The sequence below is a fragment of the Prosopis cineraria genome, unplaced genomic scaffold, assembly GCF_029017545.1.
Source record: "Prosopis cineraria cultivar Desert tree isolate PC_DT_omini unplaced genomic scaffold, ASM2901754v1 PC3, whole genome shotgun sequence".
NCBI classification, from domain to species: Eukaryota; Viridiplantae; Streptophyta; class Magnoliopsida; order Fabales; family Fabaceae; genus Prosopis; species Prosopis cineraria.
This window is the reverse complement of record NW_026555334.1, coordinates 5,145,922-5,218,010: the sequence shown is the minus strand read 5'-3', so window position 1 is coordinate 5,218,010 and position 72,089 is coordinate 5,145,922. Positions and strand designations below refer to the sequence as shown.

Here is a 72,089-nt window from a genome sequence, read left to right as displayed (position 1 = left end):
CAAATCAGACGAGCAACCCAAAAAAACATAAAAATCCATTTTTTTGTTCTCAACTTTGTCATCTGTTTTAAGTCAGTCGATGTATTATCGATCATATATACCTTGGACATATTCTGAATTTCTGATGAACAGCTGCTAGCGACACAGAGGGATGAAGTCTAGAAAACTTATTTGATTTGGAGGTAAAATTCATGACATACATTAATATACTATTTCGTTTTTAAATATAAGAAAAAAATAACCAACTCATTTAGTTTAAAAAAATTAGTTAAACATAATAATTGTGTCTAGAATTAAAAAATTTGGATTAAATTAATGAAACAAATTTGTCTCGTGAAAATGAACATTGATTTTATGTGGGGAAATTTGAAAAAAAAATGTTATAAATGTTAGAAGAAGATTATCTCCATATATAATTAAGTTCCTGACTGATTGCCTCCACAATAAATCAAGAACATTAAGTTTTGTCCAAAACAAAACCATATGTGCAGTAGTATATAACAAAAAAGAACGAATATACTAGATCAATTACTAGATTAAATTAGCTTATTTAGAGAAGGACAAATAAATAAATATATAGCTAGGTGGAGCCGGACAGAGTTCATAACTCAAATAAATAAATTAAAGTTTAATAGTAAATAAAATGTACCAAATGCTAAAAATCCATAAATTCATATCTAGCCTGCACAATTTAAAGTTTAATAATAAATAAAAAGTAACAAAAGCTAAAAAGCCATAAATTCATATCAAGCCTTCACACTTCAGCAATCTTGAGAGTTACAAAATTGGATAGAACTACTTGTCCTGCGAAAGGCAACACTCATATCATTTATTCCCATGTGTTCCACGAATTAAATACAGATAGATATATTTTATTTTCTTTGTGGCCGAAGACTACAGAGAGAAACAAACTTACTTGAATCCACACAAGTATTTTATCGGTTTAATTTAAGAGAAAATTGGTGAAAATAATCTAGTTGGAAGCAAAATTAATCAAAGGGACCAAATGTACTTGAAGAACCAAGGCAAATATTTTATTTATTAAATAATTTGAACAAATAACTAAATGCCCCTTTGTGTTAATAATCTTTTTTTTTAAAAAGCACAAAATTTGATTGTTGGAGCTCCAGTCCCTCCTCCAACAGTGACAATACACTTGCCAGAGCTCTAGATAGCAAGTGAAGGGTCATTGGAACCAACACCACTTGATTGCATGTAATCATTAAGCATTACATGTAAATTCAACAACTAGAGGGTGCAAGGATTTTAATTTAGGGGACAAAGGCTTTGGCTTGAGTGCAAGGCTTTTGGCTTAAGATGCAAGGGGTATGGCTTGGGTGTAAAGCTTTTGAGCGAAGGTGCAAGACTTGTGGCTAGGGTGTAAGGCTTCTGACTTGAGGTGTAAAGGGTATAGCTTAAGTGCAAGGCTTTTAACTTGAGGTACAAAGGTTATAACTTAGGTGTAAGGCTTCTGATTTGAGGTGTAAGGGTTATGGCTTAGGGTGCAAAGGGTATGGCTTAGGTGAAAGGGGTTTGGCTGAGGTGCAAAGCTGCTGATTTGAGGTGCAAGGGTTATGACTGAGGTGCAAGATTTCTAGCTTAAGGTACAAGGCTTCTGGCTTGAGTGCAAGAGAGATGTTTAGAGTGAAAGGCTTCTAGCTTAGGGTACATATGTTATGGCTTAAGATGCAAGGCTTTTACCTTGTGTTATAGCAATGTCATTTTCATGTAATATGTAGTCATTTTCATAATCTGCTAGAAATTACATGTCAATTATTTCTCAAGCATGCTTGCAAATTTTTTCCCATGTCTATTTACATGTGTAATCAATGGTGATTTACATCTAAATCCGAGGCACTAACAGGGGTGTCTTCTCTGTGTGATTGATTTACATATAATTCGTTGGAGATTACATATAAATTATTCCTCAAGCGTGCTTGCGAATTTTTTCCCATATTCATCTCATATCAATAATTATGAGATGAAGAAAAGACTACTCCATAAAATGGTTTACCAAAATTTATTTATGCCTCCAATAAGATGATTAGACTAAAATTTGTGACAACAAGATTTTCTATTTAAATATGCACATTTTCAATTGCAGCACTTAAATGCATCAAACCAATAAAGTATTGTGAAACTTCTAGTCTATTTCATACATAGACTAAAAATATTCCCTTTGAGATTGTGCAACTGCTACCTTTTACCTTCGTCAATCTCAGTCTCGCAATCTCACAGCCTTCAACTTTTAGTCTCTATCCCATTCATTTCTAACCCCAATGAATCGCACATGAAGCTCGAGAGAATCAATTAAGAGCTAAGTTGGTAGAAAATAAGAAATTTTTAAAGAGATGATGGCTCAATTTAAGTCCTTGACCAACGAATGCATTTTAAATACGTATACACCTATAATTGAAGATCAAGGAAGTGATGAGTCTGATGGTGATGATTAACAGTCTATGAATTTATTATGACTTTAATTTGGATTACTTATAAACTTGTTTATTTTAGATATATTTTCATGATCAGTTATATTTGTTGTTGCATTGGTGCTGTTACTAGTATTTGAAATTGTCCCTGTAATAGGAAAGGGGTTGACAAGAAACAAAATTTGACATTAATTTGATTTGCCAATTTCTCATGGAATTCTTTTGAAAGTTTACATGAGAACTATTTTCACTCGAAAGAAAAATACCTGAATCTACATTTCCATTTTTTCATTTCTCTCAAAATTTTTTGAGATAAAATAGTTCTCGCAGAACTTTTCGAGAGAAACTTACCAAACACTGACACAATCCGTTCGTTCATTTCTCTCAAATATGTTTGTGGGAAATTTTTTCACACAATTTTTTCTAGAGTCATTCTCTCAAATAGTTGCAAGAGAAAGTGTTTCTCTCATTATTATTTGGGAGAATAGCTCTCTTCGAGAGAACTGTCTCTTTATATTTTCAGAGAAGTTCTCTTACCTATTTTGGAAAATTAGATGTTTTTAAGAGAAGTTCTCTTGAAATAGTCCGAAAGGAATGTGTTCTCTCAAAATTGTTCAAGAGAATAAACTTGACTTGAAAATTTTTGAGATAACATAATTTTACCTACGAGATTTTACTCTCTTTTTTCTCAGGAAAGAATGAGAAAAATTCATCTCTTTTGAAAGAAGATGAAAATCAAATAATATATAACATATTGTTCATGATATGATATGATACAATTTTATAATTGCATTATATATTTAATTGTTGTTATTTAATATAATAATCAAATTTGAAAATTGGACTAAAATATTTGTAGGAATATAATTGAAGGCTTAAATTTAAAATTTGATACATTTTAAATTAATTTTATTAAAAAATAATATTTTTAAGTTTCTATGAATATAAAAAAATTATAATATATATAATATTTTTTTAATTATATTAATAATTGAAAATAACATCAAATGTATGTATATGTTTTGAGTTTTAACAATTTAATATTGCTTCATATATAAACACATACTTGTGTAATTAAATAATGTATAATTAATTTCTCATATAAAGATTTCAATGCTTTAAACTCCACTGACTGCTAATAATATCTGAAGCCATAAAATGTTGACATATGATATATATCCATATTCTAAGAAGGTAGCGATTTGCAATATCAAAGGGTGGGACTCTCCAAAATCTAAGCTTCAAGTTATTGATTAGATTATAACAGAAGATTTTAATACACAATAGTAAAATTTGAAACGATACAAATATGAAAAAAGTAATAATAAAACAGTGCAGCAATGGAATCATAATTTGAAATGACTTAAAGTAGCTAGAGTTGGTAACAAAACAGAGTTCTTGTCAAATAGTTGTGAGAATCATGGAAAGGTGATAAGAATTTCAAATACGCAGCTTTCCACCAGATTCTCTATTACCGGATTGGGGAATTTTGATGGAAACAGCTTTGAAAAGATCGGTGCAAAGGGGTAACAGGATGACGCCGGTGAAATAAATAGACGAGATGGTGAAAACATAGAGTGAAAAAACATCCTGCTTGAGGATGTCCTTGAGCAAAAAGAAGAATGCAGCAGAGAAAGAGACGGATATGGAAACGATGGACATGAAGAGGAAACTCAACCCCAAAAGAAGTTTGAAAGGCAAATCTTTGTGAAAATCTCGAGGTTGCTGGCGGGAAGTGAGGATGGAGAGGAACAAGATGAGAGAGGTGATGGAGCAGCAGAAAGCCAACAGTGAGGTGCTTGCAAACAGTTTGAAAGCTGGGTGGCGTTCTAGGTAAGGTTTGCCGGTCACCTGCTCAGTACCACCAGGGATGGTGATAGCCGTAGTGAAGGCCACACCGGCAATAAGTGCGGCCACGACGGAGCACGACTCCGACGTGCTCTTGAGCCATTCAACGCCTTCTTTGATTAAATCCTTGTGATCTGTTGCAAAAGTATCTGCTGGTGTTTGCTGATTCCTATTGCAGAGGAATTGCATTTTGTGCGGCACTTTTTTCTTCATATACTACAAAATGGAAGAAAACTTTCATCAATTTATACATGCATGACATAAATGATTGATTCAATTTGGTTGAGGAGGAGGAGGAAATAACACTAGAAAACAAGAAATTTAGGACAGATTTGTAATCGGCAAATTTTTTTGTCACAAATCATTTGTGATGAAACAGGTGAATTTTTGTCACAAAAAATTGTAAGAAACACTAGTAGGAAAAGTGCTTTTTAAACCAGTGAAGCCTTTCTAAACTGGTTAATTATCAAGACAACTGATTTAGAAAGTAATTAAAAATTTAATTTCTTAAGAAAAAATAAAAGCCTTTCTAAACTGTTTGTCAACAAAATCGGTTTAGAAAGTCAAAAAAATCAAAAAAATGTTTCCAAACCAGTTATACAATTATCTAGTCTAGAAAGCATTAAAAAAAGTTAAATGTTTTATTAAAGAAGATCATATTTTAGAACAGTTGTGTAAACAACCAGTCTAGAAATCTTTTTCTAAACCTGTTCTTCATGGAACCGGTTTAGAAAGTCTAATAACTCGCAATGTAGTTATGAAAATGCCACCCCCTTTATTTCCTAAACCATTGGCATAGGAACCAGTTTAGAAAGCTATTTTTTCGCTAGTGAAAAAAATTCTGTCATAAGAGCACTAATCCGTGTGTTTTTTAAGTAGAATGAGATATGTTACCCGAAACCATTCGACTTCCCACTGCTTGTGCATGGCAGCACCACTAATATGCATGGGCATGTAATGGGAGAGCCTGGCAGCCAAGTGGAGGATGGTGTTGCCTGCACTGTCTACGCCTCTGAGGAGTTTTTCTTGCAAGTTCTCCTTTATGTGCCTCATCAGGTACTCCAAAACATGGATTTGCCTGTTTACAACTGCCACATGCAATATATTTTGGCCTTTCGAGTTGGTTTTGTACATGACAATGGCCTCTGGTTTATCTTTCAGAATTTTCTTCACTATTTCCAGCACACCATTTTCCGCTGCAATAAACAATGCTGACTCCTGTCTCTCCCTTTCATTTTTTACCATCTCTTCTACCCCTGAAAATTAATCCAATGAATATCCATGGCTCTACCTACTTACATATACAGGGGGAACAGAACACTTCAGGCTCTCTTTCTTCATCTGCTAACTCTTATAATAAATATTTTACTAGAGAGTTCTTAAGTTTACCAATATGCAGAGTTTCTTCCCCAAAAAATCTATAGAGAAGGTGAGAATTTCCTTTATGTTGTGAATTGTGATTTTTAGCCATAATTAATGGTAGACTTGTAGTTTGTGTTGATCTGCAGTAAAAATTTGGTTGCCAACATCTGCACTTTGTTTGGCATCACCGGCAATTGAAAAGTGCATATCATCTAGTGGATCCAATTCAAAGGTGGGGGCGGATTCTATGTTCAGAAAATTCGCCCGAATTAGAGGGGAGAATGATGAATAAAGACCTTATAAAGGTAATAATGTCAAGCTAGAAATCTCTTTATAGCTAAAGTTCCCAAATTCAGTTTTTTTTTTCTCCTATGTTTCAATACTAAAATTTTTAAAAAATTTTAACTTGGCATTAATTTTTTTTATGAGGCCCTTGCTTGTCATTCTCCCAAATTTAACTGTTGCCAACTTGCCATCCATGATATTTAGTGATATTACACACACTGCTTTATTGTCTTGAGGCTATTTTCTTGAATGTAATAAATTCTGGTTAGAAAGAATAAGTTAGAGAGTTCTTAAAGTTGATCACTATAGAAAGTTTCTTGACGGCCCACAATATCTATGAAGATTAGAGAAGGTGATCAGAAATACCTTGATGTTGGTGAGATTTTTTTTTCCTGCCAATATTGTGATTTAGTTATAATTAAAGGCTTCCAAGTTTAAAAATTCAACCCCGATATAATTAATGGTAGAGTTACCTTTTCATTTGCGTTGATTCATAGTTTGCTTTCTTTTCAGCTGAATTTATCCAATATTAGAGAAAAATTAAAGTTATTACTCATATATCTTTCTCATTTCTGAACGTATTGAATATTAATAAGATTAAAAACAAATGACGACACAAATTACAGGTCTTACAAAATTATGCAATTTGTTAGAATTAGTAACATGGATTTGTCCCCAATTAGCCAAAATGTGGCAAGTTTGGTTGGCAAAATGGGAGGTTATTTAGAGACGGGTTTACCCACATCACTTAATTCCGTGTTTTCAGGGCCATGGTGCTTAGCACCAAAACACTCTTTTTTCTTTTGTTTTGTATCCAAACCACAAAATTATAATTATAATAATAAATAAATATTATTATTTTCATATTTAATAAATAAACATTAATCTATTAAAATTTGACCTAAACAGTTCAAATAAAATTTTTGCTCTGAACAGTTCAAAATAGTATTTAAAAAATTAAAAAAATGATATGAAAAGTTTAAAATAGAGGTTGAATCTAGCAAAATAAGCTAGTATCTTACAATAATATGCAAATCAATGTTTAAATTCTTGTTAAGAAAAGTATTTATATTTAATATCCAATCATGCCTTGAATGATATTACCTCTTAAGGATAAAATTGTGCAAAATCAATCAAATAAAAAAAAAAAATTTTTAGTTACAGTTATAATAAGAATATATTATGATTTGAGATATTTAACTTATATTTGAGCAATGTGTTTTTCTTGTTTTCTGTCATAATTTAAACTTGAATTCAAGAAATATACAAGTTCAAGTATTTAGACTATAATTTCATATATGATTGCTTTGAATTCTTTATTTTAAATTCAATGTTATTCATTTATTTTTTGTCTTTTTTTTTCAAAATATAAGGTGGCTAACCTATCAACCTACAAGGTAGCCCGCTGTAGATTTAAGTTATATAATGTGAGTCAAAACCATCTTGTGTCTAAATGAACCCATTCTCTTCAACCCAATTTGTCACTTTTTTTTGTGAGTTGAACCTATATTAACAGTTCTACCTACAATTTGACCACATTAAAGTGTTGCCATATGTACAATCAATGGTGATATCACACACACACACATGTAGACACACAAAAATTGATTATTTTGAGGCTACTTTCTTTTCTTGAATGAAATCATTGTTGGTTAGAAAGAATAAGTTTAGTTTTTGAGAATATACATCCTTCCCAAACTATATGTATTATGATGAGAGAACCAAACTCATTTAAAAAAGCAGATTAAGCATCCCACACCATATAATGTGTGACACGGTGACCCTGTATCTAATGCTATTTTAAGTCTCCATCACTTTGTCAGTCCCTGCATTTTAATGAAGAAAAGAAAGAATAACAAAAGATCAATACCTTCTTGGCCATCGGTTTGATGATGAGGTTCGGGTAATCTGATGTCTACTGGTTGGATCAACGAAGAAGGGGAGTCGGGTACGGTTCCAGCTCCAACGAACGCAACATCTTTATACCTCCAAATTTCATCAAGTATTTGATGGCACCAAACGTGCTTTTGTTTCTTCTTCCTCAATGTCCTTATTACCTCTAATCCTTAATTAATATATATATATATAAACAAGATAATTAAGCACAATTGCGTATGACAGAATTAAAAGCACCATCAATTATTTATTGGCACAGGCTAGATTTTTGTTAGAGGTAGAGAACAAGAGTGTACATACGTACATACCATGGGGTCCAAACAACACAAGTCCATAGAGCCAAACAAAAGGGGTGATTGCAGGCATGAAAATGTCACCAACAAAACAGGTGAATGCAGTCATGAAAATGCACATGTCACAACATGTCCAATAACTTTTTGGAACAACATTTTCATATTCATTGATGTGATCACTTGGGTTTTCTGCATCCACTATGCTTTCAGGAAGAGCTACGACAAAACATGAACTTTGTTTACTTTTCAGATCATAATTATAAAGCAAAATTAAGATAAACAAATAAAATAAAATTAAGATAAACAAATAAAATATTTTCTTTTCATAAACATGAACTTGCCAGTCTGCTGGGATTTTGACGGATGGTAGATGCTCCTCAACGGTTTCACGTATATGCCTTCCACATGAAAAAGGAAATTATATAAATATAAGCAATAATTACTCCCTCCATTCTTTTTTATAGGCCAAAAGAGACAAGAGTTGGATTTTACTATTTATAAAAGAATACAATTTACAAAAGTTAGGTAGTAATTAATATGATTTTTCAAAAATACCCTTATAAAAATAATGGCCTTAGTTGATAATTAAGAGTGTGTGAGAAAAATTCAACTAAGGGCATTTTCGGGAGCGAGGGAGTATAATTAAGTGATGCATACATGCATACTAATGATGAAGAGGTCAATCATATTTGTTATATTCTTTTGGTCTTATTTATAGGATAGAGATAGAAAATTAGTTTTAATCCTATTTACAGGGCACTTAATTATTTTCTATACTCATTGTGTATTTATGCCCTTATTAAATGATAGGAAAAATATTGAAAATAATTTTTTTGTGTTTATTAAAAAAAAAGATAAAAACTTATTAAATTTTAAGACACAATTAATAAAATTTTAAGATTTTTTTAATTTTAATAAAATAGTGACTTATAAATTAAAATCAAATGGAGTACTTACACTTGTATGCGAACTTGGCATACCATCTAAAATTGCTGATGCTGCTTTCGAAAGCAGAAGGTTTTGCGGCTAGGATATGGAGAGGGGTAATTCCCTTTTCATCGATAGAACCCACAGTTTCCCATTGGTACAGTTTAATGATTTCAAATGCCAACTCTGTGAATATGTATACGTGAGCATGAATCCATTAAAGGCATAAATAAATAAATCATTAATTAGTTGTAAATTTATAACGAGTCTGCTTCCTCCTACAATAATTACGAGTCAAATTTAGAAATTTACAATTTATTGCATCAACTTTTCAGAATAGTATTTAAATTAAAAAGTATTAATCCACAAGTAAATGAAACTTTCGTATATAAAACACACATAATCCAAAATAGAGTTATTAAAGTACAACGAAGACAAACTGCTTTATTTTTCTTTGTTTTTTCACTCAAATTAGTGTCATTTCAAGCTTAGCAAAGGGAACAAACATATATATATATATATATATATATATAAAAGGATAATAAAGCATTTAGTCCTTCAAATTTTTCTCAATTATCGATTTGATTCTTTATATTTTCTTAAATTATCATGTGAGTTATTTAAGTTTTTAAAATAATCTAATGTGTAAATTATAATCCCTCCGTTTAAAAATATAAGGCATTTTTAATTAAATTTCATCCCTAATAAAGTAGTCATATACTTTCAAACTAATCCTATCTTTCCATGTTTACTCCTATTAAACACCTTACATAAATATAAAGTCATTTATTAATAGGGGCACTTTAAAAAAAAAAAACAATGATTACATGTGAAAGACTAAAAACACCTTACATTTTTAAACATCTAATCCTCAAAAAACGTCTTATATTTTTAACAGAGGGAGTATTAATTACATGGCATGTATATGTAGCTAAATGATAACAAATGAACCCTCAAATTAGTTTATTTTTTATCAATATAATCTCTTGCACAATGTTTTCTTCTGTTGTTTTCTAAAATTTCAGAGTTTTTTTATTTAAATAATTATACTTTTTTTATTAATTTACATGATTGTCATCAATATTTTATTATCCACATTAGCAAATTTTAATAATGTAACCTCCTTTTCAAACAATAGGAACCAAATCAATAATCAAAATAAATTTAAAAGATTGAATTGATAAAAATTAAACGTTAAAAATCAAATCAATATCTAAGTCAAATTTGAGAATTAAAAATTGCATTGTTAAAAAAAAACAAAAAAAGAATTCAATCCAATCGACCAATATCCATATAAGTGAGTCACCGATTCACTAGTATAACCAGAGGCAATTCTAGGTTAGATGCTAAGGAACCTATAAGTAATTAATTTACTTACCGTAGTAGTCTTCCCTAATAGAGCAATGAAGGGCTGTCTGTCCATCGCTTGCTCTTCTGCATAGCCAAAGAGACTCGCCGGCGCAACGATTTTCGAGGTAAAAGAAAACATCCATATGTCCATTGAGAGCAGCCAAGAAGAGAGGAGTCTCTCCTTTTTTGTTGCGTTCTTCAATCAACACATGTCCTTGACGAGGATCAGCTTCAATGATGCACTCACACATCTCGAGCGACCCTATTGATGCTGCTCGATGCAACGCTGTGTCCCCTTTACCATTTTTTGCTTTCAAACTCTCCAACGCCATCGGGTTCTGCTTAATTTCACCCACCAGCTGCTCAACGGCGTCTGCCCTGTTGTCGTTCGCCGCCACGTGCAACGCCGTGTCTTCATCGCTGTTGACGGGCATCGTGTGAATCTCTGCATCGTTTCTGTATGCCGCGGCCACTTCATACCATTTACCCTGTAGTGTGAAATGGTATATATCATGCGCCGTCGAAAGATTCTGAATATACATAAATGATGAATCCATGTATTCCATTTTGCAGCAATGCGACAATTACTAACAAAACTCTCGTGGTCGTGTGGTAGTCACCTTGGTGCGTGGTAGCCTTTTATACATGATTAGCAACCACACTCATGTCCCATGTGTCTGAAAAAGCAGAGCAGGAATCTCTGCAAAACATTTACAATAAGGAAAATGACATTAAGTCTCAATAAGATCATTTTATTCAAGTAAAGTCCTGATAAATTTAGGAAAGAAAGTTGTAAAATATGAAAATATCAAAATTTGGAGACAAATTTGTAATGGTGTTGTCTTGAATTTGCACCTCACTTCTTGATTTTAACAAGGAACATGGATCTTAATGATTAAATTTGAAAAGTAACATATCATTATTGTTTAATAACTTCCATGAACTTGCAACGTAATTTGTCTCATTAAATTTACAGCTAATTTTCTCAATTTTAAAACTAGAAACATATTGCATTATATAAAAATACTAGTTAAGAATCTAGGGGATTTATTTTACGTTGTTGAAGTTGGAACTTTAAAATGATTTTTTTTCGAACTTAAATGCCATTCTCCCAACCTTTCCTTGTATGGAAGGCAAGGTATTATTACCTTTTGCTTTTTAATTAATTCCAATTTTTTTTTTTCGAACACGTTGTTTACCACTTCAAATGTGACAAGCATCCCAAAAAATTCGATGATTTTGTTCTCAACTTTGTCGTCTGTTTTAAGTCAGTCGATATATAATTGCTTATATATAATCAATCATATGTACCTTGGACATATTCTGAATTTCTAAGGAATAGCTGCTAGCAACACTCAGAGGGACGCAGCCTAGAAAATTTATTTGATTTCGAGGTAAAATTCATGACATACATTAATATACTACTTCATTTTTAAATATAAAAAAATAACTAACCAGTTTAAAAAATTAGGTAAATATAACAATTATGTTTGGAATTAAAAAATTTGGATTAAATTATCCTAAAATTAATGAAACAAATTTGTCTCATAAAAATAAACATTAATTTGAAAAAAATATGTTACAATATTTTTGGATAAAGATGCATTTTTGTCTTTAAAATATTTTTTGAGGAACAACCAGCATTTTACATTTTGTCGCTAAAGTATTTTTGAGGAACAACTTTGTTAGAAATAATTTTTCCCTTAACGTTATCAAAACGGAATATTTGTTTTCCTTTATGTCAGATTTTTTAACGGTCAATGTTTGAGCAAAAAAGCTCCATTTTGATTGCGTTAAGGGCAAAATTTGCTTCAACAAAAATATTAGGATACTAGATGCTCCTTAAAAAATACTTTAGAGATAAAAATACACCTTTACCCAATATTTTTTAAAATTTATAGTTTTACTTATGAAGAAATAAAGAAACATATGACAATTTCTTTTTTAATAAAAAAATAAAAAATGTTTTATATTTTTTGAACTATATTTTATAATGCATAGAAAGTGACTTGAATGGACGTACGTGCCACTGACACTCTTTTAAAGATGTGTTGTGGGATTCTTCTTAGGATTCAACAAGTTTTTCTTTAAATTGTAGATCTATGAGTCTAAAATTCTAAACTTATTTTGATATAACGTTTCTTTTCAACTTTTGAAAATAATGCAATGTTGACCTTATAATTAAAAATTATTAACTTTAATAATTAGTTAACTAAAAAATTACAAAATCCAAAAATGACATTAAAAAACAAGGCTTGGTTCTTTTATATAATTATGTAATCTTTTTGGGTCATTGTCTAAAATTTTGGATTATTTCCTGTAATTTTTATATCTTTTTTTATAATTTATTATTAATAGGAAAAGTTAAATTTTATTAATAATAAGGGTAACATTGTATATCTTTTAAAATTTGAGAAGAATAATACAATAAATGTAGAGTCCCAGGAATAGACTTATAGTTTAACGTTAAAATTGTACATTAACTCTTTTTCTTGATAAATGCTTTTCCTCATTTTAATTTTTAAAAGTGTTTGTAGTTAATTAATTGACAATCTTGAAAATCACAAAATATAAATTGTGACTCGAGTGAGAGCTTTGAGCTTTTTGTTTTATGCCAGGCGAAATCAACCCCTTTATTTACCCATGTTCACGTATGCTTTTTTACTTAGTGGATCTTGATTATTAACCTGATGAGTCTCATCTTCTCAAAAGTAAATACACCCCCCTCTCTCTCTCTCTCTCTCTCTCTCTCTAACATGATATATATGTATATACATAATACTTCCTCAGTCCCAATTTATTATGAAACATTTTTGAAAAGATTGATGTTTTAAATTATAAGATATTTTTATAAAAATAAGATTTCACTAATAATCATACTTTTTTGATAGTATATTTTCCATTATATTCTCTCTTTAATATTCTTTCACAAATAAAATATTAAATTTAAGGTGTTTTTAGAAATTTATATTTTATTATTTTGGAAAAATAATATTATAAAATATATTTAATAAGCTTTATTAATTGGTATGCATAATTTTGAATAAAAATATCTTATAAAATAGGATGGTGGTATATATACGTATGAAGAAAAATAGATAGATAGTTAAGATTCTTATTTTTTAACATTGTCATTTTTAAATGCAGGGAAAATGATATATATATATATATATGTATATATATATATATATATATATATATATAATAATGAAGCATAATAATAGGAGGCATGTGTATGACTTTCATATCAACGATTTAAAAATCAAACCAGCAAAGGTAGCGGTTTATGATTTCAGATGAGGGACATTTTTTCCTATAAGGCACATTCATCAAGAAAAACATTTAGATCTCGAATTCTTTTTCAACTTTCCCTTTATTTAACACTATTGATCATCAAGTATTTGCTAGGACTTAAAAAAAAATACAAAGGTATTGATTGCTTTTTAAATTCTAAGATGTTTCTTCTATTTTGAAATAGAGGACTTTAAAAAAATCCTTATATTTGAAACAAATGTAGTATTAATTATCCTTACAATTACGTAAAATATCTTATCTATTAAAATATATTACTTTCCAAAAAAATAAATCTTACATTTAAAACGAATATTATGCTCAATCTTAGTATTCCATATCATATTATGTCCTTTGCCTCATGCTTTTTCAGACATTTAATCGCGCAAATCAGCTTATGTTTCCTATATTAAATTTTTTTATATTAAGTATGCTTACGGATAATATATTCCATCAAAATAGTTTAAATCATTTGATTAAATATCTTCTATAAGCTTATATATATATATGATCTATCTTCTAATCTTTAGATGTGAGAATTCTTTTATATTTCAATATCTTACATGTTGGAACAAGAATAATTATTCAAAGTAATTATCATTATCAAATAAATATAATGGGCGTTTCAATGACTCTATTTTACCTCTCACTTGGCTTGGGATTCTTTATAATCTCCGTATCTCTCTCTCCATTTCAAAGAAGAAAAAAATTATCTATCCATTTTACCTCGCAATAAATCAAGAACATTAAGTTTTGTCCAAAACAAAACAATATGTGCATTCGTATATAACAAAAAAAGAACGAATATGCTAGACCAATTACTAGATTAAATTAGCTTATTTAGAGAAGAAAAAAATAAATAGCTGGGTGGGACCGGACAGAGTTAACTCGAATAAATATATTAAATTTTAATAGTAAATAAAATGTAACAAATGCTAAAAAGATTCATATGCAGCCTATACAATTTAAAGTTTAACAATAAATAAAAAAGTAACAAAAGCTAAAAAGCCATAAATTCATATCAAGCCTTCACACTTTAGGAATCTTGAAAGTTACAAAATTGGATAGAATTATTTGTCCTGCAAAAAGCAACGCTCATATCATTTATTCCCATGGGTTGCACGAATTAATACAGACAGATATATTTTATTTTCTTTTTAGCCGAAGACTACAGAGAGAAACAAACCTACTTGAATCCACACAAGTATTATATCAGTTTAATTTTCTGGCAAATTAAACAAATTTTTTTATAATCGATTTTTGATTTAATTTATTAATTATATTTTTATTAATACAATTATTAGAATTAATTTTTACATTTCCCAAGAAATACAAGAAATTAATTAAGAAACTATTTTGAAAGTAAATAGAAGTTTAATGATAATATTTATCTAATTCAAATTATGCTAACATGTATAAAATCTCTTTGAACTTTAAGACAGTTACATATGATCTCTATCACCTTTTAGCATTTAAAATTAACTCCCCTAATTTTTAATTTAATTTTTCAAAACTCATTACCATTAATTATTTGTTATTTTATTAATATAGTGATTACCATGTCATATTAATACAATAAACTTGCCACATGATATGAAAAAAATATTTTTTATTATTTTTTAACACAAATTAAGGAGGGGTAAAATTGTAACTTTTTACTTTTAACACACATGATGATGCTCTTATTTTTTTTTTAGTTGAGTGACATTATCCTCATTATTCACAAGTAATACAATTTAAGAAATTTTTTTAATTTTATTGTTCTTTATCAATTAAAACAGCCTTTAATATTAAACAAATGAATTGCATTTGAAGATGAGTCCTTAGCATGCATATATTTGTAGGTGAGTGTTCTCTACTTTTCAGTATATGTTTTCTTTCTGGTAATTAAACAGCAGTGAGACTGAGTGCATATTGGTGCAAAAAGGGATGTTTTATCAAGAACAGAATTCTTAATAAAGCAGCATGAATCCTAAGTTTATATATAACACTCAGAGGCAGAGATTGATAAAGAATAATAAAATTATAATTTTTCTCTTAAATCTCTCTCTCTCTCTCTCTCTCTCTCTCTCTCTCTCTCTCTCTCTCTCTCTCAAATACACCACAATTTTACATATATAATACTTCCTCCATCCTAATTTATAAGACACTTTTGAGAGAAATTTGATGTCTCAAAATATAAGATACTTTGGTGATATTTTTTCAATATTACTCTTCCCATTATATTATCTCTTTTTGATATTCTTCCAAAAATACAATATTAAATAAAGATTACCTAATTTGTTTGGTGAGAATATGTAATATTCTTTTAACAATATTGATCATTAAGCACTTGTTAGGTAAGATTACGTAATTTGATATACTCACCTTTTAAATACAAAGGTATTAACTGCTCTTTAAATTCTATGAAATTTCTTCTATTTTGAAATATACGATTTTAAAAAAGCCTTATATGTGAAACAAACGTGATATTAATTAATTATCCTTAAAAATTACGTAAAATGTCTAATATATTAAAAATATATTACTTTCCCAGGAAATAAATCTCACGTTTAAAACGCATGGAATATATATTATGTTCCTTGGGAGAGATAAAGTAAAAAGGACTTCATCAAAATAAGAGATAAAGCAAAAGATATATAACTCATGAACAATATCATTCTCTAATTCATATCATATGATGTCCTTTACCTCATACTCGTTTTCAGATATTTAATGGCGCAAACCAACTCATGCTTCCTATCAATATTTTTTGACCAGTCTCAATTTAGCAATCTTGAAAGTTACATGATTGGATAGAATTATTTGTCCTGGAAGAAGCAACGACACTCATATCATATATTCCCATGTGTTCCACGAATTAATACAGACAATTATGTTTTATTTTCTTTGAGGCCAAAGACTACAGATAGAAACAAACTTACTTGAATCCATCGGTTTAATTTACAGGCAAACAAATTTGTTGATAATCGATTTTTATTTATTTAATTAGTTACATTGTTATTAATACAATGATTACAATTAATTTTTACGTTTCCCAAGAATAATTTTCAAAATATTGCAAGAAATTAATTAATAGACTATTTTGAAAGTAAATAGACACGGTTCAACTATAATATTTATACATTTTGAATTAAAATAATCAAATAGTAGAGGATGTTTGTTAAGAGTCATCAACATGTGATAGGGAAAGGATATACATGAATAAAAAAAATTTTGAATGTTTACAAAATTGGATTGAGAAATTAAACAATATATCTTACATAAACACACGTCATAGAATTGGCATATTACATAAAGCTATATGTATGTATGTAGTATTATTTTTCTCTTGTTCGCAAATGTCAGTTCACCAATGCTCGATGTAAGATTTCAATTCAACCGTACAAGAAAGAAGTAAACAGTCATACATATTAGAGTGCTGAATTGGAAATGAACTCTAATTATGATCAATTTTTACATAGGAAGTGACTTTTTTTGGACACTAAACTTCAATTTTTTTTTTGTAGTAATTGGTGGATAGTCACTAATATATGTAATTATTTTAGTAATGCTATTTGAGCGGTGAAACCTTTCTTATCTCCATTCACTAAAAAAAAAAAAAGGATATGAAGATAGTTGAGGAATTAATGTGAGGGATCCTTTGCATGTTTAGTTTTACACACCAACACACACACACACCCACGTGTATACTAATATAATTTACTGTTTGAATTTAGGTTGAAAAAATATATTGTCCTTAATATAAGGCGCATGGAGAGTTATTCATTATTATTTTTCATTTTGCTGCTTTTGTAAATTGAATTCCATAACTTACCATATATGTGTATCTCTTAAGACATTTAATGAGTTAGGCCAAAGGAATAACAAGTTAAAGATGCATGGATGATGCATACATGCAGTTGAATGAGCACAAGTACAAGTTTTAGAGAGAAAAAAGGAAAGGGAAGAGCAGAAAAGATTGAAAGCCCGTTTGCTTATTGAAAATGAATGAAATGAAATGGATTAGAAAAATAAACATAAAAAACATTGCTTTAATTTTTTTTTTCATATTTATCATGAAGAATTGAAATAATTTAATTTATTTTTTTTCTTATTTTTTAAATCTATTTCATACCAGCAAGTGACAACGGACCCTGAAGCTCATAAAAAAGCCATTTTGAACTTACACATGCATGTCTTCCGCGTTGCATTGCATCCCACATGTGAGAACCATATAAAACAAGAGTGAAGAGAAATAGTCAAAAAGGCCAATAAAGAAGATATATAGGCAAGAATCAAGCCAAATCAAGCCACGCCCAGGCAGGGACAAACTTTCCTTTTTCATTCAAAATCTCCAAAGGGAAATCTATTCATTTTCATGACCATTCAATTTACTATCGGTTTCTTATTTTATCAATATATGGCCGAAAAATATCCGGCTTCTTTTGTTTGGATCAACGTGTTTCTTCATCCTTACACCAATTAAAGGCTTTATGTTTGATCTCATCAGCAGAGAGGGAGGGAGGGACGTTTCATGAATGCGATATTAACTTTGTACCCTCTTATCTTATTTATATGACAGAGGAAAAGGAATTTTTTGATCCTATATTTATAGACATGTTATTAACTTTTTATCACAAGGTCCTGTTTTACTTTTATCTAGTGTTGGTAAGAGAAAATATATTATTAAAATATATATACATATTTAATAGGGATAGTTGAAAATTTATCAAATTTTTAAAGAGAATTAATAAATTTTAAGATTTTTCTTAATTTTGATAAACTATATTTGGAGTAACTTGTAAATAGGACAAACAAGAGGGTGTAATTATTATTTTGTTGGAAATTTTATTCAATTTGGATGATATATTTAAGATATATATTATTAACTTATATTAAGTTTTAATATATTTTTTATTTTAAAATTAATTCTTTAATGTTAGACTAAAGAATTATTTAAATGAAAAATGTCTTAAAAAGTTATTAGGCATATAAGTTATGGTTCCCAAACCTAATCGCAACTGTTCAAATAAGATTTGGCCAAGAAATAAAAAACTATTCAAATAAGATGTTAGATGTATATAAGAGTGATCAAAATCATCTGCATTAATCCGCTCTCTGAATTTTTGTCAATTTCTAATAATTTCAGCTGTCCAAAATATCAATCTTCTCAAGCTAGCCACGAAATCAATGAATCTCAGTGTTTGATCAAATGAGAGTAGCTTTAAACTTTTAATATCGTCAGTTTGGCATCAAATAATTCCAAATCCATCTTCGATTTTTTTTGGTTGCATGCCAGCTCCATTTGGTTGGTTGTATCTTCACACAGTTTATTAATGTGGCTAAATTGGGAGCGTAGATTTAATGAATGGTTGAAATGATTTGAAATTTACAAAAATTTAGAGATTAGATGTAATGAACCCAAATGAAGATCCAAGTGGGAGCCCAACTATCACAACAGATAACCCAATTCTACAGCCCACATTGGAAGCTAGAAGAAGGAGCCAACACACAAGGAAGAAACGTGGAAATTGCGCGAGTTGGATGAAGTGGAGGCTATATAATGACAAATACGGTTATGTGGGGGGTGTAAAATGATTAGAATATCTCTATCTCTGTGCCAAACCTTCTCTACGTTTCTGCTTCTGCTATACTTTTCTACATGCCTTTGCTGTCATTTTCTCATTATTCCTACTGTAGTGCCTTTATCAATTTTGGAATTGTAATACGCTTGTGAACGTTGGTTTTGTCAGTTTTACTCCATTAATATTATAATATATCCTGAGCATTACAGATTTGGTCCTTTCATTGAGAGATAATGGCGGAAAATACCAGACTAAAAGAGCTTCAAGCTGAAGTGAGAAAGAACAACGAATTTGCTGAGCATGCTGTAGGTATATTCAACCGACTCGAAGAACTCATGGATGAGCTAATGAAGTCGACAGATAATCTGAATTGGAGGTTTGAACAACCTAGCCCTGAAGGATCTAGAGGTTCACCTTCGAAGACTACGAGTTACTCGCCGATGGGGTACTATGGGGACAAAACAGACAGGTGAAGATAGACTTTTTATTTTAGGATAATTCATAAAGGAGAGAGTCATTTCAATTGTTTGTTTAGTTCAATTGAGTTGTAATTATTAGATTACTTTTTATTTCGTGTTGGAATTCTTAGAATAGTTATGCTATTAGAGTTGCAATATAATTATGAGAATAACATTGGATATGATTTCAACTTTTTTACTTGTTTAAAGGATTTTGTTATTGTTGAATTATATTTTGAATTGAATAATAGGCTGGCTGTTTGTATGTTGTTGTTCATTTCGGATGATGCTATGAAGAAGTAACCAGTAACATAGGGAGTTAAGGAGAAATAAACACCATTTAAAAAAAAAACCTTTTTTTTTTAAATTAGTTGTGACAATAACCAGTTTAGAAAGTAAAGACTTTCTGAATCAATTGTAACTAATACCAATTTTAAAAATCTTTTTCATTGCTTATTTTTGGGGTACTTACAACCGATTTGAAAAGTTATTTTTTAAACCTCTTTGTACAGTCAATTTAGAAAGTTTTTGACTTTCATCATTCATGAACTAGTTTAAAAAGCTTTTCTAACTAGTTTAAAATATATATTTTTTATACTAGTGAAAGATAAATGAAAGCATTTTGACCCAAAGAAAAAGGTTACGATTAGATGATTAAGCTAATATGTCTCTGTTTTTTTAAATTCAGTTCAATCAAGAATGATCCTCCTATACTTCGTCAATCTATTTCTTTGATTTATTTTTATGCCGTATCATTATTATAGCTTTTGGTTAATTAAAGTTTTTCTTTTATCATAACCAATAAACTTAAATTTTAAAAAGAAACTGTTTGTTCAACCACGAACAGAAACTATATGTGATATATATATATATATATATATATAGTTATGCCGCATCACATGTATATTCCTCGACTTGGTCATCATTTCCCCTTTTGATAAAGAAACAATTACTTTTTTTATTGTTAAAAGGTATTCTCATATTGAGGATAATCTTGTTTGATATATGATCAGATATTAAATTTAGACACTATATAGCACAACTTTCAGATAGTATACATTATTAAAACACTTAATTAAAGTTTGGAGGAACTAGATGAAGAATGAAAACACACAGATCCGAAAGTACACCCCCGATCCAAAAGAAACTTGAAACGACATATGATGTTGTTGAACTCTTAAAGGCATTGGAAGTCGCTGTCTTTGTCGATTCCACAGTTGTTGAGAATCAAACTGAAAGCAATTGGAATGTTGAGATTGATGCCAAGAACATTAGCTTTGAGGGCAGTGCAAAGGCAAGAAGAAACTTCAAGATCAACCAAACCATTAATGAGGCTGCAACATGGAAGTGTTAGTGATGATGGTGATCCAATGTTAATATTCACCAGATTCAACACATCGACACATATACCTAACTTGAGGACATCTGTAGGACAGCTATTAGCCTCAATGGATGGCACTACAGGCACAAAGGAGGAGCTCACCATTGTGAAGAAAAGAAGATTGAGAGAGAGGATAATAAAGGCAAGAAATTTTGGAGCCATTTTTCTCAAAAAAAAAAAAAAAAGAAGTTTTGATTTCCTTCAATGCTTTCGTGAATTGGGTGTGTTTTGGTTTGTGTGTGTGTATGAAGTTGGAGAGCGATAAGGTATTTATAGGTAAGGATTATGGCATTTTTGGACTTGAGTATTTGAAATTACTTGTAATTTCTTTAACCACTCTCTCATGCAAAAAACACTCGGTGGCTTACATAATAAAAGGAATGGTTCAAATTTAATTATTTTACTGACAAATTTAATTGCTTTATAATTAATTACCATCTAAAAATACATAAATTTAATTGTATACCATTATTAATGTTTTATATTAAATTGTTTATTTATTTATTTTGTTGCGGCTATAAATTATGCAAGTTAAAGTTTTATTAATAGCTTAAAATTATTTGTTTATTTTATCCATGGACGCTTAATTCAACTAATCAAGAAAGTTGAGTACTTTATGTTTTGGTCTTGAATTTGAATACTGAAATATGCAATCGTATTAAATAAATACTTTAAAGGCATTCCTGAAATACTTGTAAGGCTATAGGGAGGGGCTGCATAGAGTATCCACTTCCTTGAAAAATACTTATTATTTCAAAGAAGAAATTTATAATAATTGTGATAAAAGGTTGGTCAAAAATAGAAAAATAGACTTGACAATGACCACGTGAAAGAAGTATTATAATTAAAAAAATGTAATTAATATGGTGCGTAAAGATTTAAAATAACTATAACATATAAAATTAATATTAAAATTTATTGCTCTTAAATTATGAATGGTATGGTGAGGACCCCATCTTACTATAAAGGAGAAAGTAAACGGAAAAAAAAAAGCTAAAACTTATTAATTTGAATACAATGAATGCATATGCCAGTGATTGTGTAGAGCATATTGTGTGTGTGCATGTGTGTCTATCTATATATATAAAAGGTAATGAAGACATAAAATAGCTCAAATGATAATTATGAAAACTGATATACGTTTATCAGATTTCTGGCACTTATCAGGTAGCACGCCACACCATTCCCAAATTTTGAACAATGCATTTTTACTATACATTAATACACACACACATCAAGATCTTTGTTACATAACTTAAATAGATATTTCTCGCATTGATCCCTTTGAATAATTAATTAGGAGAATCATGTGAATTACTCTTCAAATCAAATGACTCAATTAGGCACAAAACATGAGGTTTCTTTATGAAGAATATTTTAGAGACAATGAGGGACCTATTCATATGACTGTAGGGGAAATTTCCCCACTAATAACATGCATTTCATTGCGTTTGTGTGTGTGTTAATATATGTAAGATCAATGTTTTAAGAATTGAACTAACCCAAACAGTCGAACCATTAAATTGCCACCCCCCTACAAGAGTTTTATTGGTACAACTCATTAACTTATTTTGGGAGTTGGATCATTTTGAACTGCTTGGAATCGAACGGTTTTGATAGAATTAGAGTTAACTTGGAAACCCGAATGAGTGGACCACTTCAAACTATTTTTTCTTTTCTACTTTTAATTTAATAATAATTTTTTATTCAATTTAAAAACATTTATGTCAACTTTCTTCCGAGTTATTATTGTAAAATTTTGACTGCATGATTTGTCTATTAACATTGTACGAATTAAAATGTAAACAAAATTAAAAAATTATGTATTTTAAAAGACAAACAAGGTAAATAAAAAACTATGCAGATGAAAAAAAAAGTATAACTTCTTATGTTATGGGGAACAACTTTTAATTATCACATATTTTTAATATTTCATTTATATATACGTGTGTGTGCACGCGCACGTGCACGAGAGCACGAGCACATATAAATATTATTTTTTATTTAATTATTATATTATTGGTTGGACTGTCGATCCAATCAATTAATCTATGAGAATTGTAACTTATTAACTTTTTTTATTTGTCATCTAGTGATTGTATAACATATATATTAATTGATGCTCAATCATGTATTGAGAACAGAATTGCCTCCAAATTACAAGTAATAAAAAAATTACTAACTGCCTTTTTTATGATATTTCTACCCCAACCTAATTTTATTATCAAATACATATACATGGTTAATATAAACTGCAACATAGCCCGACACAGCCTAATACATAATGCCAACAGGACCACCCCAAAAACTGAAAATTTCGTTTGGCGTAATGAAAGGGGTGTCCGTTTCCAAAAATGCTCTTTGATCGATTTCGATCGCACCCTCTCACACCTAAAAGGATTTAGTTGAAGGGATATTTGGGTGATCAAACATACGTCAGAAATGACTAGAAAATGCTTCTTGCAATGTACAGGATTAAGAAAAAATTCACCTGTTTTTCCCTTGTTTGTTTGTCTTCGGGCAATATGTGAATATGTATCTTTATGAGAAGTTTTTGCTTTATAGAATGTGACTCTCATTCTTATCAACTAATAAAAAAAGAATGTGACTCCCATTAGGGGTAGAACTAACTTTGGAATCTAGAAGGTCAAATGTTTAACGAAAAAATAACATAACATTTAAGTATTTAACTAATAATATTTTAATTACATGATATATCAAAGTTTAACATTTCTTTTGAATAAAAAAAAGCTTAATTCTTCCTTCTTTGATGTCATTAAAATAATTTATACAAGTGATTCTATATCAAACTCTTTAACAACATATTCTGTTTTCAATATACACATAAATAGAATAGGCTATTTCTCAAACATAACGAACTAAGATTCAAACCTTTTTTGGGATATGTCTATATTTAGTATCCAATCATACCTTGAATATAATTGTTTTCAATAAGAGAATGAACACGTATGCACAAAAAATAAAAAAAAGATATCTACCATTCATCTTGTTACGATGCATCCATATTTGGAAAAAGCCTTGGAAACAAATCAACAAAACAAAAAAACTTTTTGCCACATTTAAGTTAGGTTGGGTTAAATTTTATCTGACATGAACATGGCTATTTCGCCTGTGAAAGCTAGGCAAAGCAAAGTCACAGTAACAAGAGTAAGTCTTGTCTCATTAGAAAGAGTTGGTTAAATAAATTATATGACGTCATTGTGTTATATCATCAACTAAGCTTTTAGGAATATTATTAAATAAGAAGTCTATAAATATTTTATAAATGTTCTCTTTGTTATTCCAAACAATAATTAAACATAATGTTTGAGTAGATTGCCATGAATTTATATCATAATAATAAGTTCCTAAATCTATTGAGGTCAGAGTCAACTTCTTTAATGATACACAAATGATAGAAAAGACAATGGGATTTATATGAAAGGAGACTGGTTATCTAATTTGCACAATTAATAATTGCATGAAGTACAACTCTTGATATAAAACTAATTTGAAATAAACCAATAGAGCTTAGAAAATGTAAAGTTGAAAGTAAGATCAAACATTCATTAATTGTGTTTATATATTTTTGCGCAACACAGTCTCGAGACCCAAAAAAAAAAACATAAATGTAGTTTCTCCCGTTGCTAAAATATGGACAAACTTTTACTTTCACGAAAGCCTTATGATTTATGAATTTTTAAGCCAAAGACTTTGGTCACATGTAAATAGAAAACGCTTTCTTAAAAAATATTACATTTTTTTAAAAGAACATTATTTTAATAATAACTCATTTTTAATATATTTTTACTTTTGTACATATTTAAAAATTAAACACCTTATTTTGTTTCTGAACTTATCACCTGTGAAAAAGTTAAACGATAAATTAAAAATTATATAAATACAAAATATATTAATAAGATATTATAAAAATTCAATTAAATTTCGGTTGATCTGAGCCATTCATTTCATGTTGAAATAACAATCTCTGACATTCATTTTAATTTTTTTTTTATGTATTTTACATATTGTATTTATGAAAATAAAAATTATAAACAGTTTAAATATTAAATCTAGACTGTCTCCGATGCTCATCAAGGGATGAGCACTATGATACTCAGACTCCTTGATGAGATATAAAATGTCCAAATTTTGAGCTATGAATCTTTAATTCACTTGATTCTAAAGCCCAAGTGATTAGATTCAATTCAATGACCTTTTCTTTTGTTATTTTCACATGTCTTCCTATTAGAGTCAATCATATTTAAGACACTATTAGGTAGAGCCAAGAATAAGAAGGGTTGGGCCTCATGAGCCTCCAGTTTAAGCCAATTTTATAAGGGTTGGGAGTTTGGAAAATTTTGTCAAGAAATCATCATGTTTAATTTCGATTGAGGATCCAGTTTTGAATATTGTTATGATTATAATAATCAGAGTCAAAATATAATGACAAGTCCATGTAACTTTTTAATGTTCTTATGATTATAATAATCAAATGACGTCTACAATATGCAATCTTATATTTCATTCCCCAACAATTTCCAAAAAAAAGATGGAAAAATAGTAATCAAGGATCTTTATATGAAATTTATATTAGTCAAAGATAAATTATTGTCAAAACCTGAATGAAAAACAAGCATTAATAGATTGTTCTTAATTTAAAATTAGTTGTTGTGAAAATTTAAATGAATACTTGTTGATAAAAGACTAACTCAGATCAATAAGTGTCTATTCAGGTTTTGATAATAACTAATCTTTGACTAATATAAATTTTATATAGGAGTTCTTAATTGTTATTTTCCCAAAAAAGATTTAGTACTGTAACAATTTATGAGGAAAAACAATGAATCAATTCTTAAAAGAAGCCTTCGAATATTACAAATTTCATTCAACACCCGGAGATAGACAAATATTAATAAAGAAGCCTAGAAGTAAAGATCAGTGGTCTTCCCTCTCTCCTTTCACAACAAACAATTAAGAAACTTTATTAACCAATATATTCATTGGCAAGCACCAATGACAAACGTAATCCAAAAACACGATGAACGTACAGAAAATGAAAACCTTTGAATGAATATTAATAGACAGACAGACAAAACAAACTAGAAACAGATCATATTGCAGATTTGTTTCTAGGCACATTGAAAGCCAGAGTTGTTCTTGCCACAATTGTTGAGGATGACGCTTAAGGCGACCGGAATGTTGAGTCTGGTACCCAAGACGTTCCCTTTGATGGCGGTGCAAAGGCAAGTAGCGACTTCAAGATCAGCCAAACCCTTAATGAGGTTGCAACATGGAAGTGTTGGTGGTGATCCGACCTTAACATTCACCAAATTCAACACTTTGGCACAAACACCTAACTTAAGGGCATCAATGGGACAGTTAGCCCCTGTGGAGGGCACTGTTGGAACATAGGAGGAGCTCACCATTGTGAAGAAAAGAAGATTGAAAGAGAGGAGAACAAAGGCAAGAGATTTTGGAGCCATTTTTATTTCACAGAGATGCAAGAGGGTTAATTTTAGTACTTGATGCTTTGTGAATTAAATATGGCTGTGTTTTGATGCGTATTGGAGATTAGTAGAGAGGTATTTATAGGTGATGAGGACAGTGGAGTTTTGAATTTTTTAAATAGTTTTGTTCAAGGATAAATTATATATGTAAAAATATAATTTTAAACTAGCCTTTTTCGTTATTGATTTTCTTCAAACTACAGAGTCTTTTTGGGTAGTTTCAAAATATAGAAAGTCTGCCTCTATATATTTAAATTCCATGTTGCAATTTTAGTTGGTTCCTTTAATTTAACTAAACAATAATTAGAATAAGTGTAAAAAAGAAACAAAGTTGTGACTTTAACCAAAACTATTGTCTCAAACATTATAAACTTGAAGACAATGAAGGTAAGTAATTTTTTTTTTTTTGGATGAAGAAGGTAAGTAATTATGTAAGATAACAAAAGAAACAGAAAAAAGAAAATCTGATAACAGAAAACATCATATGACAACATTTACTTGACTATGCCTATAAAATTTGCATTTAAATAATATATATATATATATATATATGATATTAATTTTTATTGATGAAGTATATATAAAATATTAATTTGTAGCAATAGTTTAATTTAGGGAAATATTTTATTACATTTCAATGTTTGTTGACTAAAATATAATTTTAAGAGGGTGACATCTGATTTATTAGCTTAGAATATATAATAATGAGTTGGAGCGTCATGTGAACTCTCCTAAGTCATAATTGAAAGAGAAACCAATAAGATTGAATTTTAGTGGCAGAAGCTGACAAAATAACGTGAGTTTTGGTCGTGAAGAATGTGGGATGCATAGTTGGCGCAAGAATATAATATCCAGATTCTAGGAAGCAACTTGGCCCCTATTCATTGTGGAAAATGGTGCTTATGTGTTGCATTTGTCGTCATGTGTATATTTCTTAATTATTGAATAAGTGCGCACCGTGATTTCATATGTATAAAGATTACGGGAATCTGAAGGATAATTATATACCAAATAATAATCCAAAAAGAGTCGGGCTAGGGTCAAATCCAGGCAATGTAAAGCCTACTTGGCCGTCCAAGTTGAGATACAATTATTAGAATCCTTTTCTTAATGTACAATAGATGCATAGTAGAGAGAAAGAGAGAGAGAGAGAAGAGCAAATACTACAGAAGGAATATTTGCTCAAAGTTAAGTTTTCCTTTCAACCATCTACCACTATTTATAACATGTAAGGTCTCCACGAAACAAGAAATTATAATTGTTATAAATTCATCTCATGATAGAGAGAATTTTAACGGTGGAATATTCTACATTAAATCAAAATACACCAAATATTTGTTTATTAATTCAACACAATAACCCAATTTTCATTACGGTGGATTGGTAATTCCAACAGAACCTATGTTTCTTACCATGTTTTGTTGTTTCTTCTTTCCCATGCTTTGTTAATATGTAATAATTGTTACCGAAATATTAAATTTAGATGACAACGATTGTTCTCAATTAAAAAATGGGTTCTTGTAAATTCTAGCAATGACCATAACAATAAAAAACATGAACTAAAAGAGAAATAGAAATGAAATGATTGCACACCAAGAGTTAATAATTGATGTGACATCACTAAAAATATATTCAAAAGTAATATTCTTGAGGAAAATTTAAAGTCTTGAATATGATATTCTTGAAAAAAATTTAAAATCTTGAATATGATTAAAATAGATAACTTAGATAGCTTAAACTTATTTTAATTAGGTTCCATTTGTATTGATTTTACTCGGATTGAATTCAAAATATCTAAATATATAAAAAAACTTTTTATATCTAATTAACCTGGCCTAATACTTAAGGCTTTTAACTTATTCGAGTTAGCCAGACAACTCAAATTATTATTTGTAGATACATGATTTTGCAATGAACCTTTAAGTTTTTTTTTTTTTTTTAGGACCAACTAGTGGACCTTTAAGCTGTAATGCAGCTGCTTGGAGGCCCAAAATATAGGAGAGATGGAGTTGTTCGTCTTTTCACTTCATTCAGTAGCGTCTTTACATTCAGCCATTTGTGTCCATCTTAACATCTGAAGTTACCAACTCATGTTGCCTCCGATAGCAAGGGGTCTAAGTTTTTTTAACCATCAGCTCTTGGGTCGAATCTCTAGGGTGATGAGAATGGGAAAAAAAATACTTGGAAGAGCTACCCCTTTGGGGGTCCCACAATGTTCAAATTCGGATTAGTCGAGGCATCAGCTTCGGATGCTAAATGGTTATAACAAAAAAAAAAAGAAAAACATCTCAAGTTTTGTCTCTTTGAAAGGGGCTGCATCTTTCCAACAACCACTGTCTAATAGTTTCTAGTAGTGGAACTCAAAACCCTATAGGGGATACTAGTCAGCTATCATAGTAATTGATAATTAAGAATCAAGCATATACAAGGAATTGCCATGATAGAAAAGTATAAACACAATTTACACATGTCAACCATAATATGAAAGAAGTAAACTATATAAAGAATAATGCCTTTTCTCTAGTAGTCAGCTACCTTTTCTCAATATTTTTTTTTTTTTGGGTTTACTAAACTCAGTTTTTCCAGCTACCTAAATTAAAAAACCAGTGCTAACCAATAAAAGAGTTTTTTTTTATTATATATGTATTTAAGATATAGGTTCTTCATATGATTATTTTCTCTTACTCTTATTCAAGTAATATAATAGAAGTGAAGGCGTGACCTAAGAAACAAGGAAGAACTATTGTAACAATATTAATATTAATTGTACTACTATTTATTTTGCAATTATAACGAATTTTTATTTTTATTTATCAACTTGAAAAGTAAATCTTGAAAAGAGGAATGGGTGATTTTAAATTTTAGACATTTTTCGTATTTTAAATTTTAAGGATAGCTTCTAAAATATATTGACTTGAAAAATAATTGTTTTAAAATTTTATTTTCCAATTTTTCATCTTTTTTGGTATTTGAAAAATGTTTTGACTTTTCTTATTTGATTTATTCAATGTAGTTTTTAGTTTTGTTATATTGCCAAAATATATTCAAGCACTCTATTAAATGTCAAAATCAATCATAAATACAGAACTATAGTTTTCTTAAAAATATGTAAACTAAACCTCAATATAATTATTATACATGTCAAAATTTAAAAAACTATAATTTTCTTGGAAATATTCAAACATCTGTAAACTCAATTAATTCATCCAAATATTCCGCTAAATTTGACTAATCCCAACCAACATCAAATTTGCAAACATTCATTGAAACAACACAATCTCAATTATTCCACTACAATACCAACTGTAAAAGTGCTTGCGTCATGAAATTAACAATGGTCTGACAAAGCTATATATGATTTTAAATAAGTGATTTGCATTGTCAGCATAATCTTGAGCCCAAACCATGTTGAGTCGTTCACGACATTGCTTCAACTTCGTGTGTTGCTCTTCAAGATCCTTTTGCATCCACGGCAAAGCAATATTTGAGTTGTTTCGTAATTCCTCTATAGCATCAAGACCATGCTCACCAAATATACGTTCCATAATCCTTAAATGTGAAACCCTAAAGTGTTCTTCAACACGAAGTGGACCCTTATTCACGTTGATCTTATTCTCAAGTATGTTCTTATTCACTTCCTTCACTCGTTCAGAGGCTGACCTCAGAGACCCCAATAACTTGTCCATTTCAAACTGTTCACCTTCAATTTTGAACAATGCTTGCTGATACTCATTGAACAATAATCTTTTGGATTTAGAAGAGTCTTTAGGACCTTGAGGGTTCAATACGAAGCGATCGTTTAACACTGAAGCATCAAGCTCAGATCTACAACTAACTATAGGACTCTGATAATGCTCAGGCAAACACAAGTAACTGATATAACGTTCACATTTGCTGGGATCGATCTTGCTTGGCTTCTTTTTAACTTTAATTTTCTTAGATCCTTTGGGCAAGAACTTGTTTAATTCCAAGATCAAAAAGTCGTGCCCCTCCAATACTTTCTTCATCCTTGCTATGAAATCTGCAATGTTACACCTGCAACAAATTTAAAACACAGGTACACATATATGTTAGTAAACTTGAATATGAGTTAAAGAGAAAAGAAAAAAAAATTGAAACAAAACTTAATATATAGGGCTATTTGAAATGAACACTATAAAGTATGAGGTAATTCTAGGAACTAAGTATTATTAATGGATATCAGCAATCATATTTCAGCATTACACAGCATCGTTCAGACTGAAAATGAAACTACAACTAAGAGTTCCCAGGAAGAAGAAAGCAGGAAATGCCAAGAAGCATAAAGAAATTGTAGAGGGAAGAGAGAGAGTTCGCAGAGAAGATTCCAAAAATATTCCACACCTACTACTAATGGTTTTCGCTGTGTTATATCCCCTCCACCTCCTCTAATTCACGTAGTTTCCATGATTTCTTTCTCTCTCTTTTACTACGTCGTATTGCTCTATGCACGTGGTCATTGCATGCCTCTGTAGTTGGGCCTTGTGAAAAGTCCATATAGTTTGGGTTCATTACATTATTACCCTCCCCATTAGAAACAACCTTGTCCTCAAGGTTTAGATGTAGGTATAATGTGTGGATATCCTCCTCACTTTCCCAGGTGTGACTAGTAGACCCCTCCTAATTGATCATGTATTGTTTCTGCCATGTAGCTCCCTGTTGCACTACCCAACCATCATCAATGGCTAATCGCTGAGTAATGGGACCTTCAGGACACAACAACACTGGTAAAGGAAAATAGGATTCCTTTGGTTGTTCTCTATGAAATGGCTTGAGGAGGGAAACGTGGAACACAAGGTAAATACGGGCACGTAGGGGCAGAGCAAGTTTATAAGCAACAGTGCCTAACTTCTCAATGACTTGGAAGGGACCAAAATACTTCATAGCTAGTTTTTGGAATTTGCAAAGATGGACGGAATGTTGTTGATAAGGTTGTAGCTTGACCAATACCCAATCAACTACTTGAACTTGACGTCAGTGTGTTTCTTGTCCGCGAATCTCTTCATGCAAGCTTGAGCTTTATGCAAATCTAGCTTAAGCACGTCCAATAATTGATCCCATTTTGCCAACTATTGATGAACATCAAACAGAGTATCTTCCAATAAAAAATGACGGAGAAGTGGCGGCGGGTCTCTACTATATACTACTTTGAAGGGAACCATGCCAATGGACGTGTGGTAGGAGGTATTGTACCAAAAATCTACCTATGGTAAATAATATAGCCAGCGACGAGGATACTTAAACACAAAACAACGAAGGTAAAGCTTAAGACACTTATTTAAAGCCTTAGATTGTCCTGTTAGTCTCAGGGTGGTAGGCATAACTCATACACAACTGCATGCCCTGTAACTTAAGGAGGTGTCGTCAAAAAATACTAGTGAAAGCTTTATTTCGGTCTGAAACTATAGTTCAAGGCAGGCCATGTAGCTTAACTACCTGTGTCAGAAAAGCATCTGCAACATGCTTGCTAGTATAGTGAGTTGTCAAAGGGATGAAGTATCCATATTTAGAGAGACGATCAATGACTACTAAGATAACAGAGTATCCATTCACTACTAGTAGTCCCGTTATAAAGTCCATCGCAATGTCTTCCAAATCCAATCTGGAACTGGCAGTGGTTGTAAGAGCCCTGAAGGATGTAGTTGAGAAAGTTTGGCTTGCTAACAAATGGTGCACTGTCGTATGTAGTTCCTAATATCTCGTCGCATGCGAACCTAGTAAAATAGAGCAGCAATATGATGGAAAGTTCGTAAAAAACCAGCATGTCCCTTGAGTATAGAAGAATGAAATTCATCTAAAATACGAGTAATTAGTGTAGGAGCATCATGAGGAATTAACAGACATTGGTTCCAATACAAATCTTGATGACGAATCTGGTACCCCTTCAAAGCTTGAGGGTCCTGTATCACTTTTTCTTTCAATTCGTGAATCATAAGGGAGGTACGAACAAATTGATATACTTCATCCATAAAATCTCCTAACAGTTGTGTGACAGCCATAAGAGTTACCCTTGATAGGGCATCAGCCACTTGGTTATTACTCCCTGGCTTATATTCAATATTGAAATGGTATCCCAACAACTTAGGCAAACACGCTTCCTGTTCTGGAGTCTGCAAACTCTAATTCATTAGGTGCCATAAACTAGTATGGTTAGTTCAGATAGTGAAATGGTGTCCAAAGAGATAGTGTCTAAATTTAGAGACAGCCTCTGTTATAGCTTATAATTCTTGAGTATACACTGATTGTGCTTGCATCCATGGAGAGAGTTTTTAAGAGAAAAATGCTATAGGATGTCCTTCTTGGTTGAGAACAGCCCTTATGCCAATTCCGGATGCGTCTGTCTCCAAAACAAAAGGCTTCATGAAGTTGGGTAGCATGAGTATTAGGGCACAGCTCAACACATCCTTAAGGGTCTTGAATGCCTTCTAAGCTGATGAAGTCCAATCAAAACCATCTTTGGTTAATAGTTTTGTTAATGGGCTAGCTAGACGTGCATAGTCCTTAACAAATAGTGTATAATACCCACTCAATCTAAGAAAGCCTTTTAATTGTGTCACATTTATAGGAGTGGGTCATGCCTATATGGTAGCCACTTTATTTTGATCTATCTCTACCCCATATACTGAGACCATGTGGCCTCGATAATTAATACGTTTCTATCCAAAAGCACACTTTTCCCTTTTTGCAAACAATCTATGTTCCTCCAGTTGTGTCAATACCATATCAAGATGCTATAAATGTAAATCCCATGTGGTGCTATATATTAAAATATTGTCAAAGAAAATCAAAACAAAGCATTTGGGAAATGGCCGAAAAATGGTGTTCATAAGGGCTTGAAAGGTCGTCGGTGCATTCGTAAGTTTGAAGGGCATCACCATCCACTCGCATAATCCTTGATGAGTTCTAAAAACTATTTTCTCTCGATCTACTTCTCTCATAAGGATTTGATGATAACCTGACCGAAGATCCAACATAGAGTAGAAAACTGAGCCATGAAGTTCATCAATCAACTCATCCACCGTCGGCATTGGGAAGGAATCTTTTATAGTTATAGCATTTAAAGCTCTGTAGTAGACACAAAAGTGCCACGTACCATCTTTCTTCCTCACCAATATAACTGGAGCTGAAAAGGGACTTGAACTGGGTTGTATCAGGCTGTCTTCGAGTAGTTCACTTACTATTTTCTCAATTTCCATTTTATGGCTAAATGGATATTGATACGGCCTCACTTTCCAAGGCTGGTGCCAGGTAATGGCTCAATCTGGTGTTCATGATCTCTGATCAGAGGTAATCCATGGGGTACCTCAAAAACAGAGTAGTTCTTCTCCATAATTGAAGTTAATTCTGCACTTGAATTTTCCGTTATAAGTTCTATGGGGATCTCTTCTATTCGTTCCACCATAAACAAATTAGCTATGGAGTCAACCTATTGGATCCACACTAAATGGTCAAATTATCAAATTAGGCTTGTGCCAGTGGTGGTCCCCAAAAGCCCTTTAAAGTAATGAATCGTCTATTCTGTACAACTTGATAGTGGAAGTGCTATAATCTGCCACATGAGGTCCTAATGTTTCAAGCCAATCAGTGCCTATTACTATGTTAACCCCTACCACATGCAATACAAATAAGGTTAATGGTAGCACTTAATCACAAACTTTTACCAGAATATCTTTGACCATGCCAAAACTCATCATTATCTGTCCAGTGCCTCCCAGAACATGTATGTCCGTAGTGTGCTCAATCGGTATGCCCAAGTGTTGTACAATCCTCGGGTATATAAAGTTATCGGAGCTACCATCGTCCAAGAGTATTTGAATTTTGATTCCATAGATGGTTCCCCTGAACCTGATAGTCGTCGTGCCTTGGGTCCCATAGAGTACATGTAGAGATGGATGATGTAAAGTTACCTCTACATTTGATTCCTCCCTTTCTGTCTCTGTCATTCCATCGTGCTCGTCCTCATCATATAGCAACATCATCATTTACTTATTTGGGCATTGGTGAGTGGGCGAGAATTTCTCATCACAAGTATAGCACAACCCCTTCTCCCTTCATATCTATATCTCGGCTGGGGTTATTCTCTTGATAGGAGGAGTGCTTGGGGTCAGTAACAATGGAAGTAAGTTAGTCTTACCACCTCCACTTTGGGTAGACAACGACCCACTTGTCCCACCACTATAAGGAATGAGAGCCTTAGTAGCACACATTCCTCCACTACTCAACGGTGGTCTATTTTTTGCAACAGAAATTCCATACACTGTTGTTTCTAAAAATAGTCTTGCTAAGGTCATTGCCTTCAACACAATCTCGGGCTGTTGGACCAGGATGTCCCGATAAAGTTCTGGTTTTAGTCCCCCTATATAACAATCCAATAGTGCCTTCTTATTCATATCCTCTATTCTGTTGGCTAGTGATGTGAACTTAGAGTTATAATCCTCGAATGACCCTTGTTGAGTCAATTTAAATAGCTAAGCTCCCGCGTAATTAAACTTGGAAGGGCCAAATTGATCTTCACTGGCATGCGTAAGGGAATTCCAATTCGGAATCTATTGTGTCTTCTCTAGCATATGGAACCAAGGTAGAACATTGCTATTTAGATGAACTGAAGCTATGATGAGCCTCTAAGAATCTGGAACCTCATAATACTTAAAAAATTGCTTAGCCTTAAACAACCACTTCAAAGCATCTATACCATCAAACCTAGGAAAATCCATTTTAACCTGTTTGTTAGCACCATAATAATAGTTCGAGGGTGGCCATACCAGAATGTAACTAGTGGATGATGAACCCACAGAGTTGTTGGGACTGGGTTGCTTAAAACGTTGGTTTAAATTATCAATTGAACGCATCAACACTTCCATCAAAGCCTGATTATTTTGAATCTTCCCGTTGCATCTTCCCTGAACTCATTGTTCTTCTTCATGTCCGCTTGCAACTCCTTGAGTCTCGTGTTTTCTGCCATCTCTCAATGAGAGCACCAAATGAAATGAACACTATAAAGTATGAGGTAATTCTAGGAATTGAGTATTATTAATGGATATCAGCAATCATATTTCAGCATTACACAGCATCGTTCAAATTGAAAATGAAACTACAGCTAAGAGTTCCTAGGAAGAAGAAAGCAAGAAATGCCAAGAAGTAGAAAGAAATCATAGAGGGAGAGAGAGAGTCCACAGAGAGAAGATTCCAAAATATTCCACACCCACTACTAACAGTTTTCGCAGTGTTATATCCCCTCCACCTCCTCTAATTCACGTAGTTTCCATGATTTCCTTATCTCTCTCTCTCTCTTACTACGTCGTATTGCTCCATGCACGTGGTCATTGCATGCCTTGTAGTTGGGCCTTGTGAAGAGTCCATATGGTTTGGGTTCATTACACTATTTTAAAGTTTTCAAAAAAAAAAAGTGACAAAATATAGGGAAAAAATAAAATAAAATAAAAAATATGGACAATTGAGATCCACTGTTATTATTTGACTTGAATTGTTGTAAGCATATCATTTAAAAATTAACATTGGACTTAATAAGTTATTTTCAATTATTTAAAGTTTCACTTATTTTTTGCGCCCTCTTCAACAAAAGCAAAGGAACAAATAGCGGAGGGGAATTATATTTACATTTGAGCTTTGAAATCTCTGAAGATTGCTGCGAACAGATCACCTTTTTGCCTTTTGCTGTGAAATGTTTCTTTCACTGTTTCAAATAGTTTTCTGCATCCTTAATTTGTAAGGGACCATGCGATTGATCATCACCATCATTGGATTCTTGATCACTTTCGTATGTTTCCCTCTGCCCAGCATCATCAATCTCAGGATTGCCGTCCCTATCTCTCTCGTTCTGATCTTCGTGAAGATCATTGTCAGTGGGGTCAGGTTCTTGAATGGATTCGTCATCGGCTCTTTCAGTACTGATTATCTGATCTTCTGCTCCATCCTTTTCAAGATGATCCTGTGTATCTTCATCGGTTTTTGTAGGTTTCGTTTACGTTTCATGATGCTAATGATTATGCTGAAATGACTTATACATTGGCTGATATCGACTTCTTCTCTCGAAATTGGATAATCTGCTGCATTATCTCTCTCATTCTGATCTCCGTGAGGATCATCATTGTCACTTGGGTCATCAGATTCTTGAATGGATTCATCATTGATCTTTCACTAATAATCTGAGCTTCTGCTCCATTCTTCTCAAGATCAAGAGGATCTTCCTCAGCATCTTGTAGGCTTCTTTCGCGTTTCATGATGTTAATGATTAATGAGTGTGCTGACCTCTCTTTGCTTCCTGTTTGTATTATATTTCGTCCTTCTTCAATTTTTGTTTCTCATGTATTATAATTGCCTTATTTTCACTGGCAGCGAGTTAACTTTTTTTTTTTTCCAATTTTTTGGGTGTTAAACTTGCTTTGCCAAATTAGCACAATTTTTCAAAAAACAAAACAAAAAACAAAATTCAGCGTCAAGCAATACAAGTTTTTTTTTTTTTTTCAAAGCCATAAAGGAAGTGAGGGGATCTAAGAAAGAAGGAAGAAATTGTACTACTATTATTTGCAAGCAATTATAACAAATTTTTTGTCCTTAACTTAAAAAATAATTCATAAAAAATATTGACTTGAAATTTTTTTTCCCAATTTTTTGGGTGTTAAACTTGCTTTGACAAATTAGCACAATTTTTCAAAAAAAAAACAAAAAAACAAAATTCAGCGTCAAGCAATACAAGATTTTTTTTTTTTTCAAGCCATAAAGGAAGTGAGGGGATCTAAGAAAGAAGGAAGAAATTGTACTACTATTATTTGCAAGCAATTATAACAAATTTTTTGTCCTTAACTTAAAAAATAATTCATAAAAAATATTGACTTGAAATTTTTTTTCCCAATATTTTGGGTGTTAAACTTGCTTTGCCAAATTAGCACAATTTTTCCAAAAAAAAAACAAAAAACAAAATTCAGCGTCAAGCAATACGAGATTTTTTTTTTTTCCCAAGCCATAAAGGAAGTGAGGGGATCTAAGAAAGAAGGAAGAAATTGTACTACTATTATTTGCAAGCAATTATAACAAATTTTTTGTCCTTAACTTGAAAAATAATTCATAAAAAATATTGACTAGAAAATTAATTATTTGCCATTTTTTCATTTGTTCTATTTGGAAAATGCTTTTACGATTTCTTATTTGATTGATTTTTTGAAAATTTCTATTTTAGCTTTGCTATTTGTATGTATACATGCATGCGTGTAAGCATGGATGCGTGTATTTCAATTTGTTATACTCTTTCTTTTTAGATTTTAAACTGAGATTAAAAAAATATTATCCTTGAATTTTAGATATTTAAAAATAATTAATATAACCATTTTTCTGAACTTGAAAAAATAATTCTTGAGAAAGGATTTGTTAAAAAATGTTAATTTTGTTATAAATAATAGAAACTGAGAAGGAAAATGAGATATATAGTTTAATATCAATGAGAGAAATATTTCTTATCTGCTTATTTATAAGAATAGGTTTCCAGCTCAAATATAATGTAAAAATCTACAAATTGATGATAATGAAGATACTGAAAGAAATAATAAGATAATGGACAGTTGTAAAATCTCCAACCAAAACTTTTCAACTTTTCACTTTGAGAAAGTGCTTTTAAGTAAGTAAAAAATTATTTGTTTGAATTTAATTTGACAAAATATCATTTAAGGATTCTTGTAGCATTTTAATATCAAAGAAGAACCTTACAAAATGTTATCTTAAAAAATTAAGATGTTCAATTATAATCTTATTCAAATAAAGTCTATTTAAATTTGAGCTTATTCAAGTGATGTGAATAAGCCCAAAATAACAAATTAGACTCTCAAGCCAACCTTAAAATTTTTTAGATTATTCAGGGCTGGCTTGTCAGAGGTGACTCAAATTTCAGCTCTAGGCTTCAGATATAACTTTCTTGAGACTGAAATTCACAAAAAAAAAAAGGACTCAAATTTTATTATTGATTCGAAAAAAAACCTTTCTACTAATGTCTCACAACTCTTAATGTTTACAAGTAATAGCAAAAGAAAACTTGATAAACATTCTGCTTTAATATGCTCTCCATCGCCTTCAAAGTTCTTTGACCTTTACAGTTTTTTTTTTAATTTGAAATTTCACAACTAATTTTGTAAAAATTGAACTAAGCTGTTATTTGGATTATTCTAAACTTTTATTAAGAGGACATTTGTAAGAAATAAAAAAATAAAGATATAAGAGTTCTATTTATCTAAGAAAAATAATAACAACTATGAAACTCATTAACAGGCCAACCAAAGATGGCTTCAGTTCTCAAAATCGCTGCTCTGTTTCCTGTTTTCTTTATCCAAGAAAAATAACCCAGCTCTTTGGAAGATTATAATTTAATATACAAAAATCATGTTGACATGATTCTTTTAACAGTATATATATTGAAATCTCCTGACCCTCTCATTCCACTGAACGCTTGCCTGCGCATGTATAACAGCACTCTGATTGATTGGAGGATGGACCATCACTCATCCAGTTTGGGGAGCTAGGAGGGGAAGCCATATACAAGTAAGAAATTCCAAGCACAAATTGGTCACAATAATTAAAAAAGTATAAATAATAAACTATTAGTGTTATCGTAGAGCCCAATTATTTAAGCCCAATGCAAGATTTTCAAAGGCTGAGGCTTCGACTAGGCATTCTTTCACTTCACACACAACATTATGTTGCTACGTGGAGGTTTTTGCATAAAGCAGATGTTGCCTCTTTTCACTGTGCCACAAATAAAAGAAAAGTTAAAATGTAAAAATACTCATAAAATATTTCATGAGGAGCTACCGTACCATCCTTAACTGAAGAATATATAGTAGAATTTTATCTATCAATTCTAAAAAATGGTACAAAACTCCCAAAACCGCAACAGAAACCTGACATCCGTTGAGTAAGGATTGTGAATCTCACAAGTTACGTCATGTGTGTAAATGGGATATAGCAGCAAATATATCCATGAAATAATACATTATAATGCAATTTTGCCCATTGATCAATCCTAAAAGCGGCAGCAAATGGTGAACATGAACGCTAGAAACATTGAAATTTTATTTGATATAAACTACGTGCATAGAAATATATGCCTTCAATTTTGTCCTAATAAATAGATGAAGGTAATCAGGTGCAGACATTTTATTTTGTCGCACATTACAGCCAAATCTCTCTCTCTCTCTCTCTCTCTCTCTCTCTCTCTCTCTCTCTCTCTCTCTCTCTCTCTCTCTCTCTCTGTGCGCGCGTGCGTGTGCGCGCGTGCTAACCAAGTTAATTCACACTCCCTTTCCTCTCCTCCTAATTGTAAAGTGTAACAAAATAAAATAGTATACTTAGGATTAGTGTTAGTCAAGACAATTGCAAACATATATATGTATTTCTTTATTTACACTTTGGGTGAAATAAAATTTCAATTTATTTATTTATTTTTTTACATACACAGTCAATGTTTGCTGGCATGTCTTTGTTTTTACATGGGGATTCTTGCACAATTATATAGGATTTTGGGCAAAATTGCACCATATATAGTATAGTACGTTATTGATATTTTTCTCCTTAACTTGTTTACATGTGTGACAAGCATGCAAGACCTACTAACTCTTGCTTGATGGATATTTAATTTCTGTAACAAATTGGAAAGTTTGCACTATATTTTAGAGTTGATGGTAAAATTGCATCATATTTGAGGTAAGAATACCAGTCGCTTCTTACAAAATATTTTGTAAGCATTTTTGCATCTTAATCGATAAAAGAAAGTCCTGGGAAGGATTATATGGGTTTGAAGGGAGTTTACGACCTACAAACCTGATTAAATTAAATTTGAGGATCATCATTGCTCTGAAGAAACATTTAAATTGGATTTGGTAGATGCAGTGAATTTATGGTTCAATCATGGTATTTACTCGACTCGTGTGAGGTATCAATTTTTTTAACTGCTAGCATCCATTTTCTACATGCCATAGCCGAAGGATCGTAGTTTTGCCACTTGACTCTTATTGTCGTTGCTTCAAGGGACGACACAAACCTAGGTTGAACTCATTTCAAAAATTTTGGTTTGCCTCTAGCAAATTTGCACACCATTTCTAAAGTCCAATGCAATTCTCAGTCCCGAAGCTTCAAGTGATGGAGGAAGAAGTGCTCTGAATTGGTCTTCGCTAATGCAAGTGTTTCACATATCACAGAAGCTCCCTCTAGAAAATACTCGAAGACAGTTTGCTTGGGTTCATTCAGAGCTTAAGCCAAGAAGGAAGAAATATTGTTATACTTTTAATATTCATTGCACTACTATTATTTCGTAATCATAACAAATTTTCATTTTTATTTCTCAAATTGAAGAATACATCTTAAAAAGAGGAATGGGTGGTTCTAAAATTTGGACATTTTTCGTATTTTGAATTTTAGGGATATATATTTTCTAATAAATATTGACTTGAAAAATAATTATTTTAAAATTTTATTTTCCAATTTTTCATTTTTTTCGTATTTGACATATGTTTTGACTTTTCTTATTTGATTTGTTTTTATTCAATGCCAGTTTTAGCTTTGTTATTTTGCAAAAATATATTCAAACATCCTATTATACATGTCAAAATCAATCATAAACTTAAAATCATAATTTTATTAAAAATATTCACACGCCAATTATTATAAATGTCAAAATCAAAATTATGACAAAAATATTTTTTTTAAATATCCTAACACTCCTAAACTCAATTAATTCATTCAAACAGTCGACTAAATTTGATTAATTCCAACCAAAATCAAATTTGCAAACATTCATTCAAACACAATGTCAATCATTCCACTACTGCACAATCAACAACTATAAAAGTGCTTGCTTCATGAAATTAACAATGGCCTGCAAAGCTATAATTTTAAAGAAATGATTTGGCATGATTGTCAGCATAATCTTGAGCCCAAACCATGTTGAGTCGTTCACGACATTGCTTCAACTTCGTATGTTGCTCTTCAAGATCCTTTTGCATCCACGGCAAAGCAATATTTGAGTTGTTTCGTAATTCCTCTATAGCATCAAGACCATGCTCTCCAAATATACGTTCCATAATCCTTAAATGTGAAACCCTAAAGTATTCTTCCATACGAAGTGGACCCTTATTCACGTTGATCTTATTCTCAAGTATGTTCTTATACACTTCCTTCACACGTTCAGAGGCTGACCTCAGAGACCCTAATAACACGTCCACTTCAAACTGTTCATCTTCAATTTTGAACAATTCTTGCTGATTCTCATTGAACATTAATATCTTGGATTTAGAAGGATGTTGAGGACCTTGAGGGTTCAATACGAAGCGATCGTTTAACACTGAAGCATCAAGCTCAGATCTACGACTTGCTTTACTAGGACTATGATAATTCTCAGGCAAACGCACGTAGCTGATATAACGTTCACATTTGCTGAGATCGATCTTCCTTGGCTTCTTTTTAACTTTAATCTTATATCCTTTGGGCAAGAACTTGTTTAATCCCAAAATCAACAAGTCGTGCCCCTCCAATACTTCCTTGATCTTTGCTGCCAAATCTGCAATGTTACACCTGCAACAAATTAAAAACACAGGTACATGCATACGTTGGTAAACTTGAATATAAGTTGATGAGAAAAAGAAAAAGAACAAGAAAAGGATTTTGAAACAATACTTAATATATAGGCCTATTTTAAAGTTTCTTTTTTAAAAAAGTGGCAAAATATAGGGTAAAAATAAAATAAAATAAAAAATATGGACACTTGAGATCCAATGTTATTATTTGACTTCATTGTTGTGGGCACATGCGAAAAAATTGGATTTAATAAGTTATTTTTAGTTATTTTTTTTTTAAGTTTCAATTATTTTGTGGGCACTCTTCAACAAAAGTAAAGAAACAAATAGCGGAGGGGAATTATATTTACCCTTGAGCCAAGAGATCTCTGAGGATTCTCAAGAACATATAAAATTTTTCGCTTTTGCGGTCAAATGTTTTTTCCACTGCATTCACATAGTTTAACGCATCCATATAAATACGCGATTCGCCTTCATTGGCTTCAGACCTTTTGCTCTCTTATGGACCGACATGATCTTCACCATGGAAATACTGCGAGACTGAATCAGTCTCATCGTCATCAGAAGCATTTTCTTCAACATCTTTAAAGCCTTCACCTTCTTTTTCAGGAAGACGCACGTAGCTGACATAACGTTGACATTTGCTAAGATCGATTTCTTGAACTGATGATTTACCATCGCCTTTAGTTTTCTTCTTCCTGGGCTTCTTTTGAACTTGAATCTCAGATTTATGAACATTATCAGGAAGATTGAGACGTTGTTCATGAGAAGGAGGGATCTGATATCTTTTGGGCAAGAAGACATTTAATCCCAAAATCAAAAATTCATGCCCATCCAATACTTCCTTCATCTTTTCTAAGAAATCTGCAATGTTAATCCTGCAACAAAAATGCATGTAGATATATACGTTCGCAAACTTGAATATTTTCATTAAAGTTAAAAAAAAAAAGGATTTTAATAAACGACATTTAAAAATAGGGCTATTTATTCCGAAAATTGGAATTATATTTACTTATCAATATATATATATATATATAACTACTCTTGTGTGAAAAACAAAGAAAAAACAAAAACAAAGGTGGGGTAGTTTACCTTTCAGCCTTGAAATCTCTCAAGATTGCTACGAACAATTCATATTTTTCCCTTTTGCTATGAAATGTTTCTTTCACTGCTTTCAAATAGTTTTCTGCATCCATAATTTGTAAGACACGATGCGATTGATCATCCCCATCATTGGATTCCTGATCACTTTCGTATGTTTCCCTCTGTCCAGCATCATCAATGTCAGGATTTTCGTCCCTATCTCTCCCGTTCCGATCTTCGTGAAGATCGTTGTCAGTGGGATCAGCTTCTTGAATGGATTCATCATCAGCTCTTACAGTACTGATTATCTGATCTTCTACTCCATCCTTCTCAAGATGATCATGTGGATCTTCATAGGCTTCTTGTAGGTTTCGTTTACGTTTCATGATGCTAACGATTATACTGAAATGGCTTATACATTGGCTGATATCAACTTCTTCTCTGGAAATTGGATAATCTGCTGCATTATCTCTCTCATTCTGATCTTCGTGAGGATCATCGTTGTCACATGGGTCATCAGATTCTTGATTGGATTCATCATTAGATCTTTCACTAATCTGATCTTCTGCTCCGTTCTTCTCAAGATCTACAGGATCTTCCTCAGCTTCTTGTAAGTTTCTTTCACGTTTCATGATGCCAATGGATAACGATTGTGCTAACCTCTCTCTCTTTCTGTTTATATTTCGACATCCTTCAACTTTCTTTTTTCTTATATATTATAATCGCATTTATTTTCACTGGTAGCGAGCTAACTTTTTTTTTTCCAATTTTTGTGTATTAAACTTGCTTTGTCAAATTAGCACAATTTAAATAAGAAAAATGCAATGCCAAGCAATACAAGAGTTTTTTTTAAAAAAAATATTCAAGCTATAGAAGTGAAGGGATCTAAGAAAGAAGGAAGAAATTGTACTACTATTATTTTGCACGCAATCATAAAAAATCTTATTTTTCCTTAACTTGAAAAATAATTCATAAAAAGAGGAATTGATAATTTTTAATTTTATATATTTTTGTAATTTTAAATTTTAAGGATTATTTCTAAAAAATTGACTTGAAAAGTAATTTTTTAAAAAACTTTAATTATTTTCCAATTTTTCATTTTTTGTATTTGGAAAATGTTTTCACCTTTTCTTATTTGATTTATTTTTTTTGAAAATTTCCCTTCTAGCTTTGCTATTTAGCCTTTTGTCATATGCATATATGCATGTAAGCATGGATGCATGTATTTCAATTTTTTAAACTCTTTATTTTTAGATTTTAAATTGGGATTAAAAATATTATCCTTGAATTTTTAGACACTAAAAAATAATTAACTATAACATTTTTTTCTGAATTTGAAAAAATAATTCTTGAGAAAGGATTTGATAAAATAATTTTTCAAAAAATATTGACTTGACTTTAAAAATAAAAAATATTAATTTTTTGTAAATAATAGTAACTGAGAAGGAAAAGAAGATATAGTTTGAGATCAATGAGAGAAATCTTTCTTATATTTTGATATGTAGAATACAATTAAGATGCCTATTTATAAGAATAATAAGATAATGGACACTTGTAATATTTGTATTTAAAACTTTTCAACTTTTCACTTTAAAATGGTAATTTTGCACTTTCAGAAAGTAAAAAGTTATTTGTTTGGATTTAAAATTTGGGAAAGTGTCATCTAATTAAGGATGCTGCTAGCATTTTTAATATCGAAGAAAAACCTTACAAATATGAACTATCATTGCACCCCCTAGGACTTATGTAAACATAGGATTTTGGGGGGAATGACCTAATTACTCCTATGGTGTTTTATAAGTCTTGCTTTAGCATAAACAATCATGCATTCGGTTCCATGTATAATTGAGAAATGACATTCGTCCACGAACATATTATAACAATTGATCATAAACCTAATTTAATGCTATAAGTCATGCTTTAATATAAACAACAAAACATTCGCCCATTTACAAGTTATCATTTGACTATAACAATAAACTAAGCATTTAAGATTTTGTAAGTTGTTTATATATGAATATCTATTTGTTAATTACATACAATAACTTATTAATAATTAAATACTTTGTTGTTTTAACCGGAGCAAGACTTGTAAAATGATACAAGGGTAATTAGGTTTTTTTTCCCTCCCAAAATCCCCTTTTTTTCATATTATGCCTGTGGTGAAGTGATATTTTAGATCTTTAGAGTCTTTCTTTGATATTAAACTACTATAGAGGTCCTTGGATGATATTTGCCTTAAAATTTTGCCCAAAGCAACTTCTCAAAGCCACATTTCCAAAGTAAATAAAAGTGAATTTAATGGATGTAAAATGGTGGAATTTTTGAAAAATGAATGAGTGTTGGCCATTTATTTGATCATGTTACCCCAAATTTAATTTATTATTATTTTATTTAAAAATACTGTTAATCCATTAAAAATATAATTATCATTTTAATAAGAATACTTAGAGATCACATTTTCAATATAATAGGCTAACCAATAAATCATGTTAATTTTCAACATTAATATATATTGAATTTTTTAAATAATGAAAATTACAAATAATAAAAATTAATATCCTGTTTGGTAATAGTATATTCAAACTAACTTTTACAAAAATGTGTAATTAAATATAAATTTTATTACAATAAATGATTTTTAGTAAATGAAAGAATTACAAAACACCACTCAATTAAATTATTTGCAAATAACAACTAATACGGAATACATTATTGTTAAAATAAAAATAATTTTTTTAATAGAACTTGTTATTAGTCCCTATTTATGAATAATTTACTTGAGTAATCCTTAAATATAATTCTCCTTTATTAAATTAATTTTTTTCAAATAAACTTTTGTTAAATTAGGTCTTCATCTGATTTTGGGCCTCTTCTTCAATTTGCTATACAATTTTTTGAGTTAGAACTTTCATATGTTTTTTTTTTTTTGTATAAATCATCCGGTATTCTAGGGAATTTTGGGTTCATTGCCCGCTCCAGACTAATCCGGACCCCTTGTGAGGAGATCTTATGGTAATAGTGAGATACTGATAAGATGATCTCTTTAAAATCATATTAATTATCGCATCTATTACTTTTCAAGATTTGAACTCTCGCATTGAGAAATGCCATTAAGAACTTTCATATGTTGCATTCATGTTTGTTCCTTTCTTTTCTTCTCACTGTCAAAATATGCAAGGCCCAGTGTAATTTTATCATCGAGTTCTGTCTGCACTGGGCCACATGTATTGTTTGTCATACAGTTTTCTTTAACCTTTTCTTGTCAGTCGTTCAAAGCCCAAGCAGTGCTAGTCATTTATCATGCCCTTGCTTTCAAATGTTATCATTTCATTTTTTTTAATAAAATTTGATCTTTATGTAAAAAAATACATATATAAACTTTTCACCAAAAAGCATGTATATTGATTTAATTTTCAAAAAATTTTAATTAATTACCATATTTCTTTTGATTTCATTGGCTTTAAACGTTTGCAGTGTGTAATGTCTCCAAATACCTATTTCAATTGAAATCATAATCTAATGTAATCAAGGGCTTAGCTCCAATAAGGATTACCAAACTTTTAATATATAGAAGTGGAATTCTAAATTTTTATAATTTAAAATAAATCAAAATTATTCATTAAACTTTAATTAAAGTAAAATAATATTTTAAAAGTATGAAATACTTTAGAGAAGTGAATAGATTCAAAATTAGTTAAAAAAATAAGTTCTAAAAAACAGAGTAATGTGCTACGGCATGTGCACATGCACCACAACGGCTCCTTTTCTATGCCACACTTCGCGATGCAGAAGCCATGCACCATGACATGTTGTACATTTTTTATAACAACTTTCTTGTCATTTAACAATAAATTCAAGCAATTTTTAATTCATCTCACTTCTCCGTTTGATATCTGAATGAGATAATTTAGATATCTATAGAAAGTTTTTTTCATAAACTAACCAATGACATAAGTTTTACTTCCAAATTAAGTTACACCAGAAAGTTAGTTGTCCAAATACATTTTCAATCATTTTCACAAATTTTACAACACAAGGATGTCCAAAACCTCATACAAGTATCAAATGTCATTTCTAATACCCAGAATATACTTAATAGACTTAGGATTACCTGTACAACACATCACATACACATATATACTACATATCAAATTTTCACTCCTCAACCCACCTTTAATTTTTTTTTTAAAGAAGGGGAGGTTTTTACCATGGCATAATCCAATCAACATCCATAGTTAAAACCAAATCAATAACCCTATAGTTGCACTAGTATTTTCACCTTATTAAACACTTGGACAACTTACAAACAACAACACAGGGCCCAAAATACATTTCAAAAATCATCAACATCAAAAGTACAAATGTATGTAAAATATAACTTAATTGGCAATAATTTAATCATTATACAAGATAAATAAATTAAGGAGGCATCACAAAAGGAATACTCAAATTCTTAAGCCTCCAGAGCCTTTTTTTCTTTCTGCACCAGAGCTAGAGCCTATAAAATATTAAAAGAGAAGGATAAGTCTAGCCACTCAATAATCAAAGTACACATACCCTATACAGTTGTATATCAATTGAAAGAAACACATATAAATGGAGTTGATTTTCTTGGAATATATATACTGTTACATGCAACACAATTTGTCATTTCTCAATTTAATTCATTTTTACAATTCTCCTCTTGAAACCCACAATACATTGCTACAAAACACACAAACATGTAACAATGACCTAATTTCTTATCACGACTTGCCAAAACTTAAACAACCATGTGACATGTCATATAAACACATATGCATGATCGAACCATTCTTATACCCTCATTATTTCCTCAGATTTAAACCATGAGCTATGTATATTAATTAAGGCTCCGTCTGTGTGACTAGGCTACCCAAACTCACCAATTGTGAGGTGTGACCTGGCCAAAGATTACAGTACTCACTTTCAGACCACGGTTTCCCTCACTTTCAAATCTCTAGGGTGTCATATACCCTTAGCTAATATTTCAATAAACAAGTGGAGATAGTTAAGTTTTAGTCTATTGACAAACTATAGGATAATCTCTTGACAAACAGTAGGATAAGGCTAAGCCTTCGTGCATTGAAAGGTAGCTATAGATACCATATGAATTTTATCTACTCGTCTACCTAAGCGCTCCCGCCATATGATCATAAAAAGCACGATACTCACTCATTTCACAATTTCATTAATTTAATATCAACATATTGGGTTTACAATAATATACTATCTAAACGAGCATTAATCTTATTTTCACAACATTATCCACTTCCATTGTCAATTTTATACACCATTCTAATTCTCATTTAGCCTCACATGCCATAATCACATACTAACACAACCACATCATCATCATATCACATATTATATATCATAAATTCTTCATTTCAATGCATATCCATAGTTCGAAACATTCCTTTCGAATTCAACTTCACATTTATGTGAGATCAAGATTAATTAATATACTAACATGTGGCTCATAGCATGCTTTCACATTTATATTTTCAATCTTGCATGTAAGTAAACCTATTTTTACATAAAAATTCAATTAACAAATAACTAATTAAAGTATTTCTGTTAAAAAAAACAACTAATTAAAGTATGGTTTTTCCAATTACCTCAAACCTTTAGGAGGTTAAAGGTTTGTCCTTCACTATCTTACTTTCAAGCTTGTTTTCCCAAGCCAAAACGATGCTCGGATGATTAATCTATAATTAATCAAGTCAAAACTCAATCAATATCACTAAAAACACATTTCCAACTCTCATTTTCCACTTCCAAATATCCAATAGCCTTATTTCTCATGTTTGGGATTACCCATTTGGGTATATTAACTCTTTTTAGCATTATATAGTTTCATTAAACTCCCACATTGTCATTGATAACTTCCAACCATCTCAAAAACCCACATTAATAGTTCATTTTAGGACCTTAATGAGGCTCACCAACCAAAAATGTCCAAACCCATAATTTTTAGGTTAAAACAACATAAACAATGCCAATTAACTCTATTTAATCAATGGGTTTGGACCCATGACCTATATGGATCGAAAATCATCATCCCTATTCAAACCCTGGCTTAAATCATCATGAAAATGAAAGAGAAAGGGAGGAAAGGAGTGTAGAACACTTGCCTTAACTGTTCTCTAGCTCTAAAATACCCCTAAACTACCAATGCAGTAAGCCCTATAAGAGAGATGTCGCTTACTCTTCATTTTCTCCCTTTTCTCCTTCTGGTTTTTTGTCTGATTTGTGACCAATTTATAAGAAAAATTGGTCATGTGCTGTAGTGCACACAACATAAGCCATGACGCATGACACAAAAAGGCCCTTCTTCTTTGTCATTTGTGTGCTACGATGGACGTGCTGCACACCACGACATGTGGCACAGAGACAATTCCTTTATGTAACAGCCTCAGCTCACCAAGGGCCTCTCCCCCTGGACTTTTTTCGTGCTATACCCACCTCCCCCTAGGCATCATATGGGATGACCCCTCTTAAGAGAACGTCAGGAGACAATGCTTCTCCACAAAAGTATATGGGATTATTCTCTTATGATAAATACTGTGAGGAGAGCCTCCTTAAGTTCGATCCTCCAACCTTTCCTACTTAACGAAGTTGAGGCTAAACCTGGTACCACTGAACTAAGTTGACTCAATGGTACCAAACTTAGCCTCAATTTCCTTAAGGTGGTAGAGGTTGGAAGTTCGAGTTTAGAAAGACTCCAGAAGCCTTCTTTGGTGGGGTGAAGAATAACCTAAGTACCACCTTAGAAAAAGCTGGACCCGCTACGTGAGTGGTTAAGGCTCTAGTCCAAAAGACTCCAAGTAGGATAAGGTGAAGATTGTTATAAAAAAGGAGCTCTTTTATGTAACAGCCCCAGCTCACTAAGGGCCTCTCCCCCTGGACTTTCGTTATGTTAGACACGCCTCCCTCTAGGCCCCACACGGGATGACCCCCTCAAGAGAGCGTTAAGAGACAAGGCTTCCCCATAGTAGTATGTAGGATTATTCTCCTACAATAAATATTGTGAGGAGAGCCTCCCTAGGTTTGATCCTCTAACTTCTCCTACTTAACGAAGTTGAGGCTAAACCTGGTACCACTAAACCAACTTGGCTCCTGACATTCTCTTAGGATAATAATCTCACATACTACTGTGGGGAAGCCTTGTCTCCAGGAGGCGTCGTCCCATGTGGGGCCTAAAGGGAGGTGTGTCCAACACAGCAAAAGTCCAGGGGGAGAGGCCCTTAGTGAGCAAGAGTTGTTGCACTTTAGGTTTTCTCACCTTTTCGATGCCCAAGTGGCTCGACTTCAATTCTGACCCATAAGTAGAGTTGAAATCACAATCAAATACACTTATTTAATCTCTCTGGCCATACACTGTGTGGGACTAACATTACCAACAATAGCCTCATAGGTACCTCTGGATGCTTTTGCATATTTATTTAATGCAACTGTATATCTTAAGACTTAAACTAGAGATTTCAGGATAAGTTAATTCAACTTTCTTGACCAATTGAACCAAGCACCTCTTGATAGTTACCATATTTTTTTTATTATAATTATCTATATATTATGACCTATAAAGCATATAAAAAATAAATGTTTTATTTATTCTACATAAAATTTAATATTCTCAATAAAAATATTGTTTAATTTTATAAAAAATTATTGATGATAACATTAAAAATAAACAAATAAAAGGTAATATTCTATACTCCCTTCGTTAAAAATGTAAGTTTTAACCAAATCTCACCCTCTAATAAAGTAGTTACTTGTTTTTAAACTAACCTTATCATTTTATATTTATCCTTATTCAATAAGGTATTTCACCCTAAAATAAATATAAAATAATCTATTTAATAGGGACACTTTTGAAAAAAAATCATTACACTTTAAAAAATTAAAAATATTTTATATTTTTGAACATTTAATCCCTCAAAAAATACCTTATATTTTTAAATAAAAAGAATATTTTTTTTAAAAAAAAAGTGCCCCTAATCCTTGCAATGTGAAAAAGTTAAAAAAAAAAAAAGTGATTTGAAGTGATTTGACAGCACACTGCCGGGGGTGGGAATGAAATTTCACAAATAAAAGGGAGGTTTGTACTTGGGGAAAATTAAAGGCTCATGATGTAAGTTTTGATTTCTGATTTTAGAAGGGATCCGTATAAATTTCCAAAATCAGTAAATATTTATAATTTAAGATGAAATGGAGATGAAATTATTGTAGTTCACTACAAAATTATTATTCAAACAATAATTCTAAAAATGCAGTAGTTATTAAATCAGATGTACCTTGTATGGATATACACACACAGACACGAAAGCTAATCAAATACTCCTTTATGGGCCCACCTACATTCCATGTATATATATTCCACATAGTGAGAGATGCCAAAGGAGATTCCATAAGTGCTAAATTAGCGCCATGATTTTGAGCCAAGATCATATATTTGCATGAACACAATCAACAAAAAGTTGATTCAATTAATAATAAAGATTTAATTCATAACTTACAGCATTACAAAATCAAATCTCAGTGTTAATATAAAAACTTTGTTAATAAATAATATGTTAAGTACCTCAATAAATATTCTTTGAGTATGAATATAGGTCTTGGTTTCAGTAAGTCTGGAACTTAACTCATCTAAACTTTAAAAAAAAAAAATTGCAAAAACACAAAGTTATATATATGTGCTGTCATGGTATATGCCAAAGAACATTCTTTCTTCCACTTTCCCATCACACTTACAAAAAGCCACTAACATCATCTTTGTCTCCCTCACTTGAGCACTAATATTATACCATCAAATTTCCACATTCATTCTCTCTCGCTATTCTGATCTCGCCCATCAGCGGCATTTCAAAATGGGTTTCAATCTCAGCGTCCATTTGCTCCGGCACTGGCTGAGGCTGTTCCTCCGATGACGACGGCGATAACCAACGTGGGCGGCAGAAGAGAGGACCGTGTGATAGCTGTCTCACTCGTCCTTCAAGTTAATTAGGCCGTGCCTCAAAAAATAAGGGCAATTATAATCCTTTGGCAATATATATACTCTACGCGTCTGATATTTACAAGGAGGATCAACATATTTATTATGTAAGCAATCTTGACAATCAGCTTTGTTATGTTGCTGTTTCGCTCTCTCTTTTTTTTTTGTATTATTTATACAAGAAAATTTAGGTGTGCCTCCACACTCTATGTTTATAAAAGTACTTACAGATTGTTTACAAATAAAATCTTTACATCCGTATAATGGGATTTGATTCCATAACTTTGTGAGTTATAAGCTAATTTTTTACAAATTAGACTAATATTTGTTTTAAAAACTTTGCTTCCTTTATTTTAAAAACTTTTGCTTGGTTTAGCATCCTAAAGTGCCCCCCTTCTCTCTAATCAACGGAATTTTCGGTCCTCAAGATTGCTTGTAATTCCAACCGGTTTGATTCTATATCCATTATTGAAAGGGACAATGTTTTATTATCAGGTAATAGGTTAAGAGGTACCTTAAATTTGATGAGAACTATAAGTTGTTTATTAGTTGCTTGAAGCGAATTGAAGTATATATGCACCACCTTGTTCAACATGCCATGGCTGGTTTGTCTTTTTTAATGTATAAATTGACCAAGTCCAAAAGCTTACCATGATTATACGTATTTTATTGCCTTCCACTATATCATCTCCTTCCACTATTTTGATAGTGTTTCATTTTTTACATGTAGATAAAATTGAATTTAATATCAAATGGATGGGAGTTAAAAATTAAAATTTTTCTTGATATAATAAACAGTTGAAGGGATTGGATTAACCTTTAAGATGAGCATGTTTTAGAAGACAGATTACATACAGTTTAGGTGACAATATTGGCGGAGAGGCGCACATGAAATAGGACTCAATTGGAGTGATTTTTTTTAAATATTTTATCTAGAATTCATACTTAATGTATATTATTTAAAATTACTTTTTTTATAATTAAATTAAACTAAAAAAATTTGATTCAATTATTAAATTCAAAAATAAATTTGAATTTAAAGAAGAAGATGTTTCAAAATTACTTCTTGCATGAATTCAAATAAATAACTTTTAATTAAAATATCCTTTTTAATTAAACTATTTAACTTAATCGAAGTTGTTACTTCTATAAAATCAAAAGTTGTCATTTACGTACACATAATTTGTTATTTATGTATCTTTTTGTTTTACCAAAGTTATTTATGTATATCCAAATTGTTGTTTTCTTACCTGTTTTCATTTACTTTAAACTGCGTTGTCATTACCTTAAAGTCAAATTGTTATTTATATATAACTGATTTGTTGTTTTCAAAAGCACTAGAGCTTATTTTTATTTTGAACACTAATTATTACTTACATATACACAATAGTTCATATTATTAAATGTGTAAAAGAGCACATTTAAAAGCAGAATTAAAAATTAGATAAACCATAGTTTAATTTTGTGAAAATTTACCCAAACACTCCACTGATATATTAAAATCAAATATGAATATAGAGCTCGTTTGGATGTCTATAAAAATTGGTTATAAAAAAATTAATTAATAATTTAATATAATTAATTACATTATATGTGGTATAATTGATTTATAAAATTGATTTTAAGAAAAATTAAAAAGTATAATTGAAAAGAAAAATAAAAACCAAGGTAAAACCATGGTTTTATGCAAATATGTCTAAACCCCCTATTATATTCTAAAATCAATTATAAACTCAAAAGTTTTCTTAAAAATATTCAAATATTCATTATATATGCCCAAATTAATTATGAACTTAAAGCTATAATTTTTAAAAAATGTTCAAAATACTTCTATACATGTCAACATCAATTATGAACTGAAAATCATAATTATATCATAAGCGACTATTATCTACTTTTTAATTATATTGTCTAAAAAAGTTTTCCGAAAATAAAATCATATAAACTCTATTCTACAATAAATGTTTTTTGATTTATAATTGATCTGTGCATGTTTTGAGGGATTGCATAGTAATTTTCTAAAATATTTGGATTAACTGACCAAAAAAATTATTAGAAATTAATCAATAAAATACTCCATCAAATTCAAAATATAAACAGTTTTTAAGAAAAATATACATACCAAAAAAGTTTTCATTCACATAGAAATATATATTATTTTTTATCTTTAATTTTAATTATCAATACACTTCATGATAGATAAAAAGAAAAGATAAATTTATTAAAGAATCTGAATTAATAAATAAAAAAAATTCATGTACCAATGGCCTATATTCTGAATTAAAATTAATAAAAAAATACTTATATTTTGAACATAAACAAATAATTAAAGGAACATGAGACTGTGTACACATTAACTTAAGGAACCCGGCACGAAACTCGGTATGATAAAATATTTATAACACTTTACTTCCCCACCAAGAAACCGGAGCTTCGTCCGCAATTCAATAACCAAATGTCAATTTAACAACTTCAACGAAATTTCTGAACTATTTCTCTTTCCCTCTCTTTTTTTCCGAAGAATCTAGCTTGTTTCATTTCATTGTCTGAATGATCATTGTATGTATCACTATGAGCTCTCGAGCGTTATCATTCACTACAATCTTCTTCCTTCTCCGTCATCTTCTATCAATAATGGCGTCTTCTGATTCTGATCCTACCCATGATTCTATCCTTCAGTGCCTCTCTGATCATTCTGAACCCACCATACCTCCAATCTCTTCCGCTACCTTCTTCCCCACTTCCCCATCATACTCCTCCATCTTGCAATCCTCCATTAGAAATCTCAGATTCAACTCTTCTTCTACCCCAAAACCATCCTTCATTGTCGCTCCCGCTCATTTCTCTCATATCCAAGCTTCCATCATCTGCTGCACTAAATATGGCCTCCAAATGAGAGTCCGAAGCGGAGGCCACGACTACGACGGCCTCTCCTACGCGTCGTACTCGCGTACGGACTTCATGATCTTGGACATGTTTCATTTCAGATCGATACAGGTAGATTTGGATGATGAAACTGCGTGGGTTGACTCTGGGTCAACGATTGGTGAGCTGTATTACAAGATCGCACAGAAGAGCAGGATCCATGGGTTCCCTGCTGGTGTTTGTCCTACTGTAGGTGTTGGGGGCCATTTCAGTGGAGGTGGTTATGGGAATATGATGAGAAAGTTTGGTTTGACTGTAGATAATGTGTTGGATGTGAAATTAGTGGATGCTAATGGAAGAATTTTGGGTAGAGAATCAATGGGGGAAGATCTTTTCTGGGCTATTAGAGGAGGAGGAGGTGGTAGTTTTTGGTGTTATAGTTTCCTGGAAAATCAAACTGGTCCGTGTCCCTGAGATTGTAACAGTTTTTAGAGTTGACAAAACATTAGAACAGAATGCTACTGAAATTGTTCATCAATGGCAGCATGTGGCTGATAAGATGGATAAAGACCTATTCATTAGAGTGGTTATCATGCCAGTGAACAAAAAGGGTCACAAAACGATAAGAGCTAAGTTCAATGCTATGTTTCTTGGGAATGCACAGAAGCTGCTTGATGCAATGTCTGACACATTACCTGAACTGGGTTTGAAGAAAGAGGATTGCTTTGAAATGAGCTGGATAGAATCAGTACTATTTTGGGCTAATTATCCTCTTGGAACTTCACTTGATGTTTTGCTTGATAGGCATCCCGCATCAGAGAAATTTTTGAAGAGAAAATCGGATTATGTGCAGAATCCAATCTCCAAAACAGATCTGGAAGGAATATGGAAGAAGATGATGGAATTGGGAAAGCCTGTGCTGAATTTGAATGCATATGGTGGGAGAATGGAAGAGATTTCAGAGGAGGAAACACCATTTCCACACAGAGCAGGGAACATATATAAGATTCAGTACTCAGTGAATTGGAAAGAAGAAGGTGATCCTGCCGCAAATAAATATCTTGATCTGATTCGAAGGCTCTATGATTACATGACACCTTATGTGTCAAAATCACCAAGAAGTTCTTATTTGAACTATAGAGATGTTGATATAGGTACCAATAGACCTGATAATAGTGCTAGTTATGATGTAGCTAGTGTTTGGGGTGCTAAGTATTTCAAAGGGAATTTTGATAGATTGGTGAAAATTAAGAGTATGGTAGATCCTAACAATTTCTTCAGATATGAACAAAGCATCCCATCTCTTCCATCTTGGAGGAGCATCATGTCAGAGTAGGTGTCATCAAAATCATAGGTGGTATGCATATCTGATTTGTGTTTCATGTAAGTTTGGATTCTTTCATAAACAGATAATATTGTTCTTTTATTTTCTTTCTTTAACTGTTTATATGTAATTCTTTGTTGTTGTATATCATCTGTACGAAGATTAATGATGAATTTGATAGTTTATTGACTTGACTTGTGTGTGTGTGTGTGTGTGTGTGTGTGTGTGTGGGACAATTAATTTACATCCAAAATTGGGATTCACATGAGGACATAGTGCTATCCATGCTTGTTTAAGAGGGCCTGAAGCATTTTCAGTTATGTCAAAGTATCACTGATGGAATGACTCATGATATCAGTAGGAAACAATACTCTCGTTTCTGGAGGAATATGTCAAATATCTGGCAAGACAATGGTACATATTAAATGGAGACGGTAAAAGACTCAAATTCTGGTCTGACTTTTGGGTTGGTGACTCTAGTCCCTTAAAAAATCTATCTTATGCTGAGATTTCTGAACAGGAATGTCTTAAGCCATTCACTGACTTTGTTGATGAAGATGGACACTGGAAGTGGAACCTCATCCAGAACCTACTTCCAAGAGACATTTTTGATAATATTGCTAATATCTCACTCAACTCCGCCTATGTTTATAGCCGGTCCCAAGCCCGGGTAAAGGAGGAGGGTTGTGTTAGGCCATCAACAGCCAATGTAAAAATTTGTTGAATCTATCATGAACATGGACAATAGACGTTATAATGTTAATGCTAGGTCGTTGCCCGTAAGTAACGCGCTGCATGGCTCGAGTACAGTGATAAGTGAGTTAGAGCCGCTGCATCGGCGCCCGGATGTAGTGTTAAATGAGCAAGGGCTACCGCGTCATTCTGGACGCACGCGGCTAAAGAAGTTAGTCCATAAGAGCAAAATTAGATTTGGTACTTGGAATGTTGGGACATTAAATTGTAAATCTGTAGAGGTTGTAGGGGTTATGATTCAAAGGAAAATCAATATCCTTTGCTTGCAAGAAACAAAATGGCGTGGAGAAAGAGCTAAGGATATTCAAGGTTTCAAACTTTGGTATACAGGAAAAGTAAGTGCACGCAATGGAGTAGGCATCATTATAGATAAGGAGTGGAAGAAGAACGTTGTAGAAGTTAGCAGAATTGGAGACAGAATTATTTCTTTAAAAATGATAATTGGACGTGAGACTGTTAATATTGTTAGCGCTTATGCGCCGCAAGTCGGGACAGAAGCCAGTCTTAAGGAATTATTTTGGGAGGATCTGGAGGGGTTGATTCGACACATACCACAGAGTGAAAAGATTTTTATTGGAGGAGACTTTAATGCGCATGTCGGGAGGGAAGCTGGTCAGTATGCGAGGGTGCATGGTGGTTTTGGTTTTGGAGAGCTAAACAATGAAGGGCAAACTCTTCTTGATTTCTCATTGGCATATGATTTTAAATTGCCAACACTTGTTTCAAGAAGAGAGATGAGCATCTCATCACTTACAAAAGTGGAGCCTCAAGGTCGCAGATTGATTTTCTTTTGGTTAGGAACACAGATAGAAAACTTTGTAAAAATTGTAAGGTGATCCCTGGAGATGCTGTAACGACACAACACAGGGTCCTAGTCCTTGATGTGTGTATTATGAGTAAAATCCAAAAACGTCGACAAGTAGTAACACCAAGGATTAGGTGGTGGCAATTAAAAGGTGAGAAGCAAGATATTTTCAAGCAAAATCTTTTGGATAAAGGAATTTGGGATTCTCAGGGAAGTGCTAACATCATATGGGAGGATATGGCTAAAAAGATACGGGAGGTTGCAAAAGTAGTTTTGGGAGAATCGAAAGGTTCTGGTCCGAGAGATAAGGAGTCTTGGTGGTGGAATAATAGTGTACAGGACAAAATCAAGTATAAGAAGAACTGTTTTAAAGCCATACATTTGTGTAACAATGAGGAAAATTGGGAGAGGTACCGTATGGCTAAGAAGGAAACTAAGAGAGCTGTGGGTGAAGCTCGTTCCAAAGCTTTTGAAGAATTTTATAAGAACCTTGAGACGAAGGAAGGAGAGCAAAATATTTATAAGATTGCCAAGAGTAGGGAAAGAAAATCAAGAGATCTAGAACAGGTAAGGTGTATTAAGGATGAAGAGGGAAGAATTTTAGTTACAGATGATGAAATTAAAAATAGATGGGAGACTTATTTTTCTAAACTTTTCAATGATGGAGAGGATTCATCTAGTAACTTGGAGGATTTAGTAACTGGTGAAGGAGAACAAAATTTGTCATTCTATCGAAAAATACGTGATAAGGAGGTAAAGGAAGCTCTTAAGAAAATGGCAAATGGTAGAGCTAACGGACCTGATTGTATATCTATCGAAGCGTGGAAATGTTTAGGTGAAGAAGGGGTGAGATGGTTAACTAAGTTATTTAATGTGATTTTACGGTCCAAGAAAATGCCTGATGAGTGGAGGAGAAGTACATTAATTCCTATTTATAAAAATAAAGGAGATATTCAGAATTGTACTAACTATAGAGGGATTAAACTCATGAGCCACACAATGAAATTGTGGGAGAAAGTAATTGAGCACAGGTTGAGATTGGAGACAAGTATTTCTGAGAATCAATTTGGTTTTATGCCAGGTAGATCAACTACAGAGGCGATTTATCTACTAAGGGGATTAATGGAAAAGTATCGTTGTAAAGATAAAGATCTACACATGGTTTTTATTGATTTGGAAAAAGCTTATGACCGTATACCAAGAGAAGTGCTTTGGAAAGCGTTGGAAAAAAAGGGAGTACGGATTGCTTATATTAAAGCCATACAAGATATGTATGAGGGGGTAAAAACTAGTATAAGAACGCCTTGTGGTCAAACAAAGGATTTTCCTATAAAGATTGGACTACATCAGGGATCATCTCTGAGTCCTTATTTGTTCAACTTGATTTTAAATGTTTTGACGGAACATATTCAAGAGGAAATCCCGAAATGTATGCTCTTTGCGGATGATATAGTTCTTATAGCAGAGACAAGAGAAGTGGTTAATTGCAAACTTGAGTTATGGAGGAGGACATTGGAGTCGAAAGGTTTTCGTCTGAGTAGAAGTAAGACGGAATATTTATATTGTAAATTTGGTAAAGGACTATTCGAAAATAATTTCGAAGTGAAATTGGGAGATCAAATTATACCTCAAGTGGAAAAGTTTAGATATTTGGGAGCCATTATTCAAAATGATGGCGAAATCAGTGGAGATATTTCACATAGAATTCAAGCTGGGTGGTTTAATTGGAGAAAAGCTAAAGGAGTTATTTGTGACCGTAGGGTGCCTAATAAACTTAAAGGAAAGTTTTATCGTACTGCTATCAGACCGGCAATGTTATATAGTAGTGAATGCTGGGCTCTAACGGGACAGCAAGAGCATAAAGTTGGAGTAGCAGAGATGAGAATGTTACGATGGATGTGCGGACATACACGTAAAGATAAAATTCGAAATGAGCACATACGTGAAAAAGTGAGGGTGGCACCTATTGAGGAAAAAATGGTAGAAAATCGGTTGAGATGGTTTGGGCATGTACAAAGAAGACCAAGGGAGGCACCAGTGAGAAGAGTGGAACATATAACTTTGAGTCCGATTAAGAGAGGTAGAGGAAGGCCTAAGAGAACACTCTTGGAAGTTGTTGAACGTGATCTCTTAATTAATAATATTTCTAAAAGCTTAATAAATGATAGAGCACAATGGCGTCTTGCAATCCATGTAGCCGACCCCACCTAGTGGGATAAAGGCTTGTTGTTGTTGTTGTTGTTGTTGCTAATATCTCACTCAAATTGATACAGAAGCAAGCTGTACTTGGAATCTCAATACAAATGGGAATTTCACTGTCAAGTCAAAAGTCAGACTTGGAATGAAGATGATATTTGTACAAAAATATGGAAGCTTCCTATGGCTCAACAGGTCAAGACCTTTGTCTGGCTTATGATGAAAAGCAGATTGCTTGCTCACTAACTCTGAACGATTTCAGAGAAGAATAACACAGGATCAGCAATGTTCACTTTGTAATGCACCTGTTGAGAACATAATTCATATTCCCAAAGAATGTCCTCTGGCTGCAAATGTTTGGAGAAACGTCCTACCTTCTGATATGGGCACTGATTTCTACAGAGAAGGTATTAATTCTTGGCTAGCTCAATGTCTTCAACTGTCTCAATTGGACGATTCAAGGAAGGTTGGAATCGGCATAGTGTGCTGGAAATTATGGCAAGTAAGAAATTGCGGACTCTTCAATGCTGATTCTTTCACTGTGGATACTATTCCTTCTCAAGCCAGATCAGAGCTGCCAATTGCAGACTCAGCTCCTTTTGGAACTTTAGAATTCTGATGTAATTTTCTCTGCTTGTTTTGGGTTTGTTTTGGCTCAATTTGGCCTTTTCTTCTGTACAGTTCTCATTTGAAAAAGTATGTGCAACATGCTATAGGCTCCTCGTTTGTTCTAGATGGAATTTTGCAATTGATTGGACTAAACTAGACATGTTTGCTCATACAATATGCATAAATTCTAAGATAAACCGTATTATTTATGGTTTATGAATACAAAGATGAAATTGTTGCATTTGAAGCACTTGGAGGGGGCAGAGGCTGAAGTTCTATTTTGGACAGGACTAATGAAAAGGAGAAGATTTATTTTTTTAAGCATCCTTCAGTGTCATGTTGGTTCAAGAGTGTTGATTATCCTCCCACATGTCACAGGTTCGAATGAACGGTTGAACGATGACCTGCAAGGAGAAGAATATATATTACACATATACATGCACGTGTTTGTGGGTGTATGTCGCGAGAGTATATTTATATAAAATATACAATAAATTACATTCTTCAAGTTATATATATATATATATATATGTATGTATAAATAGTTTGACTTATTTTAAAACTACATATAAAACACCAATATGTATGGGGACTCAGCTTGTCGTCGCAGGAAGGAAAATACAAAAGTATCTCAGGGCTGTCCTAAATCTAAACAAGTTTAGTTAAAACTTGTAAAGCATGCAAAACTTGACTCTTTCTTTTCTTTTTCTTTGTGACATTGGATTTTGTGGAAAGCCAATAATGAGGCTGCAGGAAGCTCGTGTACAAGGAAAATCATTTGGTCAAGACTATTAATTTGTTCAAGTTTTATGCAGGAACCTTTGGAAGACCAGTTGCAAAGATGACTTCACTGAAAGAGACATAAACTTTTGTGAGAACTGAAAAATATTACCACGAAGAAAGGATGAACATCTCGCAGGGCTACGAATAAAGGTTGGCTCATCAGGCTACTTGTTTAAAACTTTTTTCTTTTTTTTTTTTTTCAGGCTCTAGTTATGAAAATTGGGATATTTTAATATTAAAAAAAAAAAGCTTTTGAGGCTGGCTCTCTTAAGTTCTCGAAAAACGTGCTTGGACTACCCATTAAAGCCCTTGCCATTTGTTTTAACCCTGAAAATTTGTAATGTTTTATATTTTTGAATTAAATTGAAACTTTCAAATTAGAATTTGTATTACTTATGTTAGAATTTGTAACAATTTAATTTGTACTTTGGAATATAAATATGTAATATTATAATCACAAATTTAATTTCAAAAAGACAATAAAAAAATAAAAACATTTTCAAGCCTAACCTTGGGCCTCGAACAATAAGAATTTGAACATTTGAACAATTTTGTTGTGGCATTATCATGAGTCTCATAAGTTAAGTGAGGTTTATGAGTGTGAGGGATTCTTTCACCTAATAAGGTAATCTTTTTGACTTGTATTCATGATATTGATGCTTTCATTACAAAATTTTAGATCACAAAAAGAAGTCAAAGAACTACCCATGAAAGGTCCTCATCACTAAAAGATCGAATGAAGTGTCGTAAAGTGAAGTTATTGTTAGGGAAGTCGTATCTCAATGAGGTGACATTGTAATGAGTCCTATATTAGAGAGACTCATAAGTGAAGTAGACTTTATAAATTCAAGAGGCTTTTCCTCTTAGTTGACTAGTATTTTGGAATTGGCTTTCTAGATCTTCTATCATTATATGATATAATTTTTTTAAGAAAATAGTTTAACTAATAGTGGTAGGAAAAATTATAACAATTTTTTCTGTAAAAAAGATAAGTCTTTCAAAACAAATTAGTCTAGATCATTCAAATTCATGATAAACACTTCATAATGGTCTTTAATAGGAACATAACTATTAAATACTTCACAATAATCAAGTGAATTAAAAATTATAATACGTAAATATAATGAGTAAAAAATTAACATAAAGTTATAACAATGTTTAAAAATTTTTAAATTAATTTCACAAAAAATTGTAATAAAATGTTTAAAAATACTCTGACTTCCCTATATTTTACGTTAATTACAAATATCTTCTTTCTATTTTAAAAACCTATACAAATATCCCCCAGTATGAAGAGTTAGAAAAACATTACCTCTATTTTTAAAATTTTATTTTCATTCATCCAACTATTAGTTAACTGTAAAATTATATAACTTGAACTTTATTTCCATTCATCCAAAACTCCCCTTTAAATATAAATATTGTTTAAAAATTATTCAAACTATCAAAAAAAATTAATGTATATATTTTATTTTTATTTTTATTCAAAATTTTTAATTATGTATATGTGTTTATTTATTAATTTTTAAAAATTAAATATATAAACTGGCAAAAATAATATTCAATCCCATAGTTAAAAACTTCATGAAATAGTCTACCAAAAAATGGTGAAATAAGAATTTAATAAAAAAATTGCTCAATATAATTTATATTTATTTTTCTTTAAATTTAATTAATTTTAACACAAAAATTTTTAAATTATTTAACTAAATATTGACACACTTAATTATCTAAAATTGTTCAAGTTGTGGGAGAGAGTAGACAATTAGATTATAAGGAAAAATTAATAATTTTTAAAATTTTAACATAATTAAAAATAAAAATATATTATTTTTTAATCTTTAAAGGAATATTACTAACAGTGCTATTGGATTAAAGTATAGGCTTTGAAAATAGAAAATAAGTCTCTATAATTTTAACAAAACAGAAGGGAGATCACCGTATTTTACCCAAATCAGGAAAAAATTATTTAAGATTGTATATATTCATAGAAACTGGTATAATAAATTTGATTAACAATAATTTGAATGGGGGAAAAATTAGTCCATGAACTTTTCCTCAATTATCATTCAATTATGAGTCCTTATAATTTATAGACTCAAAACAATTTAATCTTTTTTAATTTGATATTACTCAATCTTTATAGTTTTTTAGTTGTATATTATTCCATATATCTCCATAATTTTTTAACTCAATAAACTACAAGCATTGAGTTTTATTGAGTCAAAATTTAATAACTAAATTGATAATTGAGAGAAACTTTATGGATCAAAAGTTAATATTATCCCATTTGAATGCATGCCTCCAAAGAAGTTCCCATGAAATACTTTTAAATATAATTTTTGCAATAAATCTATTTGATATTTTTAGTAAAGTTGATGACGTTCGAAACAAACAAGGAGGAGGAATGTGGAGGAATAAGGTGAGGCGAGGGGAAAATGGACGAGAAATTTGAGCCTTAAGATAAACGAATAAATGATGTAAATAATTTCAGCCTTAAGTAATATCTGATACCATATATGGTGTAAATAATATTTTAAAAATTAGTTATATATGAGACTATTTATATAAATGATATAAATAAAATGAAATAAGGATGTAACAAGTGGTGATTATTAATAAAATCTATAAAAACTTTAGTCTGTTAAAAAAGATAAGCTTTTCAACTGATATAAAATATAATAACAACTTTTAAGTTTTAAACAATAATTCGAAAAGAAATTTTATAACATACTTATATAAAAGGAGAACTTACATTCAAGTCCCATATAAGAAAATTTATTACCCAAAGATCACATAAAATTCATAAAATACTTTTAAGTTTTAAATCTTGAGCATTTACAACTAGACTAAGAGTATTGATAATTGAGCAATGGTCATTAACAACTTATTGTTACAAGTTGTCTTTTTTCTTTACAAGTTATAAATAACCATTGCCCAATTATTAATACATTTAGTCAAGTTGTAAATGTGCAAAATACATTAAGAGTATTTTATGAATTTTATGAGAGCTCTTGATAATAAATTTCTTTATGTGAGATCTAAGTATAATTTTCCCTATATAAAATCTAGTCCGTTAATTTCAACTGCTCAACTTCATGATAAATATTTCATCTTCAAAGATTTAATGCTTTATAAAATTATTATTATAATATTAAATAATAAATGTTTTAATAAGAATAATGCTAAATAATATATTATAAAATTTAATGGTTAAAATTTATATACTTATTATTTAACAATAATAATATAAAATATTAAATCTCAACCATTGAAATTTAAATCCAAGATTTGAGAAGATAAGAAGAGATAGGTAGGAAGAGGAAAGTAAATTCCAAATATTTTATAGTTTATCTTAACGAGAAATAAGGAGTTCAAATTTCAGTTATAAATAGCGAATAACCCTATTTGTTCATTCCTAAACTCTTCCTCTCGTAATTGCTTCCTTAACTATATAAATCTCTCAGGTTTGTTTGAAGATCGATCCTTCCATCCATAGAAAGGGTAATAGATCAGCAATTAGATTTTCGTCAAGTAAGAATTTAAACCTTCCTCTTTTTGGTTCAATTTGTTCTTTTTTGTTTCACTTATTTATTTATTTGCTCATTTCCTGACCTTTTTTTTTTTTTTTGGCTATAAAATCAAGGAAACGAGACAATGAAGAGAATAACTGCGAGCGATGCCCATGCTGGTGAATCGTATATTGGCTTACAAACTATGGATGCGTTAAACTATTTGAGAGCAGTGAGAGAAGCATTTGACAGCAAAAGGGGAAAATATGATCTGTTCTTAGAAATCTTCAGAGATTTCAAGGCTCAAAGGTAAACTTATCTCCACACCTTTTTACACAAGAAACCAAAAGAGCAGTTATTGATATTTTGTAACTATAAGTAAACATATAATTCTCCCTGCCTCGCTATCGGTTCCTTTAGCTGATTGTTGCACAAAAATAAGTAGAATTTAAAAAAAATTAAACAACAAGAAATTAAAAGGAACTGAGAGAAAAAAGTAAAGAACAAGAACATGAAAAGTATCTCGAGTTCATGAATCCTCTCATTGCATTATATATAATTTATTAAACTCAATTTTATCCGTTGTGTGCGTAAAACAACTCAAGCCTCCCAATATCTTTGTTGTCTATATTTTTTTTTCATCTTTTATTTTATTTTCATCCTATATTTTGCAACTTTTCCCTTTATAAAACTATAAAAGGTAAGATTTAGATACTTAGTATTATATATTTAATATTTTTTTATCCAATCAGTAGATTTTAATGTGTTAATAATATTACTAATAAGAGCTCTTTATGAAATAAATAATTTATTAAAAATTAATATGTATTAATTTAATTGAGAACAATGAACAAGAACCTTAAATATATAAGGCTGTGTATATAAGTTTTTCTCATTAAAATAACCCTCTTTTTAACTATTGTTTTAAAATTCTTTTTTTTTTTCCTTTCTTTTTCAACTTTAATTAAAATATTCAAGTCTACAAACGTATATATATACATTTTTTCCCCCCGCAGGATTAACGTTGGAGATTTCTCAGCAAAGATGAAGGAAGTATTGGAGGGGCATGAGTTTTTGATTTTGGGATTAAACACCTTCTTGCCCAATGGATATAAGATCCCTCCTTCTTTTGAACAACGTCTCAATCGGCCTAATAAGGTTGACAAATCTGAGATTCATGTTCAAAAGAAGCCAAGGAAGAAGAAAACTAAAGGCGATGGAAAATCATCAGTTCAAGAAATCGATCTCGGCAAATGTGAACGTTATGATTTCAGCTACGTGCGTTTGCCTAAGCATTATCAGAGTCCTATAGATGGTCATATGAGATCTGAGCTTGATGCTTCAGTGTTAAACGATCGCTACGTATTGAATCCTCAAGGCCCTCAGGATTATTCGAAATCCAAGAGAATGTTCAATAAGTATCAGCAAGCACTGTTCAAATTTGAAGATGAGCAGTTTGAAGTGGACATGTTATTAGAGTCTCTGTGGTCAGCCTCTGAACGTGTTAAGGAAGTGAATAAGAACATACTTGAGAATAAGATCAACGTGAAGGCGGGTCCAATTTGTGTTGAAGAACACTTTAGGGTTTCACATTTGAGGATCATGGAACGTATATTTGGTGAGCATGGTCTTGACGCTATAGAGGAATTACGCAAGAATCCAACTGTTGCTTTGCCATTGATGCAAAAGAATCTTGAAGAACAACATACGAAGTTGAAGCAATGTCGTGAACGACTCAACATGGCTTGGGCTCAAGATTATGCTGACAATCATGCCAAATCACTTCTTTAAAATCATATATAGCTTTGTCAGGCCATTGTTATTTATTTTTCATGAAGCAAGCACTTTTAGTGTGTGTTTGGCTTTTAATTTATCAAAAATTTATTTGTAAAAGTTTATTTGACAAAAGTCAATTTAATAAAAGTCTATTGTTGTAATAAAATTTGTATTTAAATATATTTTTTTAAAAGTCAGTTTGATAAATTAAAAGTTGTTTAGATTAACAATGATTTATACTTTTAAAATATGCTTTTAAATATCTAATGACAAAAAAGAACATTGATTTATAATAATTTATATTTTTGGTTATATAAATATAATATATTAGAAATGTTTAAAAAATTTAAAAAAATTTTAAAATAACATAAAATTTAATATGATAAATAATAAAAATAAAAAATATAAAGTTTGATATGTTGGAAAAATCATATAATAAATAGCTCAACATACATTAGAATGAAAAATTAACATGATTCAAAAAAATATATATGATACATTTTTTATTCAAAAAAATTTAATCAACTAGACAAATCTTTATTGGTTGATAAAATTTTAAATAATATAAAATTTGATATATTAAATAATAAAAGTATAAAACATAAAATTTGATTTATTGGACAAAAAATTTATAAATAGTTTAATATTCATCAATCCTAAAAATTAACATGATTAATTATTCAATGTATAATGCTAACAACTTGATTTCTAATAATTATTATTTAAATAATTATTATATTTTTAATGAATTAACAATATTTTTTAAATAAAAGAATAATAGATTATACTTGAGATATCATGGTCAAATTATACTCTACTTTCTAAATTTACTTTTCAAAAACTCTTGGTATTGTAGTTGAATCATTGAGGTTGTGTTTCAACGAATTTTGCAAAATTGATTTTGGTTGGAATTAATCTAATTTACTTGAATTTTTTTAATATTTTTACCTTAATTGAGTTTTTCTTAGACAAAAGGAGTTTAATTGAGTTTTGTAATACTCTCCCAAATTAATCCGAACACTTAAAATATTATCATGGTAACAAAAGTTCTAAACACATAAATAAAGATTACCATGATAAAAGAATTAAACTTATTTACAAATTCACTAACCATAGTAGAAAGAGAAACGAACTAAAACTCTTGAAAGCTTGTATGTTTAAAAGAATTAAACATCTTTAACTCAAATTCTAAATAATCATAATATAGTAGAAAAGAACCTATCATAGTAAATATAATAGAACTTTCCTGAAATAATTTCATAAACAATAAAGACCTTGCTATGGTAGAAAATAAATAAATTTAATTAATTGAACTAAAATAGTAGAAAGAGTTTGATTAATATTAAATATCATGCAAGCTAATCATGGTAAAAAGAAAAAGATCCATATCAAGGTCTACCATGGTTAATAGGATAAAACCTTTATAAAAATGCGCGCGCATATACTGCAAAACGCACAATGCCATCAAAACACAAGACATCCACAATTCCAAGACCATAACCCATAAATCCAAATTTTATAACAAAATAGCTCATTCATATATAAATAAAGTTGTGGACCCACAATATTCCAGACAAAAGTCTTGACCTCCAGCCATATCTATTGGCACACAACCCAATTTATAGAAAGTAATGACCCCGTTTGATATGTTAGAACTGAAGTTAAAAAAGTGGAAGTGAAATCTAAAAATTGAACTATTTTGTATGCTAGAACTCACTTCCACCTAGAACCCACTTTCATCAAATTTGATGGAACTGGGTTCCTTAGGTATACCTATAAAATTAAGATGGGTTCTTGAAAATGAAAATTTTTGGACAACAATACCCTAAGTTATGAATTTTTAGGACAACATTGGCCATCCTCCATATCAAAAGAAACCCACTTGATCGATCAAAATTCACACCCTCAACCATGAACACTCTAGTCAAACAAGAGCAAGCAGACTTTGCGGCAGAGCAAAGAGGTTGAAGATGCTGATCAATTACATTTACAACAAATAAATTGAACAAACTACACCTAATCATACCACAAATCAAACAGACAAAAACAAAAGGCAAAAATAAATGAGGAGAATCCCTGTATTCATCAAAATCTTATCACAACTTTGTCCCCTAAACCCTAAACCCTAAAAAAATAAAGAACTAAATCACAGTCCCAGTTGGAGAACATGGTGTCGCCGTCGCAGAACGTGGTGTTGCCGTTGAAGAACATGGTGTCACCATTTGCAAACAAGAAGTCGCAGTCGATGCCTCTGTCAAACAATGAGATTGTGGAAGATTTTTGAAACATGCTGAGATTCCACGTTGCTTTTTCAGAGTCCCAGATTGCTTTTGCTTTCGATCAAAAAAAAGTTAGTTGTTTGGTTTTTTTTGGTTTTTCATGAAGGGTAAAAAGTCTTTTACTTAAACTTTTATCTGTGTAATTTATTTTTTATTTAAAAACTTGGTTTAGTTTCATTTGAATTTCTAACATACCAAACACATTTTTTAAGCCCACTTCTAGTCCAATTCTACTTTCACTTCCTTCGAAAATGGTTTCTTTGTACCAAATGAGGCATAAATCAATCATGCAATCAATCAAAAATCTCAACTAATGCAAATCCAAATTCAATCATAAAAAATCAAAGTGAGTGAGCCTTAAATGGCAATATACAAGTCGCATGCACAAAATTAGGCAAACAAATAATTACTTTATAATATATGCCTCATGTGTCCTTCCCTATGGTCCACCCTTAGAACATTCACCTAAAAATATTAAACTATAAGAGGAGACAAAATTTTAGTAATCAAGTATTTAAGTTGAAAGGTATGCAGGCATGTAATACAAGATAGTGAAGCAAACAAATAACACACACGCAGTTTATGAAGAAAATGTTTCCAAACAAAAATATGAACAAAATATTATAACCTGAACTGTTAACCCTTATAACCTCCTTTACTATATTAACAGGACTTGAAACTACTCGAGAGATGTAACTTACCCAAAAGGCACATAACTCTCCCTAGGTTAGGGCCCTTCTCTTACCTTGTAGGCTCAAAAGCTGTTATGTTATCTCTAAAGTTCTACCTCAATCCTAGTCAAAGGATAAGGGAGGTGTCTATGAGCTTGACAAATTGCTAACCACAGAATCCTTGGTGGTGGCTATATCATAATGATGGACATCATTTCACTCTACAATAAAAACAAAATATTAGCACTATTTCAACTTACAAAATTTAAAGGTGTTGGCATAATATTAGCCTACAATAATTTCATGGTATTGGCATCATTTCAATCTACAATAATTGACATCATTTTATCCTACAAAATTTAAAGACATTGGCATCATTTCAGCTTACAATAATTGGCATCATTTCATCCTATACAATTTAAAGGTGTTGGCATCATTTTAGCCTACAACAATTCCATGGTATTGGCATCATTTCAACCTATAAAATTTAAAGGCATTGACATCATTTCAATGTACAATAACTTCATTGTATTGTTATCATCTAAGCTTGCAATAATTGGCATCATTTTAGCTTTCAAATTTAAAGGTTTTAGCATCATGTCAGCCTATAATAATTCTATGATATATATTGGCATCATTTTAGCCTATAATAATTGGTACCATTTCAGCCCACAATAATTTCATTACATATATGAAAAATTATTATTTCCCAAAACATCATAAATTTCTTCCAACAACATATATATATATATATATATATAGCTTACCTTTAAAACATGCAAGTAATCCAAATCAAGCATACATGACATACATGACAAAGTAACCCCAATTTCCTTACTCCAACTAAGGGTGAAAATAGGTCAGGCTAGGCCGAGTTTTGGCTAAATAGGCTTGAGCTTATATGGTAAGCCAAAAGCCTGAGCCTGGCCTGAAGCCTATATAAAGCTTCTTATACAACTTAATCCTGAGCCTATCAAAAGCTTACATGGCCTGAAAGCCTATTTAAAAGTAAGCCTTTTAAGTAGGCATACTTTTAAGACTTAAAAGGCCTTAAATAGGCTTAACCTATAGTAACATAATTTGATTAAAATTCAAGAAGAATATAATCTAATTAAAATTCAACAAACAAGAAAAAAAGAAACATGGAACAAAAAACATCAAGTAACATCAACAATAACGTCTTAAATAGAAATATGTTATAACAGGATGAAATCCAAAAAGAAAAGCTAATAGTTTTTTTAGCAATATAAGTCTAGCAACAACTAGAAGCCTTGAACACCCAAATGCAAAGTGCAACACCAATTAAGTCCTCAATAGTATCACTTCTTGCTCAGATGAATCCTACATAATGAAAAAATCAATTAATAATAGAGATATATTTGAATACTTGTCTAAAACAACCATTAAAAAAATTAACATATTCAAGGGTCTTACCTTTTGTTTTCTCTTCAACCTATATTTATTACGAAGCCAATCTCTACCACATATGAGAATTTCAATAGACTTTTCATTCAATTTAGCATGATATTCATCAATTATCCTATCTTCGGCACTAAATGTAGATTTTGATGCACAATTGAGATAGGAATAGTTAATATCAAATGCCATCCTTGATAAAACTTTAAATTTAAAACTATTGCTCTTCCACCAATCCAAGGCACAGAAAGAAGTAGTAGAATTAATAGAAGGAATATAAGGATCATTCTCAAGATAAATTTCTAACTCTGATCTGGTAAGAGGAATTGAATGTCTTTGACGCACCATTGATAACATTCGTTGCATTCCTATATTATCTCTTCTTTGTTTAGCAACTTGTGAAGTGACAATGCCATCAACATTTACACCTCCAACATCTAAGGATGGGTCTTCTTTACACAACTTCATGTATTCAATATACATATCATGCAATGCCTTTTTTACCTTCTCAACATTTTGCTTAGCCTCACTTTTTGATTTACATATCAATAGGAAGGTTATCTCAATAGCATCTAATTTAATCCTTAGATCCAAAACACTTGCAATAGCCATCAACAAATTGCATTCTCCCCAATATTTGTCAAATTTTTCTTTCATAGGTTATGCCATTTCTCTAATGAACAAATTTAAGTCCTCTGATGCATCATTAATTATTTGTTTCACTCTATAGACTTCAGCAAGATATGAGTTAGAGGTAGGGTATTCACTACCTAAAATGATATTTGTGGCTTCATTGAATACTTTCAAA

At 31.2% G+C, this 72,089-nt stretch overlaps 7 protein-coding genes and 1 pseudogene across 7 annotated transcripts; 3 read left to right on the top strand and 5 right to left on the bottom strand.

The window, feature by feature from the left end:
* Window positions 1–3,664: 3,664 nt before the first annotated feature.
* Window positions 3,665–5,249, bottom strand: LOC129305043 (uncharacterized). Its single transcript, XM_054944945.1, has 2 exons — window positions 5,172–5,249; window positions 3,665–4,493 (listed from the first exon to the last, which is right to left on the bottom strand). The coding sequence occupies exons 1-2, from the start codon at window positions 5,229–5,231 to the stop codon at window positions 3,870–3,872; spliced, it is 684 nt and encodes a 227-aa protein (XP_054800920.1). The 5' UTR covers window positions 5,232–5,249; the 3' UTR covers window positions 3,665–3,869.
* A 32-nt stretch (window positions 5,250–5,281) lies between these two features.
* On the bottom strand, window positions 5,282–10,947 carry LOC129304659 (uncharacterized). The gene is made up of 7 exons (XM_054944390.1): window positions 10,419–10,947; window positions 9,071–9,226; window positions 8,455–8,511; window positions 8,129–8,329; window positions 7,795–7,989; window positions 5,410–5,533; window positions 5,282–5,315 (listed from the first exon to the last, which is right to left on the bottom strand). Exons 1-7 carry the CDS (start codon window positions 10,945–10,947, stop codon window positions 5,282–5,284), a joined length of 1,296 nt encoding a protein of 431 aa, XP_054800365.1.
* Window positions 10,948–20,883: 9,936 nt separating this feature from the next.
* On the bottom strand, window positions 20,884–21,249 carry LOC129304655 (14 kDa proline-rich protein DC2.15-like). Its single transcript, XM_054944380.1, has one exon. The coding sequence runs from the start codon at window positions 21,247–21,249 to the stop codon at window positions 20,884–20,886; it is 366 nt and encodes a 121-aa protein (XP_054800355.1).
* Window positions 21,250–26,046: 4,797 nt separating this feature from the next.
* LOC129307095 (14 kDa proline-rich protein DC2.15-like) lies at window positions 26,047–26,652 on the bottom strand. Its single transcript, XM_054947960.1, has one exon. The coding sequence runs from the start codon at window positions 26,571–26,573 to the stop codon at window positions 26,220–26,222; it is 354 nt and encodes a 117-aa protein (XP_054803935.1). The 5' UTR covers window positions 26,574–26,652; the 3' UTR covers window positions 26,047–26,219.
* A 14,791-nt stretch (window positions 26,653–41,443) lies between these two features.
* On the bottom strand, window positions 41,444–43,928 carry LOC129304767 (uncharacterized). Its single transcript, XM_054944553.1, has 3 exons — window positions 43,283–43,928; window positions 42,541–43,068; window positions 41,444–42,188 (listed from the first exon to the last, which is right to left on the bottom strand). Exons 1-2 carry the CDS (start codon window positions 43,903–43,905, stop codon window positions 42,690–42,692), a joined length of 1,002 nt encoding a protein of 333 aa, XP_054800528.1. The 5' UTR covers window positions 43,906–43,928; the 3' UTR covers window positions 41,444–42,188; window positions 42,541–42,689.
* Window positions 43,929–54,739: 10,811 nt separating this feature from the next.
* LOC129306628 (berberine bridge enzyme-like 8) lies at window positions 54,740–57,111 on the top strand (annotated as a pseudogene).
* Window positions 56,493–61,085, top strand: LOC129306629 (uncharacterized). The gene is made up of 3 exons (XM_054947307.1): window positions 56,493–56,895; window positions 57,002–57,117; window positions 60,302–61,085. The coding sequence occupies exons 1-3, from the start codon at window positions 56,830–56,832 to the stop codon at window positions 60,453–60,455; spliced, it is 336 nt and encodes a 111-aa protein (XP_054803282.1). The 5' UTR covers window positions 56,493–56,829; the 3' UTR covers window positions 60,456–61,085.
* A 4,008-nt stretch (window positions 61,086–65,093) lies between these two features.
* LOC129304626 (paired amphipathic helix protein Sin3-like 2) lies at window positions 65,094–66,930 on the top strand. Its single transcript, XM_054944349.1, has 3 exons — window positions 65,094–65,161; window positions 65,274–65,448; window positions 66,156–66,930. The coding sequence occupies exons 2-3, from the start codon at window positions 65,285–65,287 to the stop codon at window positions 66,928–66,930; spliced, it is 939 nt and encodes a 312-aa protein (XP_054800324.1). The 5' UTR covers window positions 65,094–65,161; window positions 65,274–65,284.
* The last annotated feature ends 5,159 nt before the right edge of the window (window positions 66,931–72,089 follow it).

What these genes read in the sequence shown, in the direction of transcription:
- LOC129304626 (XM_054944349.1), top strand. Translation starts at nt 65,285, where the DNA reads ATGAAGAGAATAACTGCGAGCGATGCCCATGCTGGTGAATCGTATATT. An exon ending in AGAGATTTCAAGGCTCAAAG is followed by an intron (nt 65,449 to 66,155) that starts GTAAACTTATCT and finishes TTCCCCCCGCAG; the next exon opens with GATTAACGTTGGAGATTTCT.
- LOC129304767 (XM_054944553.1), bottom strand. Translation starts at nt 43,905, where the DNA reads ATGAAACGTGAAAGAAACTTACAAGAAGCTGAGGAAGATCCTGTAGAT. An exon ending in AGAGATTTCAAGGCTGAAAG is followed by an intron (nt 43,069 to 43,282) that starts GTAAACTACCCC and finishes TTTTTGTTGCAG; the next exon opens with GATTAACATTGCAGATTTCT.
- LOC129306629 (XM_054947307.1), top strand. Translation starts at nt 56,830, where the DNA reads ATGATATCAGTAGGAAACAATACTCTCGTTTCTGGAGGAATATGTCAA. An exon ending in AAATATCTGGCAAGACAATG is followed by an intron (nt 56,896 to 57,001) that starts GTACATATTAAA and finishes ATTTCTGAACAG; the next exon opens with GAATGTCTTAAGCCATTCAC. An exon ending in ATTGCTAATATCTCACTCAA is followed by an intron (nt 57,118 to 60,301) that starts CTCCGCCTATGT and finishes ATATCTCACTCA; the next exon opens with AATTGATACAGAAGCAAGCT.
- LOC129304659 (XM_054944390.1), bottom strand. Translation starts at nt 10,947, where the DNA reads ATGGATTCATCATTTATGTATATTCAGAATCTTTCGACGGCGCATGAT. An exon ending in TGCCAAGTTCGCATACAAGT is followed by an intron (nt 8,512 to 9,070) that starts GTAAGTACTCCA and finishes TTCATGTGGAAG; the next exon opens with GCATATACGTGAAACCGTTG. An exon ending in TCAAACCGATGGCCAAGAAG is followed by an intron (nt 5,534 to 7,794) that starts GTATTGATCTTT and finishes ATTAATTTTCAG; the next exon opens with GGGTAGAAGAGATGGTAAAA.
- LOC129307095 (XM_054947960.1), bottom strand. Translation starts at nt 26,573, where the DNA reads ATGGCTCCAAAATCTCTTGCCTTTGTTCTCCTCTCTTTCAATCTTCTT.
- LOC129304655 (XM_054944380.1), bottom strand. Translation starts at nt 21,249, where the DNA reads ATGGCTCCAAAATTTCTTGCCTTTATTATCCTCTCTCTCAATCTTCTT.
- LOC129305043 (XM_054944945.1), bottom strand. Translation starts at nt 5,231, where the DNA reads ATGCCCATGCATATTAGTGGTGCTGCCATGCACAAGCAGTGGGAAGTC. An exon ending in GGGAAGTCGAATGGTTTCGG is followed by an intron (nt 4,494 to 5,171) that starts GTAACATATCTC and finishes TCCATTTTGTAG; the next exon opens with TATATGAAGAAAAAAGTGCC.